Source organism: Triticum aestivum, chromosome 7A, assembly GCF_018294505.1.
Source record: "Triticum aestivum cultivar Chinese Spring chromosome 7A, IWGSC CS RefSeq v2.1, whole genome shotgun sequence".
NCBI lineage: Eukaryota > Viridiplantae > Streptophyta > Magnoliopsida > Poales > Poaceae > Triticum > Triticum aestivum.
In genome coordinates this window covers 735,732,463-735,787,383 of record NC_057812.1, presented here as the reverse complement: position 1 = coordinate 735,787,383, position 54,921 = coordinate 735,732,463, and the positions used below count along the sequence as shown (strand labels likewise).

At 44.8% G+C, this 54,921-nt stretch overlaps 2 protein-coding genes across 2 annotated transcripts; one reads left to right on the top strand and one right to left on the bottom strand.

Annotated features, from left to right (window-relative positions):
• Positions 1–21,492: 21,492 nt before the first annotated feature.
• Positions 21,493–24,192, bottom strand: LOC123149836 (uncharacterized). The gene is made up of 3 exons (XM_044569579.1): positions 23,830–24,192; positions 21,869–23,023; positions 21,493–21,698 (listed from the first exon to the last, which is right to left on the bottom strand). The coding sequence occupies exons 2-3, from the start codon at positions 22,965–22,967 to the stop codon at positions 21,679–21,681; spliced, it is 1,119 nt and encodes a 372-aa protein (XP_044425514.1). The 5' UTR covers positions 22,968–23,023; positions 23,830–24,192; the 3' UTR covers positions 21,493–21,678.
• Positions 24,193–32,684: 8,492 nt separating this feature from the next.
• Positions 32,685–36,969, top strand: LOC123149835 (chloroplastic group IIA intron splicing facilitator CRS1, chloroplastic). The gene is made up of 8 exons (XM_044569578.1): positions 32,685–33,372; positions 34,280–34,781; positions 34,980–35,110; positions 35,340–35,690; positions 35,777–35,933; positions 36,059–36,351; positions 36,450–36,509; positions 36,643–36,969. The coding sequence occupies exons 1-8, from the start codon at positions 32,716–32,718 to the stop codon at positions 36,679–36,681; spliced, it is 2,190 nt and encodes a 729-aa protein (XP_044425513.1). The 5' UTR covers positions 32,685–32,715; the 3' UTR covers positions 36,682–36,969.
• The last annotated feature ends 17,952 nt before the right edge of the window (positions 36,970–54,921 follow it).

The following is a 54,921-nucleotide window of genomic DNA, read 5'->3' as shown; positions in this document are numbered from 1 at the left end:
GCGTGAGTATCGCCTTTTCAGTTTTGTAAAAAGCAAAAGAAAATGATAAAAACTTCAAAAGTTAAAATCCTTCGAGATGTAGTTATGTTACCACATCTACTAGGAAAATTTAAAAACTTAAATTTGGACATGTTTTGCAAAAAGTGTAGGGAAAATGTAAATCGGCTATAACTTTTGCATACGATGTCAAAAAAAACGTATAATATATCAAAATGTTCAGCACGAAAATCCGCATCCAATTTTGACGGCCTATGGCCTGTTTGCAAATTTTTAGAATCCTCAAATTCCAAAAGGAAAAAAATTTATGCTCAAATTTCAGTTTTTTTTTAAATTTTCGTTAAATCTGGTCAAACTATGGTCAAACTACTTATTCAAGAAGTATTAGTGTTATTAAATAATTATTCAAGAATATTAGTGTTACTAAATAATTATTTCAGTTTTTTTGAATTTTGGTCAAATCTGGTCAAACGTGGTCAAACAATGGTCAAACTACTTATTCAAGAAATATTAGTGTTACTAAATAGTTATTGTTTTTTAGAACAATAGTTTCAAACTCAAACAGTGAAATGTGTGACTTCATGCTCAAGCTAAACTCCTGAGGGTTAATAGGATTGACATCTTACTATTGTCAGAAAAACAACAAATGCAGACTTGGAAACGAGGGAGAATAGAACTCAGAAGTTAAGCGTGCTTAGGCTGGGGGAGTGGGAGGATGGATGACCGTTCCGGAAGTTAGATGATTTGGAATGATGAGGGGTGATTAGAGATTAAATTGAGCAGTGATGAGGGTGATTAGATTAGAGGTTAAAAGAATTCAGAAATTTGGAAATCGGAAAAAAATTCAAAAAAAATTTAATTTTTTTTAAAAAACCGACCCTTTAGTCCCGGTTCCAGAACCGGGACAAAAGGCCCTTTTTCTACTAGTTTGTAGATCTAAACCGTAATAATTCGGTCTCACCAGATGAACGACTCCTAATTTCTAATTAGCGTGGTAATTTTTAGGGAGTGCCTAATTAGTATAAGTATAGATAGATAGATTATTGAAAGAAACGCAGGAGAAGTGCGCGATTCATTCAGTACACTGTAGCAAATATACGTAGCAGAAAACGGGGTTCTTATCTGGCAAAAAAAATGAATGCTACCCTAATGCTTTTCTTTCCTTACAATTTGAACGAAAAATTTCGGCGGTATAACACGTCGGAAAGAAACGCATCCGCCTGCCAGGGCACCACACAAGTGAAAAGCAATTCCTGCGACTGATCAATACATGAGCCAAAGCCGATTCATTTCTAGCTAGCTAACTAGCTACTAGTGTGCAGCAAATAACCAACAATAATTTTCCATTTTTCCATCAAAAGGCATCCCAATCTTTATAACTCAAATAGCCAGGCTCATGCATTATTCACTGGGAGAGCCATAGCAGCGCGTCAAATTTGCCTTGCAAACAAAACATTTTCTACTATACAAAGTAATTTAAAACTGCGGCCATGTTTTATAGTTGAATCAATTACAAATTACTGTCTACATACAGATAAAAAAATCAAAACCACTTTGACTGCATCTTTCTTTACCAACAGTTTGAGCATTTGTACTATCTCTAAAGCTTTACAACTACTGGAGTTCAGCTAAGATCAAGACAACTAATTTTCTTTGCCAATTCTTTTATCAATTGGTTCGTGGCTGTAAACCATCAAATGGCCCTCATTACTTCTAAAGTTTGAGCTATTGTACTGTACTGAACTGAATAATTCAACAACCAATCTTTGCAACTCTAAGGTCAAGATGTGGCAACAGGAAAACATCTCAACCAACGCAAGGAACGATGCAGTGAACAAACGGCGATGCATATATCATTTCCACGCTAACCTTTGCTTGCCTTCGCTTATGTGAATCTTCCGAAATAAATACACATCGACATCCTTGACAGGAACATGTTCCATCCATATCTCGCCCAGCAACGGGGTTTTCGCTGCTGTCACATGCTTAGTGTCGGCATATCATCTCTGCCATCACAAGGAAAGTTAAATCCAAAAAAGGTGTGCTCCCACAGAGTGCTAGGCAGCAGGCACGACAAATATGGCCGCAGCGTCGACGACACAGTGTGCGTGAGGGACTCGATCTATAATCTCTCTAAAAATATAAGGTGTATTTGTTTTCCAAAAGTCAAACGAGGTCATGTTTGACCAAGTTTTCAGAAAAATATATCAATATCCACAATACAAAATTTATATCATTTGATCCATCATGAAAATTAGTTTCATGTTTATCTATTTGGTATTTCACATGTTGTTTGTTTATTCTATTATCTAATTTTTGAGCAAACACAGTGGGGAAAATCCCCACTGTAACTCTATTTTTCATTAATATGGTGAGACAGTTACAAATGACTATACAAGTATGCGATCAAAGAAAAGGCAAATCTACAAATAATCTAGCCAAGACTGCATCCCTTCTTTCAAACTACGTTTTGCCTTTTTGATAATCATGTCAAAGTGCTCCTTGAAGCTAGAGATACAGAAGGCCATGCTCTTTACTTTGTGATCAAAGATGATGTTGTTTCTGTGTTTCCACAAGCTCCAGCAACCTGCAATTAAACATTCTTTGAAGCAATTGACATTGTTTTATCTCTTTCCATCCAAGAGCATCTCCATGAGATCATAATCTGTATTCCATTGGAAACCAATGGCTAGCCAAAAATTCTGACTGAAATCACAGCTGAAAAATAGATGTATCAAATGTTCATTGGGCTCTTAATCACATAGAACACATCTGCTTGTCTCAATGTAGAAGTTTTTCCTTCTAAGGAGGTCTCTTGTTTTAAGTCTGTCCTGAAGTAGTAACCAGGAGAATAATTTATGTTTGGCCAAAGAGCAAGACTTACATATCCAGTGGAAAGGTTTTGGAGCATCAGTAGGGTTTCCAATATATTCTGAAGTATACTCTTTTGTTGGAATATTTAGTTCCACCCCTGTAAAATTGCCAGCAGTCCAATTGGTCCTGGTTGTCTCTTCTATCAATCAATACTCTTAGTTTGTTGCTTTGTTGGACAACAATGGAAGATTTATTCTATAATGTTGGTCAAACATTCAAGTGGTTGACTCACGGAAAACAATACACCTTATATTTTGGAATGGAGGGAGTATTTCAGTAGCTACAACATTTGATATAGTGGGATTACACGAATTGGGGAATCAGGGAAGGAAGAACAGGCGAGGGAGGTAGGTAGGAGCCGGGTGTCATGCTGCCGATGTTGTGATCCTCTAGATGCCTTGGTCGAGTCGTCACTTGGTCTTAAGTAATCGTCGCCACTTGGTTCACCCACTCGGGCCCACTTGCCATAGTGTTGGGTCGTCGCTGCCGAACGGACCTTGGTGCAGGTGGGGTTGCCTTGTCGAGGGTGGTGACATCCCCCTCTTCTTGAGTGGTAGCTTGCCGCCAAGCCGCGGTTGCCCGAAAGCGAGTGTGGAGCTCCAGCTTGTCTTCCCATGTATCCGTTGCAGAATCAGAGTTGGACCATCAGAAGCGTACTTGCTTGATTATGGAGCCGTGTCGTTTGCGCCAGTGTGTTTGCAGGATCTCTATAGCAACAGTTGGGACGTCAGTATTGGTATGTAGATGAGTGGAACGTGCATACCAGGAAGGATGGTTGGCGCAGTTGCGACACATGGAAAACTGGATGCACTTGTGCGTGGCCGGCAACTGGAGTTCATACGACACATCATTGACACGCCGGATGATATGGTGGGGGCCATAGTAGAGGAAAGCAAGCTTGTGGCAGGCACGGGTTGCAACTGAAGCTTGCACATACAATTGTAGCTTCAGAAAGACCGTATCGTCAACGTGAAATATGTTGAAGGTGCGTTTCCTACCAGCCTGCGTCTTCATGGATTTTCTGGCACAGTTCAAGTGATGCTGAATTTGTTGCTGCATCACTGAATGTTCCTCAACCCAGGTTTGGAGGGACGGTATTGTGATCATGTTGGTAGCTGTGATCCCCCAATGTCACGGCTATCGATTGAACATAGCCTCACTAGTAGAAAAGGGGTCAAATGTCAAGCACATTAGTGCCGGTTTGCTTTTGAGCCGACACTAATGTGTGCATTAGTGCCGGTTCCAACGGCTAGCCAGCCGCTCTCATTAGTACCGGTTCGTGGCCGACCTTTAGCACCGGTTCGTGCCACGGACCGGTACTAAAGTGAGTGGTGGCAGGATGTTGTCAATCCGGGGCCCCTCCAGCACCTTTAGTACCGGTTCGTGGCACGAACCGGTGCTAAAGGTCGTCCTACATAAACTCTTCGTCCACCCGAGCTCGCTCTGTTCTTCCCCTTTCCCCTCTCATCTCTGTTCTTCCCCTCTTCCTCTCGAGCTCATCACACACTTTGCCCAAAATTTGTCAAGATTCGGAGGCCCCCATCCATTCAAATGATCGCAAAGGTTAGCAACTTTGTCCTCTCATCTCTTATTGCTAGATTAGCTCTTGCAATGCTTTGTATAGTGATTAATTTATGAGTTAGTAATTTGGGAGGAAATATATGTGCTAGTATTTGATTTATATGCAATTTGAGGTCAAAAATAACACTTAGTTTGCATATGTAGGTGTGGTTTACTTAGTGCCTTCTAAATCTCCGTCATAACCACAGTCAATTGCCCGCACCGTTCCGTCGCCGGCACCACCTTGTGGTGAGCCTCTTGTTCATGAATGTTCTACATTACCAAATTGATGTTTGTGTGATTTGGATATATAGTTACTCGTATAATTATCTTACCCGTATGTTCTTTGTTATACATAGTGTCATGGTTTTGATATCTGTCCCCGTCGGCCCTCGTCCTTGTTATGATTCGGATGTGGTATATTCTCTTTTAAAACTAGTTGTTGCATTTCGTGTTTATGACAAATTATGCCCATCAAGTTGACATAGATATTTTTGTCTAGGAGGTTTGTGAACTGGAAATTCCAACCGATCCTATTGTCGAGAGGTTAAATTTAGTTGAAAGAGAAAATGAGTATTTGAAAGAAAAATTGAAAAGAATTGAGGGGGAGAAGATGGAATTGGAGTTGCATGTTGTCGATGTCGTGGATGATCACAAGATCAAGATGGAGAAAATGCGCTTGAAGATTAGAAAGATTAGAAAATATGACATTGATAGTGACGCTTGGTATCATTATGCCGTTGGATCAATTGTTACCTTAGTTGCAATCTTGATCGCATTTGTTGTTGCATTTAAATGCTTTAGTTAGAGAGTTATTTGTTTGTTGCATTTAAGTCTTGTATGAACTTGTATTAATTTGGTCTTTTCGGTGTTGTGTAATGAAGATGAGCCGACAATGGATGTACGATGACCGATGCTCTCCCGAGTTCATTAATGGCGTGCAAACTTTTCTGCTTGCGGCTGAGGCAAACAAGCGGGCGGATGGTTTTATGCCTTGTCCATGTTTATTCTGTAAGAATGATCACAATTACTCTACGTCAAGAACCATTCACGTCAACCTGTTTAAGTCCGGTTTCATGCCCCACTATAATATTTGGACCAAGCACGGAGAAAGAGGGGTTATGATGGAAGACAATGAAGAAGAAGAGGACGACGACAGCTATCATGGCCATGGGTTCCCTGAATACGATGATACAACAATGGCGGAAGAAGCTGAGCCGACAATGCGGGAAGAAGCTGAAGAAGAGGCATCAGATGAGCCCGCTGATGATCTAGGTCGGTGAGTACGAGGATTTGAACGCTTGCCCGGTATGCGGTGCATTGCGCTATAAGATCAGGCGCGATGACCCTGGTGATGTCGAGGGCGGGCGCCCCAGGAAGAATATTCCTGCCAAGGTGATGTGGTATGCTCCTATAATACCACGGTTGAAACATTTGTTCCAAAATAAAGAGCATGCCAAGGCAATGTGATGGCACAGAGAAGACCGTAAGAAAGACGGAAAGTTGAGAGTACCCGCTGACGGGTTGCAGTGGAGAAAAATTGAGAGAAAGTACGAGAAGGAGTTTGCAGATGACACAAGGAACGTATGGTTTGGTCTAAGCGCAGATGGCATTAATCCTTTTGGGGAGCAGAGCAGCAACCATAGCACCTGGCCTGTGACTCTATGTTTGTATAACCTTCCTCCTTGGTTGTGCATGAAGCGGAAGTTCATTATGATGTCAGTGCTCATCCAAGGCCCTAAGCAACCCGACAACGACATTGATGTGTACCTAAGGACATTAGTTGAAGAACTCTTACAGCTGTGGAATAGAACAGGTGTACGTGCGTGGGATGAGCACATGGGGGGAGAATTTGACCTAAAGGCCTTGCTGTTCATGACCATCAATGATTGGCCTGCTCTCAATAACCTTTCAGGACAGACAAACAAGGGATACCGCGCATGCACGTACTATTTGGATGATACCGACAGTATATATTTGGACAATTGTAGGAAGAACGTGTACCTGGGACATTGTCGATTTCTTCCGAGCAGGCATCCCGTAAGAAAGAAAGACAAGCATTTCAAAGGTGAGGCGGATCACCGGACGAAGCCTCGCCACCGTACTGGTACTGATATACATGATATGGTCAAGGATTTGAAGGTAGTCTTTGGAAAGGGTCCTGGCGGACAACCTGTTCCGAATGACGCTGACGGACGCGCACCCATGTGGAAGAACAAATCTATATTTTAGGACCTGCCCTATTGGAAAGACCTAGAGGTCCGCTCTGCAATCGACGTGATGCACGTGATGAAGAATCTTTGCGTGACCCTGCTTGGCTTCTTGGGCGTGTATGGGAAGACAAAAGATACACCTGAGGCACGGGAGAACCAGCAACGTATGCATGGAAAAGACGGCATACATCAGGGTCATGCCAGCTACGCTCTTACCAAAGAAGAGAAAGAAATCTTCTTTGAATGCCTGCTCAGTATTAAGGTACCGTCTGGCTTCTCGTCGAATATAAAGGGAATAATAAACATGGCAGAGGAAATGTTCCAGAACCTAAAGTCTCATGACTACCACGTGATTATGATGCAACTGCTTTCGGTTGCATTGAGGGGGCTTCTACCGGATAACGTTCGATTAGCCATTGTGAAGCTATGTGCATTCCTCAATGCAATCTCTTCGAAGGTAATCGATCCAGAAATCATACCAAGGTTAGAGAATGATTTGGTGCAATGTCTTGTCAGTTTCGAGTTGGTGTTCCCACCATCCTTCTTCAACATCATGACGCACGTCCTAGTTCACCTATGCGAAGAGATTAACGTTTTGGGTCCTGTATTTCTACACAATATGTTCCCCTTTGAGAGGTTCATGGGAGTCTTAAAGAAATATGTCCATAACCGTGCTAGGCCAGAAGGAAGCATCTCCAAGGGCCATGAAAATGAGGAGGTCATTGAGTTTTGTATTGACTTTATTCCTGACCTTAAGCCGATTGGTGTTCCTGAATCGCGGCATAAGGGCAGACTGGATGGAAAAGGCACGCTAGGAGGGAATCAAATAATATGTATGGACGGACATTCTCTCACTGAAGCACACTACACAGTTCTACAAAATTCCTCCTTGGTGGCTCCGTATATGGACGAACACAAGAATTTTCTACGCTCCAAACACCCGGAGCGGTCTGATGACTGGATTACACGTGAACAAACCAGGAGTTTCGCCGGCTGGTTGCAGACATGTACCATGCATGACACCTCTATTGAAGATGACCTATACTCACTGTCCCAGTTACCATCTTTGAATATAATGACTTTCAAAGGTACAAGATAAATGGTAATACATTTTACATGATCGCCCAAGATAAGAAGAGCACCAACCAAAACAGTGGTGTCCGCTTTGATGCAACAACCAAGACGGGAAAGGAAACATATTATGGTTACATAGAGGAGATATGGGAACTTGACTATGGACGTGGTTTGAAGGTTACTTTGTTTCGGTGCAAATGGGTTAATATGACACGAGGCGGGATAACGGAAGACCCGCAGTATGGAATGACAACAGTGGATCTCAACAATCTTGCGTATGCAGACGAACCATTCGTCCTAGCTAATGATGTGGCACAGGTTTTCTATGTGAAGGACATGTCTACCAAGCCGAGAAAAAGAAAAGATAAGGAAGCGAATGCATCATACGATGAGCCAAAGCGCCATATAGTTCTTTCTGGGAAGAGAAACATCGTGGGAGTGGATGAAAAGACAGACATGACAGAAGATTATGAAAAGTTTGATGAAATTGCTCCATTCAGAGTGAATATTGACCCGAGCATCCAGTTAAATGATGAAGATTTTCCATGGCTACGGCGCAAAGGGACACACGCGAAGAAAAAGTTTCACACCCAAAGATCTGGGATGTGATCGGCTTCACTATCATCACTTTCTTTTGTGTTTCACACCCAGGAGGGAATCTCTATAATAGTTAGGGTAGTTATGTGTTTTGGCATTTGAAACGCGAAGAAATTTTATGTGCAAACAAATTCTTTCATGCATTTACTGATTTTTTTTCAGCTAAATGATCCTGAAATTGAAAAGCATTTCAAATGAACTCAGAAAAGGTTGAAAGTTGGCATGGTATCATAATTTCACCCACATAGCAGGTGCAAAAAAGTAGATAGGGTTACCGCAAAAACTGGATGCACTTCGTGTACAAAATGGACAATCTCTTTCGAAGTATCAGGGTTTCGGACGAAAACTCATCCGTTACAAAGGCATTTCATTTTTTTAAATAACCTAAGCATTACCAAATTGAATATACTGATAAAACACACTAATATTAAACATAAGAAGAAGAAAATCACTGAAAAATCTATTTTCAAAGTTAACTTATTCACAAACTAGTGATTCACACAAATTTCAAATAATTCAAAATGTAAACTATTCAAATTTGTAAACTACCGGCACTAATAGAAAGTTTGTAATTTTTTGTACCTAAAGCAAAAATATTCACAAAGAAACTCTAAATACAGCAAAAAACAACTCAAAAATAAATAAAACAAAAATAAATAAAGCAAAAAAATAAAAAAAATAAAAAAAGCCCGCCTACTGCGCCACAGCGGCCTGCATACAACTAGAAACTCAACCTGTAGTTGGGCCAGGATGTAGGCCCGCAAGCCCAGTAGGCCCACAGGCATAGTAGGAGAGGTAGGCCCAGAAGGCCTGCTGTTGAGAGGAGCTCAATGCAGTGCCCGCGCCGGGGCTTATATACTGGTCCTGGCGCTCCTCAACTAGCGAGGTGGGACTAAACTTCTGCGCCCCTCGCCTGGCAGCGCACACCCTTTAGTACCGGGTTGTGGCTCCAACCGGTACTAAAGGAGGATCTTTAGTACCGGTTGGTGCTACCACCCGGTACTAAAGGTGGGCGCTTCGCGCTGCTTGGCCTGGCCAAAACAGACCTTTAGTACCGGTTGGTGGCTCCAACCAGTACTAAAGGGGTGTTCTATATAAGAAAACCCTTCAAAAAAATTCGTCAGTTTCGTTCTCCCTTTGCTTCTTCTCCTCTGCCCCGTCATTGCCGCCCCCGTCGTCGTCTGTCGCCGTCGCCGCCGCCCCCATCCCCGTCGCCGTCCCGTCGCCTCGCCGTCCCCGTCGCGGCGCCCCGCCCCGGCCTCCCGTCGTCCCCGCCCGACCCGTCCCCGTCCCCGTCGTCGCCGCCCCGTCGTCACCGCCTGTCTCCATCCCCGTCGCCGCCCCCCATCGCCGCGCCTCGCCGGTGAGCTCCTGTGCCCCGGCCGCCATGTCCACACACACACACACACACACACACATTGTTATAGAAATGTTAGCAATTTTTCTGTTTTTTAGTTATAGAAATATTAGAAATGTTAGTTATATAGAAATGTTATAAATTTTTCTGTTTTTTAGTTATAGAAATATTTATAGAAATGTTAGCAATTTTTCTGTTTTTTAGTTATAGAAATATTAGAAATGTTAGTTATATATATAGAAATGTCCGGCCCGCATCCTCGCCGTCGACCCATTCGCCACGACGTCCGGCTGACCCATGTCTGGGACTGGGCTCCGCCGGGCTGGCACTGGGAGGTGCTACCTGGAGGGGCGCGCCGCTTGGTGAGGAACCCAGCCTCGGGTCCCGTCGTCGACCCTGATCTCCTTTGATGGCGTTCGCGTGGGCCACATTCGGTGCAGAGGGAGCCGGCCCCGCCGGAGGTGGTGCGTCGTCGTGTCAGGGAGGAGGACGAGCACGTCCATCGCTACATGGCTGCTATGGATGTCAGGTACTCCAATACCTGGCAGTTTCTTTGGGCAGATGACTGGAGATATGATCCTGTGATGGTTCCTTCTCTTTGGGTGTCCACCGCTCGCGCCCGAGGAACCGCGAGTGGCCTAGATTCTTGTGTTGTATTCGATCTTTATTAGCTACCTATCCAGTGATGTATTCGATATATAATATTCGAGACGATGTATTCGAGATTATATATATTATTTGAGACGATGTACTCGAGATTATATATCATTCGAGACGATGCATATATATTATGTACTATATGATTCAGTTTTTCCTTATTGATTGCATCTATGCATTGTAATTTGAATACTAAATTGTTTTATATTTCTTCTGTATTAGTTAAGTAAAAGCTATGGCGAACAATACCGGCAGAGAGAGAGAATAGGAATTGTTCGAGATCATACATAGCCCTCGCAGGCTAGATGATCTGAATGAAATAGATGACGGCTCCCAATATCTGAACAATACCGGGGAGGGTGATGATAACATATTCGATCTCGACGACCGAGCTGATGAAGTCAATAACTATGATTATGATTATGATGACGCAGACAATGTTTATGATGACACAGACAATGTTGATCTTGAAATAACAAAGACTACCGGCGAGGTATATTTATATAAGCAGGCATCTGGTGATAATCACATGTTTTTTTATTTGAAGATATATATATTAACGAATCGATCTTTCTTCTTTCAGCCCTCTGGATCGAGCAAATCTGCTTCTACACACAGCGGGACAAAGCGAGGCCCGGGCAAAAAGTTGAAGGAGGGTGTAAAGTACAACATCGACTCCATCAAAGCTAATGGCGAACCCCTCACGCCTAAGAACATTGCGAACAAGTGGACTCGTCAGTGCGGAGTTCTTGTGAAGGACCAACTCCCGATCTCCATTCAAGAATGGAAAGAGCCAAAAACTAAACGTCCAGATGTTACTTGGGTCGACAACAGAGCAAAACAAAATCTTTGGGAATCTCTGATGGAACATTTCACCCTACCAGATTATTCACTGATGCAGATGTACAGAAAGTCAAGGACGCTGCTCTTAAGAAGATGGCAATTGCATTCAACACCCACAAGAAAACTGTATGGGCCAACTACCTCGCTGCAAAAAAGAAGACTCCAGAATTCAAGGGAACACTGCAGAAGCAAAGAGAACACTGGCCCGCTTTCGTGAAATTCAAGGAATCTGAATTATCTAAGGAACGGTCGATAAAAAACAAGGCCAATGACGCAAAAAAGATGCAGTTCCATAGGCCGGGGCCAGGTGGCTACGCGGTGGCAATGCCTGAGTGGGATAAGTCTGAGCAAGAGATGGAGGATGCAGGGGTCACTCCGGTTACTAGGAGCTGACCCCCCAGGTGCAGAACTTGGTTCTATGCGCATGGGGGGCGTTGGACCCGAAGACGGGCCTGGTTTCGAAGAAGGCAAGTCTAAAAGGAGCCGAACAAAAGTTACTTGACGCAATAAAAGATGCTCGAAAGGGGTGTTCACGCCCAACAGAGAGAAAGACGAGCTTACGCGCGCCCTGGGAAATCCTGAACACCCGGGAAGAACACGAGGCAAGGGCGTTATTCCCTGGTATGAGGGCTTTTCGGAATGGAACGACGACTACAGGACCCGTGCAAGAAAGAAGATGAAGGAGGAGAAGAAGAGGAAGCTGGAGGAGGAGCAGAGGAATCAGGACGCAGAATGCCTTCAAGGCCTAGAAGCAAGGCACGCGGACTTGGCACTCAAATTCCAGCAGTAGCAGCAGCAGCAGATCGACTCACTTAGCTAGGAAAGGGGGTCTCAGCAGCGGCAGCAGCAAGCGGATGATCGTCCAGCATTGGATAGCACCGTCCCATCCATGCTGAGAAGCAGCGTTGGTTCCGCCCCGGGCGACGCACTGCTGGATAGATACCCTGTGGATGACATCATAGAGAACACTAACTGTGAGCTACACTTCAAAATGAAGAACATATCCATGAAGGTGGCGGACGCCGTTGCTTTTACAGTTACCCCCGAAGCAACCTTCCATTGCACCCCGATTCCAGCCGGCTATGCTCGTGTCGTGGTTGATGAGGTGGTGGACCCATATTCGGGGCTACAGCTTGACATTCCTGGAGGTGACGATGAGCACACACTGGGAGAGGCCATACATCGTATCATCCTATGGAGAAAGGATTGCATCATCTTTCGAAGTCCACCGACACCGCGTCTGCCGACTCCTCCTCAAAGTCCGCCACCGAGTCAGCAGACTCCCGCTCCTCCAAGTCCACGAACGCGTGAGCCGACTCCTCCTCGAAGTCTGCCACCGTGTCAGCAGACTCCCGTTCCTCCAAGTCCACGAACGCGTGAGCAGACTCCTGCTTCAAGTCCAGCACAGCGTCAGGCCACTCCTCCCGTTTCAAGTCTGACACCGTGTCAGGCCACACCTCCTTCTTCAAGTCCGGCACAGTGTCAGGCCGCATCTCCTTCTTCCGTCTCTGCTGCCTCAACAATCGCAGAAGAGACACGCCGCAGCTATGGTGCGTAGCGGTACGAGTCGAGGTAGTACAGGAAGTACAGGCGGAGACAAGCGATATAAATATGGTCCAAGCCTCGCTCCTCTTCCTCAGAGGCCTTACGACATGATCGAGGAGCAAAACACAACCATAGTGAGGGCCGAAGTGGAGTCCCATTTTGGACCAAAACTGGCACCGCCGCCGAGGGAGAAAGTGCCTGAGAAAGTTATAGACCACTTTATTCATATGCAAGAAAACCAGCTCCCAAGCCTATTGACTCAGACTATGAGCGCCAAATCAGGAAGGCACATCGAGCACGACTACAGAAAGAAGCGAGCTCGAGCTCGAGCCAACAAGCAGCTGTCAAAAAATGCGGGAAAACCGTTCCCCAGCTGGGAGAACAGGCGGCACAATCGATCCCCCCGCTTGTTGTGCCAACAACACATGAGAGTACACGCGTCCAATATTATTGTGGACAAATCGTTTACGTTCTCGAGGTGGACGATGTGGTAATAACCGAGGAGCATATAATGCAGGCTGAAATGCTCAAGATCACTGTTGGACAACTCCTCGATATCGAGCCCATGTCTCTTCTTAGAGAGGAGGAAATAAAACGGAAATATGTCCGGGGCCAACCTTTGGTCGAGCCAGACGAGGTCAAGAACCTCCCAACGAGAATGTATGAATTGCATGATTGGTACATGAAAATTACCAAGATTTTCAATCGAGAGTCCCTCATGGTGCAAGTCAAGGAAGATCATTACTTCAATAAGAAAGCTCTGTCCGTTGAGTATTCAGAACTATTTCAGTTATTCAATCAAGATGCACTCAACAAATCTATCGTCAGTTGCTATTGTCTGTAAGTGATTTCTTTCTGTAATTTAAGTCTCAAGCTAGCTCTAGTGTTTATTGATTGATCATTAATTACCTGTAATTATATATCCTCACTATATATTCTTTTCTGTGGTATTATGCAGGATGAAGATGTATGAAATGAAAAAAGTTGGACGCTATGGCATTGGGTTCATTGACCCAAATACCGTTAATAAATACACATGGAAATTTGAATACTGTAGACAAGATGTAGAGAAAAACATGCTAGAGTTCTTGAAGCGCCTCAATAGAAATGAAGATATACTATTTCCTTACAACTTCGAGTGAGTCACACTGTCTTGTACTACAAATTCTGTTTTTGCTTACTAGCTAGATGTTAATAAGTGTATAGGGTTTAGGGTTATAGTTGATTAGTGTTATGCACATGCCCGCTTAATTTATACATGCGAACGTATACGCATGCAGGTATCACTGGATCTTGTTAGACATTAAAGTTGACGAAGGAAAAGTTGAAGTACTGGACTCAGTACTTAAAAAAGATAGTGACTACAGCATCGTGAAGGGGATAGTCGACAGGTAATTTCAATCATTATTAACTATATCGTCTCGGCCTATTTAGTTCGTCATTTCCTAATATGAACTATTTTTAATAACCCCTTTATTAATTTTCTTTGCCGGCGGGCAGAGCTTGGGCAAAGTACATCAAGGTGACTTCAGGAAAATGGTGACAAAAGCTAATTTGGTATCGACCCAAGGTAAGTAATTAAGTAGTACTAGCTAGCTAGCTACCACCTCTTTGATTCTTGTTTCAATACCATTAATTAATTAACATGCTTGATTAATTATTATCTGGTTAAATTCTATTCTCGTAAAGGCCCCGAAGCAGGCGCCGGGGACTGAAGTGTGTGCATACTACGTTTGCGAGAACATTCCCATGATGACATCTGAAAGGAGCAGATCTGATAGACAGAACTGGGTACGTTTGTCAGAACACTATTCACAAATCTTACATGATTGTCAATATCTAGTCACACAACTAATACACATGCATATTGATCTCCTTCTTAACAGTTCAAAGAGGTGCGGGACCAGCTCCTACCAATAGAGCACATACGAGCACTTCAAGAGAAAATAGCGGGATTTTTGCTCGACTAGGTCATAGATCCCAAAAAAGAATACTATTACCCGCTACCGCCCCCATAAACCACTTGTCATCGTGCTCCGCTTAGAGAGGAGGAAATAAAATGGAAATATGACCAAGTCATTCGATATATTAAGTGTGTGCATACTATGTACAATATATCGAATGTCTATGTGTGAATAATTAATGGTGGTTGTGAGACATTCGATATATTGTACACGGTATGGAGTAAAAAATGCATTCGGAAGCCCAAGTCACCATATCTCTCGTCTTTAATTACCTACCCCCTAAAGAGCTAAGTGAATGTAGAAAGTGAGAAGACCATGAGTTGAATGTTATTGGTCTTGATTACCGTGTATGAGATAGAAGCATTTTTTTCTACTTTGTGCACTAGGAAGATAAAAGTACACGCTTTTATGATTTTTTAATGCCAAATGTACACTTATTCATCGACGAAGGAAGTATATACAATGATTCAGCTCTGGAGGAATAATTTCTCCACATGATATGGATTTGGTGTCTAACAACTTTGATAAAGTGAGACTCACAAAGGAGATGTTAGATTTTGTGTCCCAAGAAACACATCAAGGGCTTTGCAGCTTTGCCTAGCTTGGAGAGGTCTTGAAGGGTAATATCAAATCAAAGAGGATTCTACTTGTTTTAGATTAGGTTCGGGATGACAAAAACGACTATCAATGGTACCAGCTGTTAGCTCCTTTCAAATATGTTGATGTAAACATCAATTTGATAATCGTGACAAATAGAAAATCATCTACTACAAAAAGGAGAGGGACAACTGAATCAGTTAAGTTAGGTGTGTTGGAAAAAGATGATTTCTGGTCACTATTTAAAGCATGTGCATTTGGTGATGCAAAATAAAAGTGTAAGCGACATATGACAGAAAATAGCATAAAAATTAAAGGGCGCTAATAGGCGTCGGCGCACCGGCCGACCCGCGTGGGCCATTGGATTTGTCTAACATGGAGCGCACGGAACCGCTCGATCAGGCGCGTATTAGACGGGCTCGAGGTGGACTCGGTCGTCGTCTTCCTCATCCGCCGCACATCGTTGACTCTGGCCGCCGTCGCCATCTGCCACACCCCGGGTTGCTCGTGGCTCGCCATGGCCGCCGCTCGTCGTCGCCGCTCGCCGCTCGCCGTCTCCGCTGGAGCAAAAGAGGTACCGGCTGCATAAAAAAAGGCGACAAAATGGCGGACGCCAGGTCCAACAATGGTGGGGCCGCCAGTTCCAGCATCCGTCGCAGCACCATTGGTGCTTAGAAAACAGTCATGTGCATCAACGGCTCGCCGCTGCAGCTTTTTCGTCGCCGGTTTCTGGTTGAAGCTTTTGAAATATATGGTTGAAGCTTTTGTGTTAACAATAATAGCTTTCTGCGTTTCCTGTCGCCGGTTGAAGCTTTCTATATCGCCGGTCGAAGCTTTTTTCAAGCCGGTTGAAACTTTTTTCGTCACCGGTTGCAACTTTTCTAATTTCTAGTCACCGGTCACCACCGTGAATGGTGGTAACAATTACTGTCTGTGGTAGTAGCAAAAAATGTGTGTGGTTGCAGCAAAACCTTGCCGCGGCCGACAAGGGGTTGCATCTTTTCCATGAATGATGTAGCAAATTATGTAGTCGGTAGTAGCAAAAAAATGTTCGACTGCAGCAAAAAAATGTCACCGTCGCCTGGGTCGCACCGTCTTCACAAATGAATGTAACAAAAATCATCGCTGGTAGTAGCAAATTACATCTCTGCTACTAGCAAAAACACTACGCGGTTGAATCAAAAAAGCGTTCTCACTGTCATCGGGGTCGCACCACATGTGCATAATGGTTGTAGCAAATTCTGCCGCTGGTCGCAGCTCCTCTGTCGTCTGGTTCCAGCAACTTGCGCCAACGGTTGCAACATCACCTCTCGCGCCGTAGTAGCAAAACCGTCGTCATCGTCGAGGTCCCCACAGTCGCCATGCGCCGCCGTCACAACTCATCGCAGGCCCGTGCCTCCGTCATCGCTGTCTTTTTGCAGGGAAACAACGTGGATGGGGGAGGCGCCCGCGCGAAGGAAGAAATAGCTCGTCGAGGGGTGGGGGGAGGTGTTGGCGGCCGTCTCCACCGGCAACTCTTCTCCGGCGAGATGCTGCCGGGCCTGGTCGAGGAGGTTGCGGCGATAAAAAGCTGCAGCGCAGCGCGAGGTGGGCTCGGGCGATAAGATAAGGGAGAAAATAGGATGAGTGGAGAAGAAAACAGGACGAGGGAAGTGGTGGCCCCATGCAGCCTACGTGTCTCGTCTTAATTGGTTGCAGGGTTCGTGCGTGGGACCGGCCGAAGCGCACCGTCTCCAAACGTTTCCCAAAATTAAAGGGGGCCCATTAGCAGCACATACTGTAGAAGCACTATTAAGGGAGCATCTTACCATTGAACATTGGACTAACAATCTGAGAAATTTCGAGAAAGGTTGGATTTTATTGGCTCAAAATGGGGCATCAAGAAGATACATAACACATTGAGCACACACCCAACCTCTACATACTAGAATGTACACAGCCAACATCAACTCACAGACGCAAAAAGATGTCGGCAACTAGCAAAGTCATATAAGACAAAATCTATGCTTAAGTGAGGAAAAAGAAAAAAAAGCTCCAAAGCGATCAGATCTGCGATCGACAAACTACAACAATGACCATATCCGCACCAACCATTTCATGACACCACATGGATGACGAGGTTCTTCATCGGAAATGCCTTCAGGAAGGGAGAGACACTCAAGCGACACGGTCATTGGATCCGACTATAAGGTTAAAATCTAGATTTTCACCCTGAAGAATCAGTCTGAGCGTATCCGAGCAATGCCTTTAATAAGGTAACGATGTAATAAAAACATCATCATTGCTAGGTATAACCACTCAGGTCTGACCTAGGCTTTCGCCTCGGAGCTTGAGACCATGTGCTTGAGTAGAACCACCATTGAAGTCACTCATGTATTGTTGCCAGCACTTTTCGGCGATCCCGGCAGTCATATGTGATGTGACTGCCGCCACTGCACAACCATCCCTCTGCATCAAGTCGTCATCCATACTTTTATTATCACCGAAGTCAATCCTCTGGAAGACCTTTCGATGACCACCGCTATCGTGGAGCCATACGAAGTCCTTACAACACAGTTTGGAGGCACAACCATTCGTCTGATCAGATTTTGATAACCACCACCAGGTTGTGGGCCGTAGTGCTGCCAGCCAGCCACCACACGCGCGGAATGCCAACACCTCGACGCCGCGGTCCACATCCAGCAGAGAGCCCAATGCACGTCGGCAGCCGATGACACATCTGATCATATCTGGCCGGAGACTGGCCCGCACACAGAGATCCATGTGCATCAAAACCCATCCTCCATGGCTCCACACCCATCCACCATCTCCAAGTGGTTGCCCTCTGCCGCCGTCGGGAACAGTTGCCGTGTTCCCGTGGATTAGATTAGGGACACGCCTCGCGAGTCATAGTGCCTCGCGCCACCCAACTGTCACGAGAGTGAGGTGATCCCCGCCACCGCCATTGTTCGCCTGGGCTTAGCCCGGTGGCTTCCTCCGGTGGCGAGGGAGGGGAGGAAGGAGGAGCGGCGGGTACCACGGCTAGGGTTTGTGTGCCTCCCGAGTGGCCTGTGCGAGAGACGACGTCGGGGTTGTTCCCTCATCTCGTCCCGAGCCCTATGTTTCCTCAACATTCTGAGGAATGAATACTGGAAATCCATGCAACTCACTAGTGGCATCTGTCGGCTTTATAAAGCTTTGCTATGACACGTTGTTTTTTCATTTACAACAATGCTTCTCATATTGTTCTATATTCCCATACGATTATCAATTTCCTGCCGAGACGTTAGTCCGTATGTGAATTTCACATAGATTTGTCCAATGTAATCATTCGAGTTGGAGTTTGTAGGAGATGGGGCGTTCCTAACTGACTGACTTGGTGAACCTAGGCTTCTTTGAGCATGTTGAAGCAAATGAAGAAGTCTTCTCTTCGAGCAAACAAACTTCCTATGACATTAATGTTCTTATGCATGATTTTGCAAGGGTTATTTCAAGAAGGGAGTCTGCAACAATGGATGGTATGTGCTAAAATATTGCCAACAATACACCATTTGCCAATACTACTAATTATGTATATCCTATGGATGATCAAACTATCATTCTATCAACGGACCCCCATAGTGAGAAGTTTGAACAAAAATGAGAAGTGCATTTGCATCAGTGTCAAAACTGAGGACATTGGTGTTAATTGGGAAGTATGTCTCTTTATTCTTCAAAGCCTTCCAAGAAGTAATCCATAAGGAACATGATTTGCGAGTGTTGCATTTGTCTACAACATGATTTGCGAGTATTGCATTTGTCTGCAACATCTGCTGATTTTCATTCCTTCCGCATAGTTGGGTAAATTGTACACATCTCCGGTATCTAAAACTTCATGACCCTCATGTTGATCTTGGTTCACCTTCACCGCCTCAAGTTTCAAGCAAGTTTTTCAATTAAGCATTGGATGGTTGGCGTACCTCTTTGCAGACTATTCATCTAGAGAACTGTGTGGAGTGCTAGATACTTCCATTTCTGGGATGGTTTCCGTTTCTTACAGGGTTGAAGTTAAGCAACATGTGGAAAGTAAGGGAAGTGTCAGAACAGCCATTGGAGGAGCTAGTTTTTAGTTCAAATGCCAGATTTGGAGAGTTGTGTTTGCGCTTCACTGGGAGATCTGAACTCTAGTTTAAGGGTACTGGAGATCCGGAGTTGCCATGCACTCAAGATATTTGATTGGCTTGAGAAACATCATGGCTTCAAAATGGAGAAGGATTCATGGTTGCCCAGTCTTGGGAAATTCGTTGTCTGCAATTGTCCTCACTTGCAAGTATTGATCCCTCTTCGGCCTTTTTTTTCTGAATACGTCTCGATCGACGCTGATCAAAACAAGTTTCGTGCAATATTGGAAGGAACAGGTCGGTTTTTTCATCCATAGATGCTACCACCAGCTACATAATACTCTGAAGAATGTAGACATTGCGTATGTATGACAATGTTTCTGTGTCAAACTGTCAGAGTTTCAGTTGGCATTTACCTGTCGACCAAGGACTCAAAGTAATGACTGAGCAGTCATATCCATGATGAATGTAGAAATTACCTTGTCCATCATTTTCCTAGTCGTTCGTTTTTCAATCCTGGGTTTCTGCATGCAGAATAATTCACAGCCAAGGGTGAATGTAGAAATCTGAATTCAGAAGTTAAACTGGTTGTTTCATCCAAAAACCCGCAATGAGTCTCAGACGAAGTGCTTCATGGTCAACGATTTCAAAGGCAATTAATTTCATCCAGTGGTCGTGATTCACGACTTTATAAATGTTTCTTTGCAGGTGTGCGTCAGCCTCTTGACGAACCTGAACCTGAACCCTGAAGGTCCAAGATTCAAAACAGGGCCTCCTCTGTTTTCGCTCCCTCTTGCCTACATGCGAGACGACGACAACGAACGGGCGGCGGCTTGGATGATCATGAATGTTTGCTGGATGCTGATCAGTGCATCCACTCTTCCAGCTGTCGACTTACTTACAAGGCTGAAACTTAATTATTAAAATGCAGTTCAGTTCTAGCCAAAGCAAGAACCTGAGAAGAAAACGTCCAAGTGCTACAGCCTGTTAACTCTGACGAACCTGGTGTACCGCTTGCTGTTCAGATACGTAAACATTACTAATAAGCCGCAGCACAGCTTGTATAGACTGTCCATTCCTAGATTGCGCACTTGATAAGAGCATATATAATTTCTGACTAGTGAGTGTCCAGATGAGTGTGCATGCGTGGCACAGAAAACAAAATGAAATGACAATTGGTGTATTTTAGAGGAAAGACCCCAAGGCCCAGCTTTTACTGACAGCTTTACGAGGTCATCGACGCTCTGCAACACCAGATAGATCAAACAAAACACCCACAAAATGAAAGGTGCATGTTGCAAACTGACAGAACACGCTGGACAAAATGAAAACCACCAGATCGCTAACTGGCAGCAAACCTTGCAGTAGTTCCCATTCCCCAAGGATAAAACCACCCCATTTTGTTGCTCACAAGTCACAACAAGAAAAGAGGGTACTGAACTGAATTTCTAATGGTGTGTTGCCCAGCCAGACATCATGTCAAGAAAGAATTTCCCACCCTATAAGCCAAGCCTGACTCGAACAATTTTTTTACGGCATGCAAGGCTCTCCAAAACTGAGAAGCTCAGGCAACAACCTGCCCAAGAATTGGCGGGTTCAGAGTGAGGATTGTGCATATTTGAGAAACCATGGTAGAGTCCAAATGAAAGATATCTAATTGTCATTTTAGATAGAATGCAAAATATCTTCCCTTTTGTCCTTACTACTTCAGCTCTATCATGTAGCTTGGTTATTTTTAATCTTTATTACTCCTTCTGTCCTATAATATAAGATGTTTTTTGATACTACCAGGAGTAGGTGCTAACAGCTGATTATTTTTATCACTGGTCGATATCTTCCCATTTGATTTTGTAAAAGCCCCAGAATTCTGATTACCTGATGCCACTGATAGTACTACAGAATTATCTAATGTTCCACACCCTAAGAAAACAGGGTACTGAACTGAATTCCTAAATGTGTGTCCACCAGCCAGACAAAAGAAATTCCCACCCTATAAGCCAACCCTGACTTAAACCATCTTTTTATGGCATGCAAGGCTCCCCAGAATTGAGAAGATCTGGCACAGCCTGTCCTAGAATAGGTGGGTTCAGAGTGAGGATTGTGCATATTTGAGAAAGCATGGTGACTCCAAGAGAAAATAAAACAATATGTTTGGTGTAATTTCAAGGAAAAGACCAAAAGGCCCAGTGGCTTAACAAGATCCTCGACCCACGACAAGTTCAGATAGATGGCAAAAATTGTGAGGGACATACAAGGCCAACTCCACCTCTGTCGATCAGGCCGCACTCCAGGATTCACCATTTTCAATGCGACCCACCAGCTTAAGCTTCAGCTGCTGCCACTGTGACATGAAGGAAACAGCCTGGTCAAGCTAGCTACATAGCCAATCAAATTTGCACCAAGAAGCACATCCACGGAAAGAAAAGAAAAAACTACTGTGCAAACACTAGTTGATTAAGCTGCTAAATAACTCTAGTGCTACCTATCATAGCCCTTTTCTCATTTGCTCACCTTGGGGCATAGGAGTGTAGAAGCCGACAACAGGAATCAGGTTACCATATCCATGATCATCGCACACCCTGGTTATCTCCTCTGATTGGACTTGAACTCTGAAGAGGCCGGCAGCAGTGGTCACGACAATGACGTTTGCTCCCTCCGCAAAGCCCAACACGTGGACCGGACATGTTGCACCCATTTGAGCACCATTTAGAGACAAACTTCCCAAGTTGATAATCCGGCTGGGTATCCATCGGGCATCAGTCATCTCCCTTGACCACAATTTCAGATGCGGATCCAATTCTTCAACGAGTCCCAGTCCACCGTCCTCTGCCGGCATGAGAATGTAACTGGGTATACCCTTAGAGTAGCAAGAGTATGGTGCCTTGAACCAAGTCAGCCCATGCATTGCCATGTCATACTCCAGGATCAACCCACCATCAGTCATGAAGTAGAGCAAAGACTCCCCAACAAGCACACTGGAAGAATATGTGAAGTGCATGTAGAACTCCCCATGCATCACGGTCAGCTCGCCCCAAGCACCGGTCTCTGACGAGTATACACATGCTGCCGTGTCATATTCCCCGTCGTCAGGATCTTCGCTGTCGACGGAGAAGACAAAGACAACGCAGAAAGGGCCCCCATGGCAGTTGCAGTGGTCGCACCCATCTGCTGCGCAGAACACTGAGGCGGTTGTGCGGCCGATATCAGACATCACGGGCACTGGCACAAGCTGCTGGGAACCCGTGATTGGCTCCCACACCAGGAGTTCCTCAGGATAAGGGTCATCAGAGAGGAAGAGTGCGCGGCCGTGGCGGCAGTCAACGGCCTGCCAGAGCCAGCTGTCTGGGACAGCAAGGGAGAAGGGCGACACAGTGGCGGAGATAAAGTCGGGGATGTCCTCGTCGTCCCAATCATGGAGAAACCCGAGCACGGGGGGTGCCCGGTGGAAATCCTGGAGGCGGCGCCGGAATCCGCGATGGGAGACGGCCTGGCTCCAGGACTTGCAGACGAGGGAGGCGCGAAGGAGGCCGGCAGGCTCGTCGGGCGGGATGCGGAGGAGGATCTCTTCGACAAGCTCCTCAGGGAGCGTCGGCGGCAGTGCTGCTGGCATGATGGCCGCAAGTTTTTGTTCCTTCAGAGGTAGCTAGCTGCTAGGTCTGTGTGGCACTGTAAAGTTAGAGAAAATGGATCAGAAGTTGAAACCAAGAACAGGAAATAATATTATTGTCAGAAGTAGACAGTTGAACAATTTCCTAATGCAAGCAAATTATTTCTGATGAAACAAGGAGGAGCTGTATCGGTCTTTTTTGATCGAAAGGGGTTTCCCCCCGCTCCATTTTTTATTATAAACGGAGCAAAGCGCAAGTCAACAAGGACTGTTACAAGCATTCGGGCCTACCCGACAATGGCAGGACCAGAGTAAACCGAAAACATAATAAGTTCATGACCTAAGAGAGCTCATAACCGCGCAACACAGATACCACAAGGAGACTGAACGAAACGCAGAGTGCCAACTAAGCCAAAACAGAAAGACTACGGCCCTCGACCAAACCAAGACAGAGGCAGTATCTAGGATATGCAGGGGATTTTTGCAGTAAACCCATTCTGCTTCACTCTGAAATCCTAAATTCAGAGCTACTAAAATTCACTTCCATGCCACTGATAAAAACAAAAAAAATTCAAGTGTAGTTACAGATATCAACTACTAAAACCACACCACCTGCTTGTTTGGTAGAACTGGGAAAGAAAAACAGACATGCCATGACCAATCCTATCAGATAAACAGCTTCACCGGTAACTATATAATCACGTCAACCTGCTAGACATGGGGAATGCTCCCATTTGAGTAGTGCTAATGTTTCTGCACTAGAGTCCACATACAGGTATGGAAGAGGTGTTTGTTTCGATGAGTGGTAACGTAAACGTAAAGGGGGAACTGATTACGCACTGTAACAGCACCGGAATGCACAAACCTCATTCTGTTTGGATCTGCAGTGTAAAGGAAACAGAGCAAGAACAGATCAGATCGAGATCTGCAGGAGGGGCTTGATGGAGGCGGAAGAGATTGATCCAGAGACGGGCCTTGCTGCTCCTCGTCGGCGGCTTCGGCGGTACATCCTGGCGAGGTCCTTCCCGGCGACTGGATCAGGAGGAGATGACTGAGGGGAGGCAGCGGCGCCGGACTCGAAACGGGTCGAGGGGAGGTGGCGACGCTGGGCTTCAAGGGAGGCGGCGGCGGCCGGCGGCGGTGCTGGCAGATCGAGGGGAGGAAGGAGTCGCGGGGCAGGAGGAGGGCTCGGGGTGAGGAGCGCTCGAGGGTAGTCCTGGCCATCTCAGGCCCGGCCCTAAAAAAAAAAAAGGGCAACCTGGTGCATGTAGCTCCCGCTTGCGCAGGGTCCAGGGAAGGGTCCGACCACTTTGGGTCTATAGTACGCAGCCTTTCCCTACATTTCTGTAAGAGGCTGTTTCCAGGACTTGAACCCATGACCTCATGGTCACAAGGCAGCAGCTTTACCACTGCGCCAAGGCTCCCCTTCCATCTCAGGCCCGGCCCTGTCGGCCCTAAAATCCAGGGCCTAGGCCCGATGGGCTTGCCTGTGGGCCGGGCTTGGGCCTGAGTTTTCAGCCCACCAGCAGGACCTGGACGGGCTTGGACTTGGCATATTATCATTTTAAGGAAGAGGCCCGACCCACGACCCTAAGCCCTAAGGGCTTTTTAGGGCTTTTTACCAGATGGGCTGGGCTTGGGCTTGAAAAGTAGGCCCGATGGTAGGGCCTGGGAGGGTCTGGGCCTCAGTTTTCTGTTGTGGGCTTTTTCAGGCCCGGCCCAAGCCCATGGCTAGATATAGTCGAGGGTGGGAAGGAATCCTTTACCGGTGGGGGTGGGGGGTATCGACCGGTAACTGTCCCGGACCTGATTACGGAGGGGGACCTGATTACATAAGGTCGCCACCAAACACACGTGACGTTATCGGTTTACAACGTAAACAGGTGACGGACGAAAATTGCTGAAACAAAAGCAAGGGATTGCAGGATTTGGCTACTATATATGCAGATTTTGCAAGATTTGTCACTTTTTATTCAAGATTGCAGGATTACCTGTCTGGGGAGGCAGCTGCAGGTATGAGTCCGGGCGGCGGTGCGGCTGCTGGTCGAACAAGCAGGGTTGGGGAAGAGGGGCAAGCAGGGGGTACACGGTGGTGGAGAAATGGGGCGGCGCCTTACTCCGGCGGTGGTTGACGGGGAGGAGCGGCGAGTGACGCGCTGGGTCAGGGGGGACACATCCTGCGAACCCGATGGCGGCGGCGACGACTCGAACCTCGGGGCAGCTTCAGGGACGGGAGGGCGGAGGAGGAAGGTGAACGCGTCGGCCGACGGCGGCGGCAGCGGACCGGCGGCCACTAACCCTAGCGGCGGAATGGAACGGCTCAGCTCAACCAGGAAAGAGGGGATTTGGCTGGGGCTATGCAGCCTGACTCTGCCACCTTAAAAAAACACTTACTCTGCCACCTCTATATGCAAACAATTCATTTTATACAAATTTTCTTTTGTTGAACTAATTATTTTTTTGAAATTTCAAATCAAACAAAGGGACGAAAAGGAGAAACTATTTCCTCCAACTGACCATCTAATTGAAATTTATTCCAACAAGAAAAAAAAGAAAGAAATGGGGATTAAGCCAGACGGGCCAAAGCTTCAGCATAAAACTGACTAAGGAACACCGATCGACTGTTGAGGATAAACCCGGGCAAATGTTGGGTCGGGCCGGGTTTCGGGCCGGGCTTGTAGAAGCCCGACCTTCATTTCTCAAGCCGAGCCCGGCCCGAAGCCCGAAATACTCCCTATTTTCAAGCCCGAGACCGGCCCGAAATCAAGCCTGGAGCCCGAAAGCCCGACCTGAATGTCAAGCCCGGCCTCGGTTTTTCGGGCCGGGTCGTCCGGTCGGGCTGCCCATACCCGGGTTTAGTTGAGGATCACTTCCCCTACACCTCTTCATCACGGGCGTGGCCCCCCAAGGGGAGATGAAAATCATTGCGACAAGTTTCAAAATACACCATCACTTTATTTATCGGAGACACTTACTCACCATTAGACCTACGATACAGAAATCCATCCAATCCAGCGCTGACCACCATGGTCGCCAAAGACGAGCAGAAGGGAGACTTTATGAGGAAGTCGGAGTTGGAATTTTTTTTTTTGAAACGGAGGCAAAAGCTTTGCCTCATGTATTAATTAAGGAGAGAATAGAGTTTTTCTTTACAACACACATCCTTTACGCGACATGGCAATTACTCTCGCAAAATAAAAGACCCTAACTTCTTTGCCCCGGTGGTGACCCAAAGGCTTGCCTCGGCCACAATGGAGTTGAGCAGAATTAGCGGAGGAGCGCTCTTGTGCCGAAATACTCTTGCGTTTCTCTCATTCCAGATTACCCATGACACAAGCATGGTAATTGATGCCTTGGCCTTCCTGTCTGTAGTGCCGACGTCGCATGTACTCACCCACCAGCTCTCAACTGAGTCCATCAAGTGCCATGAGGTCGTGTCCATGTCGTCAATGCCGAATCTCTGAATGACCAACCTCTAGAGCCTCAGAGAGTAGCGGCACTTGAAGAGGAGATGTGGCCCACATTCCTGCACGCCCTTGCACAATGAACAAGGACCGCAATTTGGCCACCCTCGCTTGGCCAACCGGTCGGCAGTCCAAATTCTGTCCTGAAGCGCAAGCCAAGCAAAAAACTTCACTTCCGGTGGCGCCCAGGCCTTCCAAACCATTTGGTCCATGGGGGAAAGAACCAGGCCCAAAAATTGTGCCTTGTAAGCAGAGGCCGCCGTGTACTGGCCAGAGGCCGAGTGCTTCCACGAGATGTCATCATTGGTAAGCTCATCAAGCTGGACCTCTTCCAGGAGCATCCAGAGGGAGAACAACTGTCTAATATGCTCGGCGGACACAACTGCGGATGGAGGTTTGATCCTAAGGATCCAAGCGTTGTTCCTGAGGGCCTCCCTCACCTTCCAATTCTTTCGTGACGAGGCCTCGAAGATGAGTGGAGCAATGTCCTTGGGCTTGCGGCCAAGAAGCCAAGGAGAATCCCAGAAAGGCGTTCGCGCACCATTGCCCACAGTGATGGTGGTAGAAGCATAGAAGAAGTTGAGGTCTTCGGCGTCGCATGGGTTCCCATGCCCCACCCAGAGCTTAGAAGGCTCCTTCCATTCAAACCATGGCCAACGCAAACGCAAGGCACACGCGAACTTCTCCGTGTTGAGCACCCCAAGCCCACCGTAATCATGTGGCCGAGTTACCGTTTCCCAATTCACCTTGCACTTGGCCCCGGTCGTCTTGTCCGAGCCGGCCCAAAGGAATGCCCTCTCTAGCTTGTCGATGGTGCGTAGAATGCTTGGCGGAATGACAAGAGGTGTAATTAAGTAGACCACTTGGGACGCGAGAACCGACTTGACAAGAGCCGCACGCCCAATGGTGGTGATGTTCTGGCCCTCATATGTTGTCATCTTGCTTGCCACTTTATCCACCAAGAATTGTAGGTCAACCAACTTCAGCTTCCAGACAGAGAGAGGGAGCCCCAAGTATCGTAGAGGGAAAGGCGCCCTCACAGCCGGCAACCCTTGTGTGATGTGCTCTAGGTCAATGTGATTGCATCGAATGGGAACCACTGAACTCTTATGGAAGTTGATGCAAAGGCCCGTGACCTCCCCAAAGCCTCTCAGGATAGCTGCGAGGTTGTCAATATCCCGTTTGATCGGGGCCATGAACACCGCCGCGTCGTCCGCGTAGAGAGATGTCCGTACCATAGCACCCCTCCCTCTGATCTTATGTAGCATCCCCTTCCTAGTGGCCACATCAAGGATTCATTGTAGAGGGTCAATAGCGATGACAAAGAGGAGAGGGGAAATGGGGTCCCCTTGGCGTAGCCCACAACCGTGCTTGATGGGGGTGCCGGCCACCCCATTCAGCAGAACCCTCGAGGAGGAGGAACACCACAAAGCCACAATCCAATCTCTAAATTTACTTGGGAGCCCCCTCCTCTCAAGGAGATCAAGCAAAAACTCCCATCTGACCGAGTCGAAAGCCTTGCGGATATCAAGCTTGAACAGAAGGGAAGGAGGCTTGCACTTATGAAGACGCTGAGCAAGGTTACGGACATACATGAAGTTATCATGGATACTCCGCGTTTTGATGAAAGCACTCTGGGAGTTGGAGATGAGAGTGGACATGTGCGGGGCAAGCCTGATGGAGAGCACTTTTGCAATTATCTTGGCAAAACCGTGGATGAGGCTAATGGGTCTATAGTCGACGACCCTCTCCGCCCCTTCCTTCTTCGGTAGGAGCACAATGTTTGCGAAATTGAGCCAATGCAGATTTGTTGAGTGGAGGGAGTCAAAACGGTCGATCGCCCTCATGAAATCATGCCTAATGGTGTCCCAACACTTCTTGAAGAAAGCACCCGTGAAACCATCCGGCCCGGGAGCCTTGTCACTAGGCATGTCGTTGATCGCCTCAATTACCTCCTTCTCGGTAAAGGGGTAGTCAAGCCCTTGAAACTCATGCTTCTCCAAGTTAAGCTCCTCCCAGTTGAAGTCCTTGTTACTCCTATCCCCTCTTCTCATTGCACGCGTGAAGTGCTCATGGAATGTCTTCTCCTTTGCTTCGTGCTCGGTCACCCATCCATGATCATTCATGATTCTGTGGATATGATTTTTCCTCCTTCGCGCATTGACCCGTCTATGAAAGAATTTGGTGTTAGCATCACCCTCTTTGATGTTTGAGATGCGAGCACACTGCTTCTTGTGTCCCTTCACAAGCACGGCCAAGCTTATTACTCTCCGCTTAAGCCTAGCCCGAAGGTCAAGCTCCTCAGTGTTTAATTGCCTGCCTTCTTGTGCAATGTCAAGGCGAAGAATCACCAGAAGGGCAGCCTGGAGATGGACCTTGGCTCGAGAGAAGAGACCTCTGCTCCATTGCGACAGACGAAGAGCCGTTTTCTTGAGCTTGTGGAAGAGGATGATGTAGGGCTCAGTGTGATCAACATGCTCATCCCATGCCTTTTGGACTACCTCACTGAAACCGGGCATGGAGACCCAGAAGTTTTCGAATTTGAAAGTCTTAGGCCGCCTAGGCCCCTTATCGTCGGCGAGCAAAAGCGGACAGTGATCGGAGAGGGACGAGGAGAGGGCGTGGAGCACATGCGTGTTGAAGGTTGTGTCCCACTCGACGTTGCAGAAGAAGGAGTCAAGCTTGCTCAGCGTTGGGTTTTGCCTCTCGTTGCTCCAGGTGAACCTCCTGTTCTGAAGATGGATCTCTTTGAGCTCGCAGCTATCGAGCACTGCCCGGAAACGGTTGATCCTACTGCGGTTCACATTCCTCTTATTTTTATCCCTCGCCCGATAAATTTGGTTGAAGTCCCCACAGGCTAGCCAAGACACCCCCACCGGCGGTTTCTGTCCAAGGAGCTCGGCAAAGAAAGCGTCTTTGAGGGCGGGGTCAGTAGGACCATAGACGGATGTTACTTTAAATATTGCCCCCGATTCGCGAACACGGACCATGGCGGAGATGCAGAAAGTTGTGGTAGTGATGTTGGATATCTCAACTAGGAGATCATCCCAGAGCAGCAGGATCCCCCCTCTGGTACCGTTCGCTGGTCGTTGCGCAAAGCTACGCAACCGATGACCCCCTAAGAAGGCGGCCGTGAATTGGTCGATATTGTCGAGTTTCGTTTCTTGAAGGCAGACCACATGACAAGAGGAGGAGGCGATGGTGGCATTGACTGTGGATCGACGGTCCGGGCAGTTGAGGCCCCGAACATTCCAGCTCAGAAAATTTATCGGTTGTGCTAACATGATGAAACCAAGGAATCCCTGAAGCAAGGCCACTGATGAGCAAGCACCTCAATCGCCCCAATGCAGACAGCGGTTGAACAAGCAGCAGCAAACCCATTTGCTAATAGAGGAGCCGCAGCCCACACATAATACAGAAAAGCACAAGGGCCAACAATTCCCAGTGCCAGAACACACACAACCCTTGGACACACACAGCTGATACATGGTTCTGTGCCAAAACACACAACGAGGATACCCCTGAACATAGACTTAACTCCACCACTATTTTCCCCTGGAGTTTTAACATGTTGTACTATCATTGATCACAGAACTCCCTCAGGTCCTGAACTGCAACTCAGTTGGCTGTCTGCTGTAGCGCCGCATCCTCACCGGGCCTCTCCAGGTCCAGTGCTCCTCCTCCACCATGCACCAGGAGGGCATCTTCAACAGCCTGGGCGTTGCTTTCATCCAACTTGAAGAGCCTGCGCATGTCTGCGATCACCTCCGACGAAAGCTCCTCCTTGAAACGCTCGGCAAAGGCATCAAGAGCTGCCGAGGTGACGTCCTCACCATCCTTGATGATGCCCAGAGAGCGGCAGACGAGGAACTCGGCCGCACGAGAAGCCGGCGCGGCGTTGGCTTTGGCGCGACTGGCCGGCCGTGTCTTGTGGATGGACAGGGTGCCCCCAACCCTGGAGATGGTAACCCCGGCCATCGTCTTGCGGCGAGCAGCAGGGGCCCGAGGAGGGGTCGTCGCAGGAGCAGGAAGAATGGACTCCTCGCGGTCTTCGAACAACGGTGCGAGGCACTGGAGCCCCACCGCACAGGTAGCAGGGGTGCCAGAACATGAGTTTAGAAAGTCCGTCAAACTACAAGTACTAGTGCTTTTTTGCAATCTTATCCCATGATAGTGCGCATTGTAATATCGTAAACTCTTAACAGTTTTTTTTTGTAAGAAATGAACGCTTAACTGTTGTGGCAGTTATTTCATAAACTCTATTTTAGTGGTTATAAATATACCTTATTAAGTACTTTGTCAGTAAACTTTTATAAGATCTTTTACTTTAGGCCTATAAAAATAAGGACTCATAAATTTTCATTTTGGAAATAAATAATAGATATATTTCATATTAGTAATTATGGGGCCCACTTATCCTCACTACCTTCTGCTCTCCAGCCCGCACTAGTAGAAAACGGAGCTTTAAAACCGGTTCGTAAGGGCCTTTAGTGCCGGTTCAACCGGCACTAAAGGATGGGCACTAAAGCCCCCCCCCCCTTTAGTACCGGTTCGGCACGAACCGGCGCTAAAGTGCCACCACGTGGCGTGAGCTCGCGCCCTGGTACTAAAGGTTTTTTTTTGAATTTTTTTTAATTTTTTTGAATTATTTGATGATTTAGTCTCCATCGGATGCGGATTTTCGTGCTGAATTTTTTGATATATTATACGTTTTTTTCCGACATCGTATGCAAAAGTTATAGTCGTTTTACATTTTTCCTACACTTTTTTCAAAACATGTCCAAATTTAAGTTTTCAAATTTTCCTAACTAATAGATGTAGTAATATAACTACCTGTCGAAGAATTTTATTTTTTGAAGTTTTTATCATTTTCTTTTGATTTTTTTCAAAACTGAAATGGCGATAAGGAGGGTAGAGTTTGAAAATTGCTCTATAGTGCCGGTTTGTGTCTCCAACCGGGACTATAGGTTAAGACTCTTTACTGTCGGTTGGTGACACAAACCGGTACTATATTATACGTTTAGTACTGATTTGTGTCACAAACCGGCACTAATGGGGTTCGTGGGGCCCCGGCCTGACGCCAGCCTGCCACCACCCCTTTAGTACCGGTTCGTGACACAAACCGGTACTAAAGGTTCAACACGAACCGGCACTAATGTATAGTCGTTCGAACCGACAATAATGGTCATATTAGTGCCGGCTCAAATACAAACCGGGACTAATGAGTTGAACATTTGACCATTTTTCTACTAGTGCCGGTTGCCATGGCGCCACCTCCGCTCCCCCTCTTCTCCCCGTCCGCGAAGCAACCGTCGCCATCGCCGTGGCTCCACGACCCCAAAGCCCCTGCCACCGTTACCCTAGTGGCGGAATGGAAGGGCGCGGCTCAACCCGTCAGAGGATATTTGGGGCTCTGCAGCCTGACTCAGCCACACAAAAAAACTTATTCTGACACATGTATATGCGAACAAATCATTTTATACCATTTTTCTTTTGTTGGACTGGTAGTTTTGAAATGTTAAATCGAAAAAGTGGACGAAAAGGAGAAATTATGTCATCCAACAGACCATCTAATTGAGTTTTATTCCAACAAGAAAAAAAGAAAAAAAAGTGAAGCCGGACGGGCCAAAGCTTAGCCATGGAACCGACTAAGGAATACCACCGAAGGATCAACCGTTGAGGATCATCTTCCCCTATGCCTCTTCGTCACTCGCGTGGCCCCAAGGGGAGGTGAAGAATCATTGCGACAAGTTCCAAAATACACCACCACTTTATTTGTCGGGACACTTACTCACCATTAGATCTAGGATCCAGAACTCCATCCAACCCAGCGTTGACCACCATGATCACCAAAAGGCAAGCTGAAGGGAGACCTGATGGGGAAGTCGGAGGTGGAATTCTTAAGAGAGGGGCGCCAGAACATGAGTTTAGAAAGTCTGTCAAACTACCATTACCGGTGCTTTTTAGCAACCCTGTCCCATGATTATGCACATTATAATATCGTGAACTCTTAACTGTTTTTTTTGTAAGAAATGAACTCTTAACTGTTGTGGTAGTCATTTCATAAACTCTCTTTTAGTGGTTATAAATATACCGTGTTAAGTACTTTCTCAATAAAGTTCCATAAGATATTTTACTTCAGTCCTATAAAAATAAATAAGGGCTCATAAATTTCTGTTTGGAAGTAAATAATAGACATATTTCATATATTGTTAATTGTAGGGCCCACTTATCCTCACTACTTTGCGCTCTCCAGCACACACATCACAAACGCGAGCTCGGCAGCCATGGCGCCACCTCCACTCCCCCTCTTCTCCCCGTCCCCGAAGCAGCCGCCGCCGCCGCCGTGGCTCCACGGCCCCAAAGCCCCCGCCACCGTGACCCCTCCGCACCCTTCAGAGGCCCCTTCGAGTTCGAAGCCGCAGCGGCAAAGAGAAACCAGCTCCACCCCCAACCCCCTCAGCGCCGGCGTCCCCGGCGGCCGCACCCGCCGCGCCGTGCTCGGGATCATCCGCCGGGTCCGCTCCCTGGAGCTCTCCGACCCGCCAAGCCCGAGGCCCAGACCCAGCACCCGCGGCGCCGTCCCCTTGTTCCACCTCCCGGTCGAGGAAGACCGGGGAGGGGAGGCGGGGGGAGATGAGAAGGGGAGGCCGGTCCCGTGGTCCGCGGCGAGGGAAGAGGGCCTCAAGGCCGCGCTGCGGCGGCAGAAGAAGGCGCGGGAGCCCACGCCCGCGGAGCAGCTGCTGGACCCCGCCGAGCTGGAGCGGCTGCGGCGGGCGGCGCGCGGGGTGGCGGACGGGTGGGTGCGGGCCAAGAAGGCCGGGGTGACGGACGAGGTGGTGGAGGACGTGCGCAGGGTCTGGTCCGGCGGCCAGGAGCTCGCCGCCGTCCGGGTCGTCGAGCCGCTCCGGCGGTGCATGGACAGAGCCAGGGAGATCCTTGAGGTGAGTAGGTGAGACCATGGTTTTCACTTTCAGTGAGATTTCGATGAAATTCACTGAATTTCAGCAGTCACTGAAATCTTTACCTTTCAGCCAAAATATTCTAAGTAGCAGTTTCAGTAGTACACATCAGTCACTGAACACCTTGGGTCAGAGTCACTCCCGTGGTTGCGGCTCGGTTACCTCGACCTCCATTTTAACCAACATTTCTGTTGTGGATAGTGAGTTTGATTGATGTGAGTGCTGCTTTCATTAGCAGCAATTTGATGCAGTTCTGCTTCGTGTCAGCACATATTTGGCGAATGTGAATTCTAGTGGCTCTGTGTGTTACTTGCGTATACATGATGGCTCTGTGTGGATGCATGTGGGTGTTGTAGCAAGCTAGCTAGACAGTCTATTGTCTGCCAATTATGGTTGGAAATGTTGACATTCTCTGGCCATTTCTGAGTCCTGATTTTTTAATGGCCTCTTCGATTGAAAGAAATTTTTTTAGGACTTCAATTCTAGCCGATAGAGGTCGTATGATTTGTAGGATAAGATTTCCTCTTCTTATGTGCTACTTTGCACTCAGTTCCAAAGGAAATGTTCCATTAAGTTGAATCTACAGGATTTTTCCCCCTTTTCTTCCGGGAAGACAATTAGGACCGAACACGTTATGGCATCCAATTTCTGTCATATTCATGTGTTTTCAATTCCTATGTTCTGTTCCGCAGAGGCTCTTATTGAGTTAAGAGTTATTGTGTGAGGGCAACCAGTTGTGTCCTACTGAAATTATGCTTTGAGATAATTTTAATGCGGAGTGAAATTTGTTTACTTATCAACTATTTTAGTTTTTGAGATAATTTTGACACAATTACCATGCCTGAGTCGAAGTCTCAAATCTTGTTTGTTGGACTTCCTTTCTTATCAGATAAAATCAGGAGGTTTAGTTGTTTGGACAAAAGGAGACATTCATTTTGTCTACAGAGGAAGTAATTATCAAGAAAACACAAAACATCGTCACAAGTCCATAGCTGATATTCAGAGAGTTTCCCCTGAAAAATGTACTGTGCCTGAACCCCAATGGAAACACGAAAGCAACACCGAGCCTTCAACAAATTATAGTGGTGATGTTCATGGTATTTTCCGAGAGATTGATCCAAGCATTGCTGTTCATGCATATGAAGAACCTGTCAAAGGAACACTCTATGAGAGAGAAGTCAACAGACTGTTGGACAGCTTGGGCCCTCGGTTTGTAGATTGGTGGTGGAATACGCCATTGCCTGTGGATGCTGATCTCCTTCCAGAAGTTGTTCCAGGCTTCAAAACTCCATTTAGACAATGCCCTCCTGGTGTGAGACCGACGCTAGCAGATGATGAGCTGACATACCTGCGCAATCTTGCACGTCCTTTACCCACACATTTTGCCCTAGGTGATTATGCTATTAGCTTCCAGACTTTGCACTTGTTCCAAATAACCATGCTTTTACAGGATGATTAAGTATTAACTGCTTCTGGCACTCTTACTGTCTTATGTGTACATCACTTTAGTATTCCACAAGAAATAATGTAGAATCACAAGAAAACTATCATAAGAGGCTTATAAATTTGTGCCAACTAATCTTTTGTAGGTAGAAATACAAGACTGCAAGGTTTGGCAGCTGCTGTGCTAAAGCTTTGGGAAAAGAGCCTTATAGCGAAGATTGCAGTGAAAGTGGGTATCCAGAATACCAATAATGAGCAAATGGCATGGAATCTTAAGGCAAGTGCTCTTCTTCATGAAATCTGTTTATGATACTTGTCCTGTGAAAAGTTCATAATAGTTGGTGCATTTGAGTATCAAACATATATACTGTTACAAAATACTGTGAAGGCTATAATACTAAATTAAACTAAACATAAGTAATTAAATGCTCATGCTTTCTTACTTCTTTGTATCAGAGATAGTTGTTGTACCTTCGTCTATATGACACTGAATCTTCTCAGTGCAGCATCTTACTGGAGGAACTATCATATTGAGAAACAAGGATTTCATTATTCTATATAGAGGCAAGGATTTTCTTCCTCGTGGAGTTAAACAATGTGTTATTAAGCAAGAGGCTCGGGTAGATGCCCAGCAGGTGAAGGAAGAAGAAGCCCGATTAACTGTGATAGACTCACTTCAGATGTTCACTGGTTTACCATCTGAGGGAACTTCTGCGGGAACTTTCAGAGAATATCTGGATTTCCAGCTTAACCATGTGCAGGAAACAACTGAAAACAACTTGGGCATGGTAGAACTAGAGGCCGAGAAGCATAGACTCGAGAAGGAGCTGAAAGACCTGCAACGGAGACTTTCCATTGTAAGCCCTGATCTTACATTCGTGCTCTTGTTTCAAATCTAACCTTCTTATAGTACCTAATGGAACAAAACCGGTGTTGGCTGCAGCTTATGAAGAAGATCGAAAGATCCAACGAAGCGCTTGCGAAACTTCATAGTTCTTGGAACCCTTCAGAGCAATCTGCAGATAAAGAACTCTTGACAGAGGAGGAAAGAATGGTATTCCGAAAGATTGGCCTAAAAATGGATGAGCATGTGCTCCTTGGTATAACATTCTGCATTTACACAGAATTTTTGTTTCATATGTGCTCTTATGCGTCTGCAAGTGACCAAGAAAGGTACTTGCCCGTTGCTGATCCCAAAAGCTATTTTGCTTTGTTTCCCTCGCAGGAAGACGTGGTATCTTTGACGGTGTAATTGAAGAGATTCATCAACACTGGAAACATAAAGAGATTGTGAAAGTAATTACCAAGCAGAATCAAGCTTACCAAATAACATACACATCAATGCTGCTTGAGGTTGAGACAGGAGGAATGCTAATAGCAACACAAAAGCTCACAAATAGCCATGCCATAATACTTTACCGTGGAAAGAATTATCATCGCCCAACAAAATCATCACCCAGTAATCTCCTGACAAAGAGAGAGGCATTACGAAGATCAGTTGAGGTTCAACGACGAGGGGTAGGAATCCTCCAAAAATCATTCTGTATTTTTCCTCTCCAGATTTCCGTTCTGCCAAATGCTGCTTTATATCTCACTTCTCTTCATCTTATTTGCAGTCAATGAAATACTACGTTTGGGAGAGACAAAAGTCTATTGAGGATTTGCAATGGAGACTGGTTAGTTGACAACGGCATTTCTTAAATATGAAGCATCAAGGGCAACAATAGACTATCAATGCAATGAAATTAAATTCCATTCACTTCGGCAGCCTGGAATTCATGCAGTGTGTTTGTTTTTGTTGTGTTTCAGGCAAATGTGATAAGGAAAATCAGGGAACTAACCGTATGATTCATGGAGATTGTTGGTAGTATGCAAATGATATTTTTGATAGTCTTCCTATCTAGCTTATCATTTTTTTGTCTCAGTGCGTTGGATGAATTTGTACAGCCTGTAATAAATACAGTCGTATGATTTTCTGCTAATGTATATATAATAGATACATGAGCTACAGCCTGTAACAAATACTGTTGTATGTATATATACATGATACAGGAGCTACGGCCTGTAACAAATACATTTGTATGTATATATACTAGATACAGGAGCTACAGCCTGTAATAAATACAATTCTATGTACATGTACACTAGATATACTAGATAAAACACCGCGCGTTGCTGTGGGACATTTTAGATTTTATGGGTATATTAAAAAAACATATATAGGATGAAGGAAAAGTATCCAATGGAATATCCATATTTACATTTGAAATGTTGAAAACATACAATTTAATTTGTACAAACACGATGAGATTTCACCACTGTGGAAGCATTGAAATAATTCTAGTACACTCGGTTGGCCTATAGTGACTTCAACGTAGGCATTTTTTTCACCTAAATGCAAATATTCAAACACGTGTACCAAGTCTTAAGCACTGAAAAAAAATGGACATAAAAATAAACTATGGCCATCTAATAGTAGAACCTAAAGAGCACATGCAACCTAGTTGATAGTCTCATCAAGCGACACATGACATGCCAGCTCAAATATATGTTCCAGATATCAAAGGCTTGATGAATAACATGCGTACGTACATACATATTTTCAGGTACGTTGTTGCCTGAAAGTACTATATTCTACTGTGAAGTCATCATATCGATCCAATACCCAAATAGATGGTTCATGCGTGTGCATGCATAAGAGAGAGAGAGAGAGAGAGAGAGAGAGAGAGAGAGAGAGAGAGAGAGAGAGAGAGATTGTAGTTGCACGTAGTACGTTTCACCTGTTTATTCCTTCCAATCAGCACCTTACATAAAACAAAACGAAGGGAGATGACAATGATCCATCGCTTCCAATCAAAGTTGTTTCATCTGTTCATTCCTTCCAACAATAATAAAGAAAATAAAATGAAGAGGGAATCAAAGCTTGTTTCATCTGTTCATTCCTTCCAACAATAATAAAGAAAATAAAATGAAGAGGGAATCAAAGCTTGTTTCATCATTGCTGGCAGTTCCTGAATTAGAGAGGATTGTGGATGAGAAAGACCAACCGTACTTGCAGAGTTGCAGGTTGCAGCGCGAATGAGGCGGCTCGAGATAGAACAAATCCGCCTTCTAAAAAATGCTTCCTACCACGTACAAATCAGATCTTCCAACCGAAATTACATCATGATCGCTCAAATCTGAGGAGATAGAGAGGAAGGAGAGACCCCAACTTTTGGTGGGATGACAATGGTGTGAGATGTGGCTCGCCTGGATCTCGGCACGGGGTGGCAGCAGCACGCGGGTATTTGGTGGCGACCCCCATTAACGCTGGCCTGGCAGCGGCATCGCGGCATCGGTACCACCATCGCTGCTGACGGTGAGGTGTGTATGGTAGCTTTGCAAAACTGATGAGGAAGGTATTGATTTGTTTGGGATGGAACTGGGCGGAGGAGACAAAGAACAGTGGGAAATAAGGAGGGGATGAAAAGCGTCGTTGACACATAAAGTGGGAGGATACTAATGAGTAATGAAATAGTCCATCTGTAACTCTTTGGTCACTGGAGAAGATGAAGAGAGTCCGTGGACTGTGGTAGAATACCAAAAGAGCCGTGGAAAATTAATCGGTTCAGGGGGGAGAAATTGGGAAGACGACAGACTGACACGTGCTACGTTTTCTTTTCCATGGGCTTCCAGTTCATTCACCAAACTAATAGCAGCCACCTGGAACGTCCAAAACGTCCGTGTAGCGCCGGAGAGCCTGTGGCCCGTCCCCCTTTTCAGTTGATAGTAACTGAAAGCTGATGTGGACGTGCTCTACGTTGCTTAACTCGTGTAAGTCAGTAAGTGAAACAATGATCTATGTGGCTGTTTTGCTGATGTGGATAGGCTGCATGTCAAGAGAAATAATATAGTGGGGATGAACTATTTATTTAGGTATTATAGATTATAGATGCGAGAAGATGAAGGATATATTTACCGCAAGACAAGCTCTTGGAGACGGAGGGTGACCGAGCTCAGAAAGGAAAGCCGATGGCTGGTAAGCACGTTGGTGCCATGACTCAAAAGCGACACAGAAGTACACATAAATCTCACTGTTAATTACAGTAGAGTTGAAGGTGTGAAACTAAATCAATGGACGGATCTTGAAAAGATATGTGGTGAGATTGCCCCTATAGATTCTGATGAAAAATTGGTGTGGCTCCTCTCTTCTTTAGAACAGTTCTCTTTTAAGTATTTTTATTCTGTCATTCAAAACTATGAGATTGTTCCTTACAAATTCCTTTGGAAGGTTAAAATTCCTCTGAGAATCAAAGTTCCTTTGATCTCTGGTTGATTTCTAACCAGAGAGGCCTTGCTCAAGGGAGGGGGAGATAACGTGAGCCAAAATGTATTTTGTGTGGAATGTTGTCAATTGGGTGATTGGCGTCAATTGGCAATTTGGTAATGTGAATGGTTGTTTCAATGGGTTGAGAAAAGGCCGTCACAATCTTGTGACAGTGGGATTCACTGCCGTGCTGTGGGGAATTTGGAAAGTATGAAACCAAGCGTGTTTCCAAAACCAATGGCATCACAATCTAACTGTTGCCATGTTTCAAACTTACCACTCGATTGATTTTGGAGTTCTTTGCATCCGAGATGTAGGGCGCAAGGCTACCGGGACAAATCTCGGGTGATGTGTCTTCAGTGCGAGAAGAAGGTGGGTGCCATGGGTTTTGATGGCTCTATTTTATGTAGAGTTCTCCGAGGGATTTCCTATGGTTATTCTCATGGTTTTGCCAGTTTCACTCTTTAATTACTCCCTCCGTCTCATAATGTAAGACATATTTTGACACTACATTAGTGTTAAAAAACGTCTTACATTATGGGACAGAGGGAGTAGTATTTATTTGTCGAGATAGGAGAAACATGGGATCCTTACTTCTGTTACTAACCTTACACTTTTGGAAGGATATAAGGCCATAGTGGAGTATATGGAAAGGAGAGACACAATAGAGTTACTAGAGAAGAGATAAAAGAGACTAGTGTACATGAGAAAATATCTGGAGGGGAATTGTTTTACTTAGATCCACCCTGGACTCCTCTGCAGTGAGATCCTCCATTTCACCATCGGTAACAACATCATTAGAGAGCGATTGCAAGGCTATGGTTTGTTAAATCTGTTGATAATTTGACACAGAGATCGTGATCCGGATATTCATAAAATTACCATGGCAAAATTACCCTTTTATCCGATCTCCGTGTTTGGTTGTGATCCCTCTTTCACGTGTGAGCGTGAGTAATCCCACTAGGCATGGGGATTTAGTTGATTGGTGAGATGTGCTTGTGACTAATTCTTATTTATAATTATGTCTGGTTATTTAGATGATTGATTATGAGGTGATTATCCATGGTGTACACAATAGTTATTGTTTAATTTAGGGGTCCATGCAACATCAGGTAAGCACTCATTGTCCAGCAAGTCTGTGACCACTAGGTGAAAGGTGTTGGCTTCAATGAGGAGCAAAGCCAATACTAGGAGCAAAAGAAGCCACAACACGTAAAGCATTGGTTTGATCTAATGACCTTAATTGTTGCGACCATTCGTGATGGCAATGGAAGGCAAGACAATAGAGTGAAATAGTGTCGGTAGGAGGAGTTCGGTTATACAAGAGTGAATCGCCTACCGAATGTTCAATACAAAGGGTAACACCACATTATGGTCGCACAAGAAGTATGTTGAATGCTGCCTGTTCGAGGGCTTTATTAAGTTAAAGCCAGACGCTTCTTGCGTCTTCATTCTACAAAAAATGGTCTCACAAGACACTTCCACTGTTTACCGTGAACTGAACCTCTTCGCGCCTAACTTCACCATTGCAGGAAACATTGTTTACTTGCTGTTATTTACTTTATGTTGTAGTATTTTATATTTGATTACTTCACTCTCCTTTATAAACACCTATTTCACCATCGCCATCTCAAGTCTTGCAAATACCATACTAGTTAGTTAGTATATTTTGAAGCATGGGGGAAAGCCCATACAACTTGGATAGGGCTAGCTGGTCACTGACCCGATGCCTCCTGCGTCGTTCATGAGGACAAGCTCCTGCATGAGAAATCCGGAGTGGATGCCCTCTCCTTTTGTCCCTTGACAAGCAACATGAGAGGCTACTACGTTCCAAGAACCTCTTGGGAGAAGGATCCGCCATCAAATGGGGATGGGGGCCCAAGGAAACTTTCCATGCCCTCCCTCACGCCCTCTAGCTCTTGCTCCACGATGATCATTGTATCAATAACCATCAAAGCTTCTACCATTTGTCTGTTCATACGTATGATTAATTGGTTGCATGGACTCATACTAATGTACTTCCTGTTAGCAAGATCTCTAATGTATGCATCCAACTCCTCAATTGGTATTCTCTTACTAGGGTCAGGTTCAACATCACTAGGCTTGAGTTGAGTTGTACTATGAGGGACATCATTAGTTGTTCGAAGTGAAGGATCCATTTTCGCGGATCCCGTGGTTTGAACTTGGAACAAATATGTCACTGTCTTGTTTCTTTTATGTATCTCGCCTTCCTTTAAAATTATATACAGACAAAATTACTAAATATATTTCTACATTTACAGAACTACAGTATCACAAAACTAAGTGAAGGAAACACCATTCTTTAGGGAATTTTTGATTTTTTTAGAAGGGGCAAAAGAAGAGTCTGAAAAGATCATGCTTCAATCATCGGAAGTAAACAACACGGAAAGACCACCTACACGTAGGGGAAAACATTAAGAACTAAAGATCATGTGTCAATCAAGGCATTAAAGTATCAAACAATGACATTTTGCAAGCAAGATAAGTTGGGATTTGGAAATTTGGACCGCCCGAGATGGGGCATACCATTGTTGAACCGCCGAGGTTTCTCCTTGTCCTTGTGACCTTATTGGACGAATGTCAAACGGGGTCGCCGCCTTGCTAGGGCTGCAGAGGAATCTGGGGGACCAACAGAGAAGGAGATGGAAGGGGATGATTGCCAGCTGCCATACGGGGTTGACCGGCGCCTTGCTGGGCAGGGCGAAGGCCGCATGGGGCACGTTGGCGGGCGGTGACACCTGGCACGGTAGTGTTTCTTTGTCTCTTTCTCATGAACAGATAATAGTGGTAGTCACACTGCTTTTCTTTCTCTCCTCTATCACTTCTGCTTCTCTCCTAGATCACTAGTACTATGGAGATGGAACGTGATGTCTAGGGATGGAAGTTTTGCCCATGGGTATGGGTACCCGCGGGTACCCTGCCCGAAAACAATGGGCATGGGAAAGACTTGGAGAGGTTTTGTACCCACGGGTAATGGGTATCCATACCCGCAAAATATATGGGTAGGGCATGGGTATGAAATTGCGCCCATGGATAACCCAATGGATACCCACAAACAATGTTAAATGAAACTAATTCCTATGATATGTGGAAACCGGCGCACATAGGGCCACACATACTTGTTCGCCACTCCTACTACGTCATATATGTCTCCTCGAAGTGATGAGATCTTGACTTATCGTCATCGAACACCTGTCCATCTCTCCATCTAGTGATCCGCAATTCCTACTGCCGCCTCTCACAGCGTAGGGGTACCACTAACCATTGCTCATACTCGCTTGATTCCTCCAAGAGGCCACACACAGAAGCAAGCCGCGTCAATGCTATACTGCTCGCCCATCATCACTTGAATTTTAGACTCATTTCTCTACTTTTTAAAAATTTAAATGCCATAGATTGTATCCATTGGATACCCATTGGGTATAGGATACCCGATGGGTATGGGCATGGGTATCAATTTATGCCCATGGGTATTGAAACGGGTGGGTATAAAAGATTTCTTTGGGTATGGGTTTGGGCAGAAGAAGGTCGTACCCGCCCATACCCTACCCATTGCCATCCCTAGTGATGTCCAACTAGAGGGTTAGTAGTGGGTTTTGCCTTGGTCATTTTTTTATATAGGATGGGTATGCTTGAGAAACCTTATAAAAGCACACTTTTAGTGGGTTGTGGAGGGAATAATGACCTCATACATTCTACAAACACACTTTTAATGACTTGAGTACTAGAGAATAAACTAGTATACATGTACGTGCAAATGCACGCATTGACTTCCCTCGTTCCAAAGATTGGTGCATTGCACAACAGCTAGCTCAAAATTCCGTCCCAAATCCCTCTATGATGACGTGATTAGTACACGTGCTACCAATGCTGACGGACCGGCTGCCAAGGCGGCTGAGACAGCCAGTGATGTCTACTACACAATCTTCTTCTTGTGGACGTTGTTGGGCCTCCAAGTGCAGAGGTTTGTAGGACAGTAGCAAATTTCCCTCAAGTAGATGACCTAAGGTTTATCAATCCATGGGAGGCGTAGGATTAAGATGGTCTCTCTCAAATAACCCTGCAACCAAATAAAAAAGAGTCTCTTGTGTCCCCACACACCCAATACAATGGTAAATTGTATAGGTGCACTAGTTCGGCGAAGAGATGGTGATACAAGTGCAAACTGGATAGTAGATATATGTTTTTGTAATCTGAAAATATAAAACCAGCAAGGTAACTAATGATAAAAGTGAGCGAAAACGGTATTGCAATGCGTTAAAACAAGGCCTAGGGTTCATACTTTCACTAGTGCAAGTTCTCTCAATAATAATAACATAATTCGATCATATAACTATCCCTCAGCATGCAACAAAGAGTCACTCTAAAGTCACTAATAGCAGAGAACAAACGAAGAGATTATTGCAGGGTACGAAACCACCTCAAAATTATTCTTTCTGATCGATCTATTCAAGAGTCCGTAGTAAAATAACACGAAGCTATTCTGTCCGTTCGATCTATCCTAGAGTTCGTACTAGAATAACACCTTAAGACACAAATCAACCAAAACCCTAATGTCACCTAGATACTCTAATGTCACCTCAAGTATCCGTGGGTATGATTATACGATATGCATCACACAATCTCAGATTCATCTATTCAACAAACACAACGAACTTCAAAGAGTGCCCCAAAGTTTCTACCGGAGAGTCAAGACGAAAACCTGTGCCAACCCCTAGCATAAGTTCACGAGGTCACGGAACTCGCAAGTTGATCACCAAAACATACATCAAGTGGATCATGTGAATATCCCATTGTCACCACAGATAAGCACATGCAAGACATACATCAAATGTTCTCAAATCCTTAAAGACTCAATCCGATAAGATAACTTCAAAGGGAAAACTCAATTCATCACAAGAGAGTAGAGGGGGAGAAACATCATAAGATCCAACTATAATAGCAAAACTCGCGATACATCAAGATCGTGCCGAATCAAGAATACGAGAGAGAGATCAAACACATAGCTACTGGTACATACCCTCAGCCCGGAGGGTGAACCACTCCCTCCTCGTCATGGAGAGCGCCGGGATGATGAAGATGGCCACCGGAGAGGGATTCCCCCCTTCGTCAGGGTGCCGGAACGGGGCTAGATTGGTTTTCGGTGGCTACAGAGGCTTGCCGCGGCGGAACTCCTGATCTAGGTTTCTTTCTGGAAGTTTGGGTATATATAGGAGGTGTTGGAGTCGGGAACAAGTCAGGGGGGTCCCCGAGGCGGCCACGAGGTAGGGGGGCACGCCCAGGGGGTAGGGCGCACCCTCCACCCTCGTGGTGGCCTCAGGACTCTTCTGGCCCATCTCCGGTACTTCGTGGGCTTCTTCTGGTCCAAAAATAATCTCTGTGAAATTTCAGGTCAATTGGAGTCCGTTTGGTTTTCATTTTGTGTGATACTCAAAAATAAGGAAAAAAAAAGAAACTGGCACTGGGCTCTAGGTTAATAGGTTAGTCCCAAAAGTAATATAAAATAGCATATAAATGCATATAAAACATCCAATGTTGATAATATAATAGCATGGAACAATAAAAAATTATAGATACGTTGGAGACGTATCAAGCATCCCCAAGTTTAATTCCTGCTCGTCCTCGAGTAGGTAAATGATAAAAACAGATTTTTTGATGTGGAATGCTACCTAACATATTTATCCATGTAATTCTCTTTATTGTGACAAGAATATTCAGATCCGAAAGATTCAAGACAAAAGTTTAATATTGACATAAAAATAATAATACTTCAAGTATACTAACCAAGCAATTATGTCTTCTCAAAATAACATGGCCAAAGAAAGCTATCCCTACAAAATCATATAGTCTAGCTATGCTCTATCTTCATCACACAAAATATTTAAATCATGCACAACCCCGATGACAAGCCAAAAAATTGTTTCATACTTTTTATGTTCTCAATTTTTTTCAATCTTCACGTAATACATGAGTGTGAGCCATGGATATACCACTATAGGTGGAATAGAATGGTGGTTGTGGAGAAGACAAGATGGAGAAGATAGTCTCACATCAACTAGGCGTATCAACGGGCTATGGAGATGCCCATCAATAGATATCAATGTGAGTGAGTAGGGATTGCCATGCAACGGATGCACTAGAGCTATAAGTGCATGAAAGCTCAAAAAGAAACTAAGTGGGTGTGCATCCAACTCGCTTGCTCACCAAGACCTATAATGAAGCCCATCATTAGAATATACAAGCCAAGTTCTATAATGAAAGATTCCCACTAGTATATGAAAGTGACAACATAGGAGACTCTCTATCATGAAGATCATGGTGCTACTTTGAAGCACAAGTGTGGTAAAAGGATAGTAGCATTGCCCCTTCTCTCTTTTTCTCTCATTTTTTTCTTTTTTCTTTTTTTGGGCCTTCTCTTTTTTTATGGCCTCTTTTTTCTCTTCTTTTTTTCGTCCGGAGTCTCATCCCGACTTGTGGGGGAATCATAGTCTCCATCATCCTTTCCTCACATGGGACAATGCTCTAATAATGATGACCATCACACTTTTATTTACTTACAACTCAAGAATTACAACTCGATACTTAGAACAAAATATGACTATATGAATGCCTCCGGCGGTGTACCGGGATGTGCAATGACTCATGAGTGACATGTATGAAAGAGTTATGAATGGTGGCTTTGCCACAAATATGATGTCAACTACATGATCATGCAAAGCAATATGACAATGATGGAGCGTGTCATAATAAATGGAACGGTGGAAAGTTGCATGGCAATATATCTCGGAATGGCTATGGAATGCTATAATAGGTAGGTATGGTGGCTATTTTGAGGAAGGTAATGATGGGTGTATGGCACCGGCGGAAGTTGCACGGCACAATAGAGGCTAGCAATTGTGAAAGGGTGAGAGTGCGTATAATCCATGGACTCAGCATTAGTCACAAAGAACTCACATACTTATTGCAAAAATCTATTAGCTATCGAACCGAAGTACTACGCGCATGCTCCTAGGGGGATAGATTGGTAGGAAAAGACCATCGCTCGTCCCCCACCGCCACTCATAAGGAAGACAATCAAAAAATAAATCATGCTCCGACTTCAGCACATAACGGTTCACCATACGTGCATGCTACGGGAATCACAAACTTTAACACAAGTATCTCTCAAATTCACAACTACTCAACTAGCATGAATCTAATATCACCATCTTCATATCTCAAAACAATCATCAAGTATCGAACTTCTCATAGTATTCAATGCACTCTATATGAAAGTTTTTATTATACCCATCTTGGATACCCATCATAGTAGGACTAATTTTATAACCCAAGCAAATTACCATGCTGTTCTAAAGACTCTCAAAATAGTATAAGTGAAGCATGAGAGTTCATCTATTTCTTCAAAAATAAAACCACCGTTGTGCTCTAAAAAGATATAAGTGAAGCACTAGAGCAAATGACAAACTACTCCGAAAGATATAAGTGAAGATCAATGAGTAGTCGAATAATTATGCAACTATGTGAAGACTCTCTAACATTTAAGAATTTCAGATCTTGGTATTTTATTCAAACATCAAGCAAAACAAAACAAAATAATATGACACTCCAAGCAAAAACATATCATGTGGTGAATAAAAATATAGCTCCAAGTAAAGTAACCGATGAACGAAGACGAAAGAAGGGATGCCATCTGGGGCATCCCCAAGCTTAGGCTCTTGGTTGTCCTTGAATATTACCTTGGGGTGCCTTGGGCATCCCCAAGCTTAGGCACTTTCCACTCCTTATTCCATACTCCATCGAATCTTTACCCAAAACTTGAAAACTTCACAACACAAAACTTAACAGAAAACTCGTAAGCTCCGTTAGTATATGAAAATAAATCACCACTTTTTGTACTGTTGTGAACTAATTATAAATTCATATTGGTGTAATATCTACTGTATTCCAACTTCTCTATGGTTCATACCCTCCGATACTACTCATAGATTCATCAAAATAAGCAAACAACACAATGAAAACAGAATCTGTCAAAAACAGAACAGTCTGTAGTAATCTCTATCATTCGAATACTTCTGTCACTCCAAAAATTCTGAAATAAATTGGTGGACCTGAGGAATTTGTATATTAATCATATTAAAAAAGAATCAACCTAAACGCACTCTCGAGTAAAAACTGGCAGCTAATCTCGTGAGTGCAAAAGTTCCTGTTTTTACAGCAAGATCGCAAAGACTTCACCCAGGTCTTCCCAAAGGTTCTACTTGGAAAAAACACTAATTAAAACATAAAACAACATCTAACCAGAGGCTAGATGAATTATTTATTACTAAACAGGAGCAAAAATCAAATAACCAAAATAAAATTGGGTTGCCTGCCAACAAGCGCTTACGTTTAACGCCCCTAGCTAGGCATGATGATTTCAGTGATGCTCACATAAAAGATAATAATTGAAACATAAAGAGAGCATCATGAAGAATATGACTAGCACATTTAAGTCTAACCCACTTCCTATGCATAGGGATTTTGTGAGCAAACAATTTATGAGAACAATAATCAACTAGCATAGGAAAGCAAAACAAGCATAACTTCAAGATTTTAAGCACATAGAGAGGAAACTTGATATTATTGCAATTCCTACAAGCATATATTCCTCCCTCATAATAATTTTCAGTAGCATCATGAATGAATTCAACAATATAACTATCACATAAAGCATTCTTTTCATGAGCCACAAGCATAGAATTTTTATTACTCCCCACATAAGCAAAAAATTTCTCATTCAGAATAGTGGGAGTATCATAAGAAACTCGAATACTATAAATTGTTTCCACATTAAAAGAGTAATGTTCAGAAAAAGGGTAATCATAATCATGACTAGTTTTATAAATATAATCATCACTACGTTTTATAGCATAAGTGTCATCACAATAATCATCATAAGTAGCAACTTTATTCTCATCATAATCAATTGAAACCTCTTCCAAGATAGTGGAATCATTACTAAATAAAGTCGTGACCTCTCAGAAACCACTTTCATCAATATAATCATCATAAATAGGAGGCATGCTTTCATCATAACAAATATTCTCATCAAAACTTGGGGGACTAAAAATATCATATTCATCAAACATAGCATCCCCAAGCTTGTAGCTTTGCATATCATTAGCATCATGGATATTCAAGGAATTCATACTAACAACATTGCAATCATGCTCATCATCCAAAGATTTAGTGCCAAACATTTTAATGCACTCTTCTTCTAACACTTTGGCACACTTATCGGAATCCTTATTTTCATGAAAGACATTAAAAAGATGAAACATATGAGGTAACCTTAATTCCATTTTTTGTAGTTTTCTTTATAAGACTAAACTAGTGATAAAACAAGAAACTAAAAGATTTGATTGCAAGATCTAAAGATATACCTTCAACCGCTAACCTCCCCAGCAACGGCGTCAGAAAAGAGCTTGATGTCTACTACACAACCTTCTTCTTGTAAACGTTGTTGGGCCTCCAAGTGCAGAGGTTTGTAGGACAGTAGCAAATTTCCCTCAAGTGGATGACCTAAGGTTTATCAATCCGTGGGAGGCGTAGGATAAAGATGGTCTCTCTCAAACAACCCTGCAACCAAATAACAAAGAGTCTCTTGTGTCCCCAACACACCCAATACAATGGTAAATTGTATAGGTGCACTAGTTCAGCGAAGAGATGGTGATACAAGTGCAAAATGTACAGTAGATATAGGTTGTAATCTGAAAATATAAAAACAGCAAGGTAACTAATGATAAAAGTGAGCGAAAACGGTATTGCAATGCGTTGAAACAAGGCCTAGGGTTCATACTTTCACTAGTGCAAGTTCTCTCAACAATAATAACATAATCGGATCATATAACTTTATCCCTCCGCATGCATCAAAGAGTCACTCCAAAGTCACTAATAGCAGAGAACAAACGAAGAGATTATTGTAGGGTACGAAACCACCTCAAAGTTATTCTTTCTAATCGATCTATTCAAGAGTCCGTAGTAAAATAATACGAAGCTATTCTTTCTTTGATCTATCCTAGAGTTCGTACTAGAATAACACCTTAATACACAAATCAACCAAAACCCTATTGTCACCTAGATACTCCAATGTCACCTCAAGTATCCGTGGGTATGATTATACGGTATGCATCACATAATATTAGATTCATCTATTCAACCAACACAAAGAACTTCAAAGAGTGCCCCAAAGTTTCTACCGAAGAGTCATGAAGAAAACGTGTGCCAACTCCTATGCATAAGTTCACGAGGTCACGGAACTCGCAAGTTGATCACCAAAACATACATCAAGTGGATCATGTGAATATCCCATTGTCACCTCAGATAAGCACATGCAAGACATACATCAAGTGTTCTCAAATCCTTAAAGACTCAATCCGATAAGATAACTTCAAAGGGAAAACTCAATTCATCACAAGAGAGTAGAGGGGGAGAAACATCATAAGATCCAACTATAATAGCAAAGATCGCGATACATCAAGATCGTGCCGAATCAAGAATACGAGAGAGAGAGAGAGAGAGAGAGAGAGAGAGAGAGAGAGAGAGAGAGAGAGAGAGAGAGAGAGATCAAACACATAGCTACTGGTACATACCCTCAGCCCCGAGGGTGAACTACTCCCTCCTCGTCATGGAGAGTGCCGGGATGATGAAGATGGCCACCGGAGAGGGATTCTCCCCTCCAGCAAGGTGCCGGAACGGTTCTAGATTGGTTTTCGATGGCTACAGAGGCTTGCAGCAGTGGAACTCCCGATCTAGGTTTCTTTCTGGAAGTTTGGGTATATATAGGAGTTGTTGGAGTCGGGAACAAGTCAGGGGGGTCCCCGAGGCGGCCACGAGGTAGGGGGCGCGCCCAGGGGGGTACGGCACGCCCCCCACCCTCGTGGTGGCCTCGGGACTCTTCTGGCCCATCTCCGGTACTTCGTGGGCTTCTTCTGGTCCAAAAATGATCTCCGTGAAATTTCAGGTCAATTGGACTCCGTTTGGTTTTCCTTTTCTGCGATACTCAAAAACAAGGAAAAAACAGAAACTGACACTGGCTCTAGGTTAATAGGTTAGTCCCAAAAATCATATAAAATAGCATGGAACAATAAAAAATTATAGATACGTTGGAGACGTATCAGCCAGGTACGCCCACGGGTGGACGACAACAACAGCAAGCATGTGGACTTTTCCAGCATTGACATCTGTGGATGGTTCTAGAGAACACAGTACCATGGTTGGTACTGATTATCTGTCGATGCACTAGTAGAAAAAGGGCCTTTAGTCCCGGTTCATAAGGGCCTTTAGTCCCGGTTCTAGAACCGGGACTAAAGTGTCGGTACTAATGCCCTGACCCTTTAGTCTCAGTTCAATCCAGAACCGGGACTAAAGGCCCTCCACGTGGCCGGTCCACCTTTAGTCCCGGTTGGTAACACCAATCGGTACTAAAGGAAATTTCCTGATTTTTTTTTTGAATTTCTTTTGAATTTTTTTTGTTTTCAAATTTCTGAATTATTTTAACCTCTAATCTCTAATCACCCCTCATCACTGCTCAATTTAATCTCTAATCACCCCTCATCATTCCAAATCATCTCACTTCCCGAACGGTCACCCATCCTCTCACTACTCCAGCCTGAGCACGCTTAACTTCCGGGTTCTATTCTCCCTCGTTTCCAAGTCTGCACTTATTGTTTTCCTGACAATAGTAAGATGTCAATCCTATTAACCCTCAGGAATTTAGCTTGAGCATGAAGTCACATATCACATATTTCACTGTTTGAGTTTAAAACTATTGTTCTAAAAAACAATAATTTTTTAGTAACACTAATATTTTTGAATAAGTAGTTTGACCATTGTTTGACCACAGTTTGACCATAATTTGACCAGATTTGACCAAAATTCAAAAAAGATGAAATAATTATTTAATAACACTAATATTCTTGAATAATTATTTAATAACACTAATACTTCTTGAATAAGTAGTTTGACCATAGTTTGACCAGATTTACTGAAAATTAAAAAAAAACTGAAATTTGAGCATAATTTTTTTCCTTTTGGAATTAGAGGATTCTAGAAATTTGCAAACAGGCCGTAGGCGGTCTCCATCGGATGTAACTTGTCGAGTAGATGATTTTTCATATAAAAAACTTATTCATCCGAGTTCGTATGCAAAAGTTATGCCCATTTTACAAATTCCAGAGAGATTTTGTAAATAAAGTCGAAATTCATATTTGTAAATTTTCCCAACAACTAGACCACATATCACAAGTGAAACTTATTTTCTTTTATTTTTTGACATTTCCATCATTTTCTTTTATTTTTTTTTAAAACTGAAAAGGCGATCCACATGGGGGGGGGGTATAGTTTGAAAATGGGACCTTTAGTACTGGTTCGTGGCACGAACCGGGACTAAAGGTCTCATCCCCATTAGTCCCGGTTCGTGCCTCAAACCGGGACTAAAGGTCTAATCTTTAGTCCCGGTTTGTGGCACGAACCGGGACCAATGGTTGTGGGCCAGGAGCGAGGCCCATTGGTCCCGGTTCATCCCACCAACCGGGACCAAAAGGTCTAGATGAACCGGGACTAATGCCTTAGCCGCACGAACCGGGACCAATGCTCACATTAGTCCCGGTTCTAGACTGAACCGGGACTAATGGGCTGAGCCGGCCTGGACCATAGCCCCGTTTTCTACTAGTGATGGTTCCAGAGAACAACAGTAGCTTTGCTGGTAAAGTAGCGAGAATTGTAGCAGCGAATCCCAGCATTTCTATCCATTGGATGGACTCTATCAATGGTTCAGGTTGCTTCCTAGTCATGAGATTCAAAATTTCAAAACTGGTACACTATGTAGTAGTATAGAAATTCACCATGGCTCCGCCTAGGATCATAGCTAACTAGAAGTGGTGATGCTGAAAAAATTACTCAAAAACTTAGTTGGATGGTGGCCGAAGTGAAGGAAATATGCCCTAGAGGCAATAATAAAGTTGTTATTTATATTTCCTTATATCATGATAAATGTTTATTATTCATGCTAGAATTGTATTAAATAGAAACTTAGTACATGTGTGAATATATAGACAAAACTGAGTGTCCCTAGTATGCCTCTACTTGACTAGCTCGTTAATCAAAGATGGTTAAGTTTTCTTGACCATATACATGTGTTGTCATTTGATGAACGAGATCACATCATTAGAGAATGATGTGATGGACAAGACCCGTCCGTTAGATTAGCATAATGATTGTTTAGTTTTATTGCTATTGCTTTCATCATGACTTATACATATTCCTCTGACTATGAGATTATGCAACTCACGGATACCGGAGGAACACTTTGTGTGGTATCAAACGTCACAACGTAACTGGGTGATTATAAAGATGCTCTACAGGTGTCTCCGAAGGTGTTTGTTGAGTTGTCATAGATCGAGATTAGGATTTGTCACTCCGTGTATCGGAGGGGTATATCTGGGCCCTCTAGGTAATGCACATCACTATAAGCCTTGCAAGCAATGTGACTAATGAGTTAGTTACGAGATGATGCATTACGAAATGAGTAAAGAGACTTGCCGGTAACGAGATTGAACTAGGTATGATGATACCGACGATCGAATCTCGGGCAAGTAACATACCGATGACAAAGGGAATGATGTATGTTGTTATGCGGTTTGACCGATAAAGATCTTAGTAGCATATGTAGGAGCCAATATGAGCATCCAGGTTCTCTATTGGTTATTGACCGGAGATGTGTCTCGGTCATGTCCTCATACTTCTCGAACCCATAGGGTCCGCACGCTTAACGTTCGATGACGATTTGTATTATGAGTTATGTGTTTTGGTGACAGAAGTTTGTTCGGAGTCCCCGATAAGATCACGGACATGACGAGGAGTCTTGAAATGGTCGAGAGGCAAAGATTGATATATTGGAAGGTTATATACGGACACCAAAATGGTTCCGAAAAAGATCGGGGATTTTTCGGAGTACCGGGAGGTTACCGGAACCCCCGGGGAATGTTAGTGGGCCTATTGGGCCATAGTGGACAGAGGGAGACTGCCACAGGAGGTGGCGTGCACCCCCCCAAGCCCAATCCGAATTGGACAAGGGGTGGGGGGTGCGGCCCCCCTTTCCTTCTCCCTCTCCCTCCTTTCCCCTTTCCCCTCTCCGCTGGAAGGAAGGAGGGGGGGGGGGCGAATCCTACTAGGAACGGAGTCCTAGTAGGACTCCCCCCTCTTGGCGCCCCCTGGGCCGGCCTCCTCCTCCCCCTCCTTTATATACGTGGGCAGGGGGGCACCCCAAAGGCACAACCGTTGTTTCTTAGCCGTGTGCGGTGCCCCTCCACAGTTTACTCCTCCGGTAATAGCGTCGTAGTGCTTAGGCAAAGCCCTGCGCAGATCACATCACCAACACCGTCTCCACGCTGTCGTACTGGCGGAACTTTCCCTCGACACTCTATTGGATCAAGAGCCCAAGGGACGTCATCGAGCTGAACGTGTGCTGAACACGGAGGTGCCGTACGTTCGGTACTTGGATCGGTTGGATCGTGAAGACGTTCGACTACATCAACCACGTTAAGAGAACACTTCCGCTTTTGGTCTATGAGGGTACATGGACACAGTCTCCCTGTCTCGTTGCTATGCATCTCCTAGATAGATCTTGCGTGATCGTAGGAATTTTTTTGAAATTGCATGCTACGTTCCCCAACACGAAGGGCACCGGAGCTGCCTTGTGGGGGTCCACGTGTGGGCCCATTTTTCCTAAGTACGAGGCCGTGCATGGAGGCCATATGGCTCCCGTTAGCTTCTTGGATGCCTTTTTTTAAGAACCAACTGGAGCGTCGCCTTTATATTAAGAAGCCGGAAATATTTACAAGGTGGCATGTTTTAAAAGGGGACATGCCAAAACCCCAAGATCCCAAGGATCTCAATCAAAGCCGCACGCTAACTACTCATGAATTTGAGTCACTCCTGGCCACAAGGCCAAATCATGGCGCGAAATCTCCTCAAAGGCGGGATGGTCCACCTTGATGTAAGTCACAGTCTCGTGCCTTCAAAGATGTGTCAGGTCCTCTCATTCCATGCATTCCAAGTTATATAAATGAGGATGCAATTGCGTCACCTTCTCAGAGGGTTGTTTGTGTCCTTGAGGCTTCCATCCCACTTGGCGTCGATTGTGGGGGAGGCGGTCGTCAGAGTGAAAGCCGACTACTCTCCCGCCCAGGACAACACAAGGCTATGGATGTCGGAAGTTAAGGTCAATGGTCTCAAGGGCACCAAGGTAAAGCTGACAGACAGGGTCATGCGGCCAGCCGTGCATGGGCAACCGATCAGCCATGAGGATCCTGTTGTGGACGAGCTAGGAGAACAACTTACGCTTTGGCTCTGCATGCGCCTTCTAGATTTTATCACCCGAGAACCTGTGATAAGATCCGAATAATTGAGTTTGATTGCATCCTTTCGCAAGTCTATCTAATAGAAAGTTAGGACCATCATTTTTTTGTAGTTTTTTAGAGCTTGGGAAACATGCAACTCTTATCCTTTTATCAATTTGTTATTAGGCTAACCCAAAAAATTGGAAGATATTGGAAAAAAATGGTAAGAAACACTCCTAAAAACTCCAAAAGTCCTTGATATATTTAGGACATTTCAGGATGTCCAAACGGAACTTCAAATCCATACTTAGCTTGCTCGGAGGTACCAGACAAAATTTGAGGTGCCGAATGTGAGCAGTAAGCTTCCACAACATCTCAGAT

Coding starts and splice junctions, on each gene's coding strand:
- LOC123149836 (XM_044569579.1), bottom strand. CDS start 22,967: ATGCCAGCAGCACTGCCGCCGACGCTCCCTGAGGAGCTTGTCGAAGAG. Junction 21,699..21,868: donor CTACACTCCTATGCCCCAAG/GTGAGCAAATGA, acceptor TTCATGTCACAG/TGGCAGCAGCTGAAGCTTAA.
- LOC123149835 (XM_044569578.1), top strand. CDS start 32,716: ATGGCGCCACCTCCACTCCCCCTCTTCTCCCCGTCCCCGAAGCAGCCG. Junction 36,352..36,449: donor TTGAGGTTCAACGACGAGGG/GTAGGAATCCTC, acceptor TCTTATTTGCAG/TCAATGAAATACTACGTTTG. Junction 36,510..36,642: donor AGGATTTGCAATGGAGACTG/GTTAGTTGACAA, acceptor GTTGTGTTTCAG/GCAAATGTGATAAGGAAAAT.